The sequence below is a fragment of the Bos javanicus genome, chromosome 11, assembly GCF_032452875.1.
Source record: "Bos javanicus breed banteng chromosome 11, ARS-OSU_banteng_1.0, whole genome shotgun sequence".
NCBI lineage: Eukaryota > Metazoa > Chordata > Mammalia > Artiodactyla > Bovidae > Bos > Bos javanicus.
In genome coordinates, this window is record NC_083878.1 from 48260050 (window position 1) to 48320997 (window position 60948).

At 41.0% G+C, this 60948-nt stretch overlaps 1 protein-coding gene across 5 annotated transcripts; it reads right to left on the reverse strand.

Annotated features, from left to right (window-relative positions):
• Positions 1-3023: 3023 nt before the first annotated feature.
• KDM3A (lysine demethylase 3A) lies at positions 3024-59530 on the reverse strand. 5 transcript variants are annotated; one of them, XM_061432621.1, is made up of 26 exons: positions 59338-59530; positions 58422-58636; positions 49848-50003; positions 48532-48642; positions 44848-44950; positions 43977-44101; positions 43210-43282; positions 43019-43107; positions 36224-36387; positions 33777-34294; positions 29885-30089; positions 26888-27102; positions 23659-23811; positions 23425-23520; positions 22683-22810; positions 21152-21347; positions 19747-19919; positions 19070-19306; positions 16186-16357; positions 11351-11438; positions 10373-10503; positions 6537-6656; positions 6313-6452; positions 4833-5009; positions 4617-4751; positions 3024-3746 (listed from the first exon to the last, which is right to left on the reverse strand). In XM_061432621.1, the coding sequence occupies exons 1-26, from the start codon at positions 59378-59380 to the stop codon at positions 3666-3668; spliced, it is 4044 nt and encodes a 1347-aa protein (XP_061288605.1). In that variant the 5' UTR covers positions 59381-59530; the 3' UTR covers positions 3024-3665. The 5 variants fall into 5 exon arrangements, with proteins under 5 accessions (XP_061288605.1, XP_061288606.1, XP_061288609.1 ...); XM_061432622.1 differs by having other exon boundaries at positions 23659-23806; positions 26931-27102; positions 59338-59501; XM_061432625.1 differs by lacking the exon at positions 59338-59530 and adding an exon at positions 59192-59317.
• Between the last annotated feature and the right edge of the window lie 1418 nt (positions 59531-60948).

The window sequence follows — 60948 nt, forward strand, 5'->3', positions numbered from 1 at the left end:
ACAAAAAATATAAATGATAAAATCTGAAGTTTTAGATGTTGAAAAAATTGAAATCTATAGTTAAAATCTTTCAACTGCATGTTTTCACTGATGAAATGCTTCTACTACACATTTTAGAAATATTACTATACATTTAAATTTGTAAATTCCTATCAAAGCACTGTTGTAAACTGAACTGATTTTTGAAGGTTGTATTTTTATTATTGTTTCAACTATCTAATTTCTTTCTGATTTCTTCTTGGTCATTCATTTACTTGAAAGTATGTTGCTTAATTTTTCAACATTTGAGGATTTTGTAGTTATTTCCATAGTCATCATAGAACATATTATTTTTTAATATTTAGTTGGCTGTGCCAGGTCTTAGTTGCAACATGTAGGATCTTCAGTTGCAGCTTGCAAACTCTTACTGTGGCCTGGGGGATCCAGGTACCTGACCAGGGATCAAACCCAGGCCCCCTGCCTTGGGAGTGCAGCGTCTTAACCACTAGACCACCAGGGAAGTCCCTATCCCCCACTTTCTGAAAGTCTGCTTTACACTATTTCACATTTATGAAATACCTATGTTAGTACCTGTTTTTGCTAATGGAAAGAAATCTGAAGAGGATTTTTTGTTTTTACAAAAAAAAAAAAAAAGGCAAAACGTGAAAACAGCATTCAGGGTTTTGTTTTGCAACAAGCTGGAACAGTGGCAGCATACACGCTGAGCCATGAAAGTGGCATTGCCATGCTCCTTTACACAAAACTACACTCGGCGTCAGGGCGCCACAGCTATGAGCTGTGTCTGTGGCACCTGTGCCTGATGTCGACTTTGTGTGTCCGTTAGCAAGATGTGTCCTAAGGTACCTGCTTCTACGCGTGTGAAAGGTTTCACAGGAAACAAACCTCTTTTCAAACAGTGGGGGAAACCTGTACTTAGAAAAGGCATACTTGTTCCTTCTACCTTTTTCATCAACTGAAAATAAGAATGTCATTTTCTCATTCGACTCCACAGGTTTTTCCTACTTGGAGTTAATTTTTATTTTGGTTTAAAGATACATAAAAAAACTGATGATTTTAATCATTTTTAAGTGTACAATTCAGTGGTAGTAAGGACATTCACAATGTTGTACAACCATCACCACCATTCATCCCCAGAATTTTTTCATCATCCCAAACAGAAACTCTGTGTCCATTAAACAGTAACTTCCACTTCCGCTTCCTCTCAGCCCCAGGACCCATCACCGTACTTCCTGCTCTATTCTAGGAGTATGACTGTTCCTCATTATAAGAGGATCATATAGGATCTCGTTCTGTGTGTCTGCCGTTATCTCACTTAGCATATTTTCAAGACTCGTCCATGTTGTAGCAGGTGTGAGAATTTCTTTCAAGACTGAAAAATATTCCACTGTATATAAATGCCTCTTTGCTTATCTGTTCATCTGTTGGGTTGTCTCCACTTTTGGCTCTTGTGAATAATGCTGCTGTGAACATGAGTGTACCAGTATCTGCTTGAATCCTTGCTTTTGATTCTTTTGAGTTTAAACGTAGGAGTGGAGTTGCTGGATCATATGTTAATTCTATGTTTAAGAGGAACTTTATCCAGATTTACGAAAATACTGTTAAAATTGCTTAAGGTTATCCAGGAATTTACAACTTCCCTTGTACACCATTTTTTCTTGCATAATGATGTGGGTTTTCTTTCCTGAGAAATTCTGGCTGTTATCTGAAAATGTCAGTAATGAACAAGGAAAATAATTTTTAGGGGTCTAGACTTAACCCATCCCTCACCAATCTCTTGATTCTCTGACTTATTGTCAAACCTGTACTTTTCTGTGTCTGCTAAGTAAATATTTCTCTATAGTTCCCTGTTACTCAACCCTGAACTGTATCTTTTTACCAATCTTTTGGTTTGTAAAAGATCTTTTTTCTGCTTCTTAACTCATGTGCTGAATTTCTAATTTTAATGTCTCATTTCTGTATTCAGCTTCTTTCCCAATCTGGTCATTTATGGCAACCTCATTCTTTTATCATATCCCCATACACCCATTTCTTCACGCATACTAAATGTTTCAGAATATAAAGTACTGGATCATTCCAGAATTTACAAACATTGCAGGTTTAATATAGCAGTTTGCAGGTTTGCATTGACTCTTGCTCATGGGAGCTTTCAATTTTTTTATTTGTGGGCATCTGATTATAAGTAATAAGTCCTTGGAATTATCTTTGGGATTCCTTTGAGGTCTGGCTTGATGGTGATTTCTTCAGTAGAGAATTCAACTTTTCATCTTCTTTTGGCTATTGGGGATTTCTAACCAACAGTGCCAATTCTAGATCCAAAACTGTATAAAGGAGCTTCTGGTAAGACGTTCCCAAGGAAGATGTTTCCCACTAATAGATATTTCCATTTATTCTTTTCAGAAAACTTTATGTTTTTGAAAGTTCATCCATTAAAGATTTTGGCTTGAGGTGGGTTGGCATTAGGTATGCATCTTTGACTTACCACTCTGAGCTCACAGGTAAAAACCCAGGCTCCAGGCCTTGTCTATGTTACTTGATTTCAATTTAATCATTTTAGTACAGCTAGAGCTGTTTACAAAAATCAACAAGGTATAGAAAACTGGCTTCTTTATGAATTTCCTTTCTTCATAGAGATGATTATTTTTGATACTACAGTTTTAAAACTTCTAATAATTTCATTTTCTTTTGTGAACTCTTGAATTATAAAGGGTCAGAAGAGAGACAAAGTGTTTTGACCTCTTAACTTTTTAGAATCATTTAGCTAGTCACCATTTGGTTTTTTGGTTAATTTTCATTTCTAAAGGTAGTTAATCAGTGGTGTTTCTTTACAAAAATGTGACAGGAGTTTCCACTTGGCTGGGGAGGAACTTGTTTCCATGTGAGCACTGTAATACCCATTCAGAAATCACTATAACATCGAATTTCTGTGCTTTTAGGATGACTTCCTGGTGTAAACTCTTACACCCATTAATACTGATGAAATGTGTGTTGACTCTGCAACCAGAGAATAATGCCAATAAACTGAGTCAAAACATTATATGAATACTTTAATGCAAAATGCTTAACACTTAAAATTAGCAAAGCTTCAATTTAAATTAAAACTCCATTTAACTAAAGCTGGTTAACCCCAAGAATTGTACAGTAGTTGACTTCTGCTATATAATGCCAGTCCTAATGCAATACAGTATAAGAACTGCATTGTTGGTGGTCGCTTCCTCCACTGTTCTTCTGAACCCTAAGGGCTGGGAGAGAGGGTACTCAGACAGACACAACAAAACACAACCCAAATCAACTGTGTGGTGGTTCCTAAGAGTTATAATCCATTTGATTAAACTGTCCAACCACACAGCTGGGGAGTAACTGCAGATGTTGTTCCAAAACTGAGAAGGGGTTCTGTCTTTACAGGTGGGTAGAAGCTCTGCACTAGGTGAGAAGTCACAGTTTTAAAGGATGCATGTTCTGTAAATAGTTACTACATATACACATTTAGTGTCTGTAAACACTAGAAATATACATTAGACAGAGTACCCCCTTACCAGGTGGGTACAGTTTAAAAAAGAAGATGAGGTAACATGAGTCTCAAAGTCCACAGGAATCCTGCCTGAAGAGTTTGAACAGCTGCCAGTAATTCACTTCCAATGTGCAGGGGTAAGGTGCCTCTGGGACCCTCAGGGTTTGCCAAAACTGGATTCACTGGCTTTCAGCATAGCAACCGCATCTTTTACTGCATGGTAGATAACATTCTTCACCTGATCGAAATGAGAGAAAATACGGTCAAGTTTAGCATTAAATCTAAAATCTGTCCACTGAGAATAAACTTTCCCCCTACCAATTTCATTACCATGCTCTTGGAACTTAAGACTAAAATTCAATATGAAATGTTAATAATACTTGAAAGGCCCCTGGGATCCTTGGAGGCTTTTATACACATTTTAAACCCATGCCTCCTTTGAAGAAATGAAAAGCTCATTCTCCCCCTTCCACAGGCTTTGATCCTATGTGGCCCTGCCCTCATTGAGTGCAGAGAGAAGCATCTCCCAGGGTACAGCTCTCTTTTTCAGGGTTTATATATGTCCCTAGTTTTCTAAACGAAATCACATATTTTAGATCATTCACTACTGCAAGCCTCTAAACCAAAGTGAGATTCCCTTCTGGTTTATTCCTCCTTTGCCTAAGTAGGTAGTAGAACCAGCCAGTTCATCAACTCACTGTTACCTAGTGTGATATGGCCAAGTTCATGGACAATTTTTTTTGTTGACAGGAAATAAGGATTTATTGGTGGGCATGAGTAAGGAAGGGACAGCACTAAGGCTCTCCTGAGTGCAGGGCCCGCCATTTGTCCAGGGGCCCAAGATTAAGGATGTATTTGACTCCACAGTGATCTGGGATGAGCTGCTTTTCTGCAACCATGTTTTTAAATTCATCCACATTAAACTTAGTAAATCCCCACTTCTTAGAGATGTGGATGGATCTTCTGGTGGCCAGGGAATTTGAACTTGGCCCTGTGGAGGGCTTCAATCATACGCTCCTTGTTCTACAGCTTGGTATGGATGGACATTCACTGACAAAGGGCCATGAAGTCAGAATCAGAGAATGCCCGGGATCACAGCTATTTTTACCTGTAATTTATCTTCGTGGTTTGTATGAGTCTGTGACAGATAGCGGAATTCCTGAGTAAGCCAGAAGCAGTGCTTAACATGTTCTGGAGAAACAAAATCTTCAGCCACCTTGATACAGCTATATAGGTTATGAACCTGGAAAACAAGAAGCCACATCAGTAACACAAGCCACATCAGTAGTGTATGGAGAATAAAGAATACAATAATGGTTCTTGCCTGATGTGGCGCTCCTGCTGGGATAAATACCACATCTCCAAGAAACTGCACAATAGCCCAGCCTTGAACCCCATACTCTTGATGCAAACGCTTCCTCAGTGATCGGTCTAAATACCAGCTCTGATCATGAATGGGATCGTGGTCGGCGGGGTTTTCCTGACCTTGCTCTTCTGACACCTAGAATACATTCCAAAGGTTATGAAACTGAGTTACATGCTAGGGCTCCAGGAGGGCATTTGGCCCCTTGAACAATGTGGACAGTCAGTAAACGTCAGGCCGCCTTCAACATAAGCCCTGGCTGGCAGAAAGAGAAAATAGTACTCAAAGACAATAACTGAATGGACCAAGAGGAGACTGATAGAAAATGTGGGTTCCTTTGTCATTTCCTATAAACCAAGAAAATGTGGGTTCCTTTGTCATTTCCTATAAACCACAACTGGCAGTCTGCAGCATTATTTTTGTAAATACTGTGTTTGGACAATATTTTGGCCTAGACTTTTGAATGTAAATAGACTTAAGCTCCTTAAAAATAGATTTATTGCTCTGCAGTTGTTATAAACCTCTAATTCACTTAACAATTTGAGTTATGAAACAGTCCCAAAGATGGCTACAGATGAAACTTGTTTATTCTAGACCAGTATTGGGCAGCACAGATTCAGGGTGACACTATCAAAGGAACAACATGGTGACCAGGAGGTCCTCTAGAGGAACCAAGTTATCCTTAGCAAAAGACATCCTGATTGAGGCAAACACTGGTTAAGGATCTAACTTGGCACAAGGCTAGGACCTTGCGTATCCATTCCTCCTGAACAAATGAAGAGTACCAGCCATAAACACCTGTGTTAAAACTAGCAGCCTCAGTGGCAAACAGGTTAAAAATTGAACATGCCCATCTGTGTCTAGAACAAAGGATTCCACACAGAACCCTTGCTGAATAACCTAACTACTGGAATCTTGGGATCTTCAAAGTCCCTGTATACCTCTCCCATGACCCTTCATAAGTTGACAGCCACCAGCAGGGTGTGAGGTCTCCCTGACCTACTACCACATGAGGGTGGACAAAACCAACAGAGACCTGATTAACTCACTTGGAACACAGCTCTCAAGGGCAAAGAAATGATACATGGATTTCTGAAGTGCTTAGGTTTTTAGGGCTGTAAAAATAGATATTATGTGATGATCAGAGGAACTACCATGAAGGTGAAGGCAGAGCACAAAACCCTCCAAATTCACTGGAACATAAAACACAGACATGAGAAACAAAACAAGTTCCCCCCCTTTCAAAGATGTGAGCCTAATCATCTAGAAACTGATGATCCTTAGAAACCAGCTTTAGCCTACCCAATCTGAGATGCACAGGTTTAACATTTGAGGTTGTGATTATTTGTCAGTGACCCAGTCAGGTCTTGACATGTAGTAATTAATTATACTGCCGTCCTGTGCGTTTCTCTCTTCACATGCCACAGGGTAAGGAGCACACCTTTTTAAGAAATTCTCGTATCTTCTCTGTGTCCTTAGCAGCATATATGTGCCAGAGAGCTCCTGGCTTCTCTTTTCCTTCAATAAATCGCTTTATTGTGAGTTCATCAGAATCTCCATCTTGGATAGTTTTAAGGACTTCTGGAGCAAGAGAAGGCAAATATCAGATCACACATGTTCCAGCTCAGAGAGTAAGCCCCACTTTTTTTATGCTTAGGATCCTACCTTCTTCTTGGTCACACTGTCCTTTGGGAATTCCCACATAGACCATGACATTAGCTGCATCAGATACATCTAGGTGAAGATTTGTTGTTCCATATTTCCGATCTTCTGGAGTAATTAATCCTGCAGGCAGAAAAGCCTGAAATTTACTGAACTAGCACAGGCTGCCACAGTCTTTCCCACTCCCTGGAATGCTACTGCTAAGTCACTTCAGTCATGTCCGACTCTGTGTGACCCCAGAGACGGCAGCCCACCAGGCTCCCCCGTCCCTAGAATTCTCCAGGGAAGAACACTGGAGTGGGTTGCCATTTCCTTCTCCAATGATGAAACTGAAAAGTGAAAGTGAAGTCACTCAGTTGTGTCCGACCCTCAGCGACCTCATGGACTGCAGCCTACCAGGCTTCTCCGTCCATGGGATTTTCCAGGCAAGAGTACTGGAGTGGGGTGCCATTGCCTTCTCCAACTCCCTGGAATACTTGGCCACAAAATTTAAAATCTACCTTTCTAAGCATGGAAGAGTAACAGAACAATATTCAATATTAAGTTATTTTATCCTTTCAACTTTGAATAAATATTAAACGTTTACGTTTGTAAGAATAAAAAAACAAGTTCTAATACTAGTTTCTGGTGCTAGGCAAAATACCTGAAAATCTGGATGAAATTTAAATAAAATATGGATAAAAGAAAAAAAGACAAAAGGGCTTTTTAAAAATAAGCCAGTATGCTGACAAGAAAAGAAAGTCAACACTAGAAAGTAGGACTTGGGAAGGTAAGTGGACCACTGAGGCTGGGATTTGCCAAAAGGATGTCTGCTCAACCAGGCGAGCTCAAGCTTTCAAGCTTTGGTTGTCACAGCCGAGGACTCTGGGGTAAGACATAAGATGGGGATTCTAACACAACACTTCCCTACCCCTGCCCCAAACAAACACAGAAAGCTAGGACCTAAAATGACTATGTACTCAGTCACACTTGGATCCCTCAATGATGGAAGAGGTTGAGCCAGGCAGAGGCTTCCTAGGCGCTATTGGTAAAGAACCCGCCTGCTGATGCTGGAGACATAGAGTCACAGGTTCAATCCCTGGGTCAGGAAGATCCCCTAGAGGAGGACATGGCAACCCACTCCAGTATTCTTGCCTGGAGAATCCCATGGACAGGAGCCTGGCAGGCTATAGTCCATGGCATCACACAGAGTCGGACATGACTGAAGCACCTTAGCACACACACACGAGTCAGAGCATGAGGTCCATGCTGGTGCTCATAACCTGAGAATCTAATCTCCTCCCCCAGGAGAAAGCCTATTTGCTCAGCATTCACCTTGAGGCTCATCAAGCCTTGCGGTTACCTTGGATCCCCATCCTGACATGAGGACACTGCTTCTTGACTGGGCACAGAGCCAAGCATGGCTCAGGATGGGCAAGCCAAGGCTGTTTCCTAACCCGCCAGGCCCTGCAACTTAAGCCCTGTCTTGTTTGGAGGCCAAGGAATTTCTCTCTGGCTTGCAGGGGCCTCTGGTTTAGGAGCAGCCATATACACAGGAGCCAACACCTTATCATTTCAACCTGGGATCATGGCCCTAGGGCTTAGCTGCAGTTTCCCTTCTTTCCAGTGTGCTGAAACGCCAGCCCTAGGAGTGAGTAAAGCATTAGATATTGGACAAAATCATAGGATATATGAGATTTTCTTTAAAATAGTAAAGGAAAAAGTATGAAGAGAGGAAATAAGGAAACAACTATGGAAAAAAAGTCTGAGAGCTGTTGTAACTGGGAGACGAGTACATGGGAAGTCACTGTCCTAGACTCAGGTTTTCAGTGCATTTACTTTTCTATAGTAAAATGCAAACAAGTATAATTTGAGAAGAAAAAAGGCAGTGTGATAGGTGGCAACTGAATTAAATGAATAGGTATTAATGACAACATGGAGGAATATCCCTAAGTCTGATTCCATTCATATAAAGTTCAAAAGTAGGTTAAATACTGAAAAAACATTCTGCAGTAATACAAATATATGGTAAAATTATAAATGTAAGGAAATGATAAGCATAAATGTCAGGATGTGGGCTAACACTGGGAGCAGAAGGAAGCAGATGGAGCTGGGAGGAGTGAGGAAAGGTGAACACGTCTCAGAGTGACATCAGAAGCTGCTTGCTGGTTTGGCCAGTGGAACCAAAAACAATGGTCCCAGGGAAAGGATTCCCATGAAAGAAAATCCTGAAACAAAACACGCCATGGACTTTCACGCAAAGAACATAAGCAGACACAGTAGGGGCTGCTAGGTGACAGATCACTGGGGCTGGAGATTGGTTCAAGGCTGGAAATCAGGAGACTTTAGACCTAGTCCCATACCTGTTACTAGACGCCCCTTGGGTCTCCTAGTCAGGTCAATGTCCCCTCTATCATCCTCAAGTCCTGGTCCCTATTTGTAAAACTACTGGTGGTGCTGGAGCTGGAAAGAGGTTGACTTGTGATCTTTCCAAAGAGCCTTTCACTCTACTTTGTCTCCTGGAGAAGTCACTGCTCAGTCACCCAACTTTTGAAAAATGACTGCTCATTAGTGAGGTTTATCATGAAGTGGAAGATGTTTGAAAATGAACATGTTTTCATTATTTCCACCCCTAACTGGTTACTCTAAATGGGAACAATTTTGATATGAAAAGCTATTATAGAGTGGCACTGCCATCTATCAATTGGATCTAGGAGGAAAAGACCTCTATCGAGCTATTTAAACCAAATATATAGACTATTTATATTAAAAACATCTCAGGTAACCACTTCTACCTTATACAGCTTTCTAATTTCTATTAGACCTGGATAATCATGATGAAACATTACACCATTTGCTTTAGTAGAAAAGTGCTTCCATTCATGTAAATCTGTTGTAAATCCTCACTGTGAACAGAACACACCCTGCAATCCCAGCCATCCAGCTGCTTTGAAGGGCTCAGAGGAAGGCAGCACAGCTGCAGAACAGGCTGCTGCCCCATAACACAGGCAGAGCTCTCTAAACTGAGACCTGAAGAGCGAGGGGAAATGGGCATGGGCAAGGGGACTACTGCCAGCTGTGTCCTCTCCCCTAGACCACCTCCCAGCCCACCCTGGCAGAACTATCTTGGGCACCTGGACTGTGGGAACTCCCCAGAATAAAGGCCTCTCTGGGAATGTTCCCTGACCTCACTCCAGGTGGTTCCTGGCCTGACTCCACTGTAAGAACTGGGGGCTAAGGTCCAAACCCTCGTTCCCGCTCCCCCAACGGTGTCTGGAGAACATGGCAAAGATGCCAAAGAGGGTTTGCCACCCTCGAGTCTGAGACACTGGAATTGGGACTATGTGAGGAAGGAATAACAATGAAATACAAATTCAAAGAGTATGTTTAATACTAACTCAAATAACTGAACACTACCCACCAGCACAGAACACTGCATTTAAGTGCATCTGATGTTAAAACAGCTGAAATTCCAGCAGACTGACCTAAATGTCCAGCAACATTAAAACAATGAATAAACTGACCTTCATTAAATGAGGTACCATGCAACCATCAAAAATGATGATGCAATCATCATAAAAACCACTGAGCAACATGTAAAACTTTTCTTGTATAATATTAAGTATAAGAGAAAATTTTTATTAAAAAATGGCATATGCCCTACAACTGCAATTAAGAAAGGGAAATATACATACACGTGGCCAAGGGATGAAAGGAAATATGCAATAATGAAGACCACTGCTACGTTAAAGGGTAGGATTACAGACATCTTCTCTCCCTCCCCCAAAACCAATGTTACAAATATTTTAATGTGTTTTACTTCTGTAATAATCTTTTCAAGTTAACCATTTCTTTCTTACCATAAGCATTATACATCTTGGGACCCAGATCTGGCCTAACAAAGTAGTTTGGCAGCCGTGAGGCCAAGTTTAGTTTGCCATCTCTCCTTGTGTACTCAGGCAGTGGAATGTTGGCCATCAGATCATCAAACCTAGAAGAAGAAGACAATGAATTTGCAAAATAAGCTTGCATTTCTAATCACTTATATGTGGGATCTCTATATGACACAAATGAACCTGTCTGTGGAAACAGAATCAGAGACACAGAGAGACTGGTGGTTGCCAAGGCAGAGATGGGTGGGAGACAGCTGAACTGGGAGTCTGGGATTAGCAGATACAAACTGGTAAATACAGAACTGATAAATACCAAGGTCCTTCTGTGTAGCACAGGGAACTATATTTAATATCCTATGATAAACCACAATGAAAAAGAATATGAAAAAGAATGGGTGTATATATATAAACTGAATCACTTTTCTGTATAGTAGAACAACGCAACATTGTAATTCAACTATACTTCAATATAAATGAAAAAAACATTTAAGGTTAGAATTGCAGTGCTTATGAACAAAGTATTCTTTCTCTCCTACAGCACACATATATATCAAAATAATCTAGAAAAAAAAAAATCTAGAACACTGCAGACAAAAGATCTGAGCAAAAACTTCCTGATATGAAGTAACACTAAGGGATATATAATTCCTTAGTTCTGAGCATTCAAGGTTCAAGCGCAAATCAGGAAAATGGATCAAGCAATTCCACTGTCTTGTCTAAAGCAATGTCACTACATTCTACCCAACCCTAACATGCCTGATCTCACTCCTGCCTACAAATGAGTGCATGCATGCCTGAGTCAGCCTTTTCTCTGGCAGAGCACCACAGTGGAAACAAAGAGGGTTTTCATTAGTGAGCCACATTTAAAAGTCAGTAACTTCTTCATCTCACCAGGATCATTATTTCTCAAGAAAAGGACCATCTCTCCCCCTCCCATAATCGTACCTGGAGGGCATCATATCTCTAAAATCTTCTCCTGGTGGCCAGTCCTTAAGTTTCAACACCATTGGCTCTTTTTCATTTTTCAAGCGGTCTGAAAGGTAACCAGAATTATTGAATTGTTACTATTTATAACTCGGGAACAGATCAAAATCAATGGCAATTAGCACTTAATGCCTTAACAATGCAAATAAAATGTATTTGTCTTTGCAAAATCTTTATAACCTAACACATCTGGTTCAGTTCAGTTGCTCAGTCATATCCAACTCTTTGCGACCTCACGGACTGCAGCACGCCAGGCTTCCCTGTCCATCACCAACTCCCAGAGCTTGCCCAAACTCATGTCTATTGAGTTGGTGATGCCATCCACCATCTCATCCTCTGTCGTCCTCTTCTCCTGCCTTCAAGCTTTCCCAGCATCAGGGTCTTTTCTAATGAGTCGGCTCTTCACATCAGGTGGCTGAAGTACTGGAGCTTCAGCATCAGTCTTTCAATGAAAATTCAGGACTGATTTCTTTTAAGATTGACTGGTTTGATCTCTTGTAGTCCAAGGGACTCTCAAGAATCTTCTCCAACGCCATCTGAACAGTTCAAAACCATCAATTCTGTGGCGCTTAGCCTTCTTTATGGTTCAATTCTCACATCCATACATGACTACTGGAAAAACCATAGCTTTGATTCTATGGACCTTTGTCAGCAAAGTATTATCTCTGCTTTTTAAGATGATGTCTAGGTTGGACATAGCTTTTCTTCCAAGGAGCAAGTGTGATAATTTCAAGGCTGCAGTCACCATCTACAGTGATTCTGAAGCCCAAGAAAATAAAGTCTGTCACTCTTTCCCTTGTTTCATCTATTTGCCATGAAGTAATGGGACCAGATGCCATGATCTTAGTTTTTTGAATGTTGAGATTTAAGCCAGCTTTTTCACTCTCCTCTTTCACCAAGAGGTCTTTTCCTTTTCTTTTTTTTTTCCCTCCCCTTTCATCAAGAGGTTCTTTAGTTCCTCTTTACCATAAGGGTGGTGTCATCTGCATATCTGAGGTTATTGATTTTTCTCCCAGCAACCTTGATTCCAGCTTGTGCTTCATCCAGTCCAGTGTTTCTCATGATGTACTCTGTATGTAAGTTAAATAAGCAGGATGACAATATATAGCCTTGACGTATTCCTTTGCCAATTTGGAACCAGTCTGTTGTTCCATGTCTGGTTTTAACTGTTGGTCTTGACCTGTATACAGATTTCTCACGAGGCAGAAAAGATGTTCTGATACTCCCATCTCTTTAAGAATTTTCCACAGTTTGTTGTGATCCACACAAAGGCTTTAGCGTAGTCAATGAAGTAGATGTTTTTCTGAATTTCTCTTGCTTTTTCTATGATCCAACAGATGTTGGCAATTTGATCTCTGGTTCCTCTGCCTTTTATAAATACATTTTGAACATCTGGAAGTTCTTGGTTCATATACTGTTGAAGCCTGGCTTGGAGAATTTTGAGCATTACTTTGTTTGCGTGTGAGAGAAGTGCAATTGTGTGGTAGTTTGAGCATTCTTTGGTATTGCCTTTCTTTGGGTATGGAATGAAAACTGACCTGTTTTCCAGCCCTGTGGCCACTGCTGAGTTTTCCAAATTTGCTGGCATATTGAGTGCAGCACTTTCACAGAATCATCTTTTAGGATTTGAAATAGCTCAGCTGGAATCCCATCACCTCCACTAGCTTTGTTCATAGTGATACTTCCTAAGGTGCACTTGACTTCACACTCCAGGATGTCTGGCTCTTGGTGAGTGATCACTCCATCGTAGTTATCCAGGTCATTAAGATCTTTTTTGTAGAGTACTTCTGTGTATTCTTGCCACCTCTTAATATTTTCTGCTTCTGTTCCATTCTGTCCTTTATTGTGCCCATCTCTGCATGAAATGTTTCTTACGTATCTCTCATTTTCTTGAAGAGATCTCCAGTCTTTCCCATTCTATTATTTTCCTCTATTTCTTTGCACTGAAGGCTTTCTTCTCTCTCCTTGCTAGTCTTTGGAACTCTGCATTCAGATGGATGTATTTTTCCTTTTTCTCCTTTGCCTTTTGCCTCTCTTCTTTTGATACACAAATATTAACTTTAACATTCACATCCTGCAAATTACCAACCATTTTATTTATTCAGTGTCAAGAAATCCATTATACCCAGCAAGGGGTAGTAAAATAAAGATCACTGAGTAATTTGTATTAAAGCCCTGTCTTCTCTGGATTCTCTTTGAGAGCCCTGTTTCAAACTGCTTCTTTGAGATCTTAGCTGCTCCCTTTTGTCCATGTTACATAGGTAGTGTTTTGATAGATCCAGTTTCCTCCTATACAGTATTCCAGAAGAAGTAAGCAGCTTCCCAAATAACAAACAGCATAACACTTTAACAATCAAAGGTCACAGATGTCTAGAAACCCCAGTTTTCTGAGGCCAGCATGAAACAGAAATGACTTATTTTGCTCAGAGAGACTGAAACAACCTGATGTTCTGTCCAGAGACAGTGGGCCCACTCCTCCCACCCTCCAACCACCCTCCCCCACCACCCCATCTTCTGGATGATACATAGAGGGTTTAGTCAGACTATTTTCCTGTAATAGACAATTAACCATTCCAGGTCATGTCAAGGAACTAAGAACCTCTAATTGAAAAAGATATGCTGAAATTACAATTTATAGCCATGACTCATTATGATTAACAGCAACGATAACTATTATTTCACACCTCTTACTGTGTTCTAGCCTCTGCTGAGTGTTTTAAATCCATTTAGTTCTTACAACTCAACCCAATATCCCAGTGACTTCTGGCACTACATAATATTCCTACTTTTGGATGAGGAAATTGACTGAGGTCAATTGACTGAAAGATGACTGAGGTCATCCAGCTATTAAGCAGTAAGAACTGAAACTGGAACCCAGGTTTGACTTCAAACCCTATGTTCTTGAGGACTAATGTTTATATACAAGTGTTTCATGGTCAAACAAGTACTGTCCCATAATCTAACTTAAATAGGTGCACAACAAACACAGGAAAATACAGGATACAGTGTTTGCTCAGAACATCAATGACATTTCAGTGTGGGTGGTGTGCTGGGGTCTGGCCAGAAGAATGATCAATACGGAAAAGGCAGGCTGCCATGGACTTTGGGCTGCCTTAACCATCTGCAGGCATGAGTAAGTGTGAGCCCTAGAAAAATGAAATAAGCGAGTTCACATACACAGCAAGTACATATCAAGAGTCAGGATCTGAACCCAGGCCTAAATGGAATGCACACTGTGGTATGTGTGCCTCTATATCCTCTTTTGCCGACAAAGATCCCTCCAGTCAAAGCTATGGTTTCTCAAGTAGTTCATATAGGAATGTGAGAGTTGGACCATAAAGAAAGTTGAGCATCAAAGAATTGATGCTTTTGAATTGTGGTGTTGGGAGAAGACTCTTGAGAGTCCCTTGGACTGCAAGATCAAACCAGTCAATCTTAAAGGAAACCAACCTTGAATATTCACTGGAAAGACTGATACTGAAGTTCCAATACTTTGACCACCTGATGTGAAGAGACATCAGGTGGAAAACTCACTGGAAAAGACTGTGATACTGGGACTGAGGGCAGGAGGAGAAGGGGTCAACAGAGGATGAGACAGTTGGACAGCATCATTGACTCAATGGACATGAGTTTGAGAAAACTCAGGGAAGACAGCAGAGGACAGAGGGGCCTGGCATGCTGCAGTCCATGGGGTCACAAAAGTCGGACAGGACTGAGCAACTGAATGACAACAAGATCCCCTTTCAAAGGACCTGCTGCCCTCACAGCTTTGAGGTCAGCCTCAGGTGCAGAGAGCTGCCCTGCCAGGTCTTGCCCTTCCCATGGCCTGAGGGAGGTGAGGGGATACAGGCCCTGACTCTTCCTCACTTCAGCCCAGTCTGAGACCACGAGGGGCGACGCTTGCTCCAGAGCTGTCAGGTGTGCCACGGCTTCACTAACTACACTGCACCTGCCTCCTCTTTCATTTCATAGACTTTGATTCCCAGGTAAACATCTGACATCTGAAACTCCACCTTAACCTTCATGTGTAGAAACCTCCATTACACTCCACTTAAAGTCAGCTATACCTGGTTATAAAGTTTGTTCAAAGTGTGGGCCATAACCTGTAAATGTGAATAACAGACAAAAAGGAAGCAAGAAATTACAAGGTAAAGGTATACCTTAAAAGAATGAGAAATGAGCAAACCTGAATTGAGAGTCTACAGATGAACTGGCCAAACCCTCTCGAGGGGGCAGGAGCCTGACGACAGGTGCTGGGGCTCACAGGGCGCTTGTAAACACATTACTGACTGGCCAGTCACATAAAGCACCCAGCCTCAGCACCAGACACACAGCCCCCTGACCAAGTAAGGAGGCAGTAACCAGGCTCAGCTGTGTGGAAAAGGACTCAATTCTCTGGCACTTTCAGCTCGGCTTGTCTTGTTAAACATACTGACAATCTTCTTGTTAAATAGCAAAGCTACATAAAACCACCACCCTGGAGGCACAAGCCCTGGCTCTGTGTTCCCCGTCCCCCGCCATTGGGCACATGTCTGTCACAGGACAGACACGGAGTCACCTGAAGAAGAGGTGACTAAAATCTCACTCTCAAAGAACTACCAAGAGAATCTGCCTCTGTTCAAATGCACAGAATTTGTAAAAAGAAAGGGAGGAGGAGGTAAGATAGGAATTTTAAACTCCAGACTCACAGAAAATACTGCTGCTCCCACTGAAGGACAGTCGGCTCCTGCTGCTCCTGTGCCCACCCCCAACCCCACTTCACACCCTCAGCCCCTTAAAGGGTCTGTAATACGTACTCGGAACATCTTCAAAGCCATCCCAGAAGTCTCCTACTGTTGCTCCTGTGATGATTTCATTGGTTCTGCAGTTAACGAGGTCAACTTCCTGGTTTCCAAACTCCCTCCTGAAGGACTCCGGTTTCCAGAGTTCAGTGTTCAGCTTGTGGTGCACCCCTGACACCATCACTGGCTAGGAGAGGAGAATGAAGACTTCGGTTTGAACTCCCCCAGCCCTGTCCCCTCTCCCAAGGCCGCCCCTCCTCAAACAGCTGCTGATTTTTTTCTCTGAGGCTGGTCCTTAGGTTCAGCTCCCAAAATGACATCATAGTCCTCTGTGTTCGTACAGCATTTCGTGTCTTTGCTTACCTGCTACACACACCCCTTGCTCTCAAATTAACTAGCAAGCTTTGAAAAGGAAGGATCATACCTTCCGACTCAGATCCCACGACTCACAGAACAGCAACGCCATGGCTCAGGGCCAGGGACGTGCAGGAGAGACAAAGGCAGCGAGAATGCCCTGTCCGAGGCGGGTGTTGCCACTGGCCTGCAGCTTCTTGTTAATCAGCCAGGAACATGACCCTGAGATCGCCCAGTCTTTTGGTTACCCAAAATAGGCCAGAAGTCCTCATTTTCATGTGAAATAGCCTGACTAAAACATTAGCAACAAATTCAACTTTTAAAAACCATTATATGGAGATTCCTTAAAAAACTGGGAATAGAACTGCCTTATGATTCAGTAATCCCACTGCTGGGCATACACACCGAGGAAACCAGAATTGAAAGAGACACAGGTACCCCAATGTTCATCACAGCACTGTTTATAATAGCCAGGACATGGAAGCAACCTAGATGTCCATCATCAGATGAATGGATATGAAAGCTGTGGTACATATACACAATGGAGTATTACTCAGCCATTAAAAAGAATGCATTTGAGTCAGTTCTAATGAGGTGGATGAAACTGAAGCCTATTATACAGAGTGAAGTGAGCCAGAAAGAAAAACACCAATATAGTATACTAACGCATATATATGGAATTTAGAAAGATGGTAACAATAACCCTGTATACGAGACAGCAAAAGAGACACTGATGTATAGAACAGTCTTTTGGACTCTGTGGGAGAGGGAGAGGGTGGGATGATTTGGGAAAATGGCATTGAAATGTGTATAATAATCATATATGAAACGAGTCACCAGTATAGGTTCGATGCACGATACTGGATGCTTGGGGCTGGTGCACTGGGACGACCCAGAGGGATGGTATGGGGAGGGAGGAGGGAGGAGGGTTCAGGATGGGGAACACATGTATACCTGTGGCGGATTCATTTTGATATATGGCAAAACCAATACAATATTGTAAAGTTAAAAAAAAAAAAAAAAAAAAAACCCATTATGTAATCCTCAAAAAAACCAAACAAGACCTACTGTACAGCTCAAGGGAACCCTGTTCAGTGCTCTGTGGTGACCTAAGTGGGAAGGAAATCTAAAAAAGTGGGGATATATTTATATGGCTATCCCAATGGATCAGTGGCAAAGGATCTGTCTGCAATGCAGGAGATCTGGGTTTGATCCCTGGGTAGGGAAGATCCCCTGGAAAAGGAAACAGCAACCCACTCCAGTATCCTTGCCTGACAAATCCTATGGACAGAGGAGCCTGGCGGGCTACAGTCCATGGGGTCACCAAGAGTTGTACATGACTAAGAGACTAAAACAGGAGCATTATAGCCGATTCACTCTGTGTTAGTACAGTAGAAACTAACACAACAATGGAAAGCAACTAAACTCCAATAAAAGTTACCTACAATAAAAAAATCAAGCAAGTCATTATATAATCCAAACAAAACATGTCAGTGGACTGTATTCAGTGTGTCATTGTCATCATGAGAAAATCGTGTTAGTAAACAGGACTGAAAAAAAATTTTTTGTTGTTAAATACATACATTTTTCTATTTGGCAATTCCCAAGTCCTGGCCTTGCCCAAGAGCAAACTATTCCTTTAGCGAGGATTCTATTTGGTCCAGAAGAGAAGACAGAGATCCAGAAAACATAAACCAAAACAAGAATGCAAAGAAGCAGGTCCACAAAGCCAAGCATCATCACCTAAACTATCAACCAAAACTTCAGATGGAGCATCACTGCCCTTTAAAGCAGGCTCCCGCCTGGGAGACTACACACCAGTTCCAGGCTGACACTACATGGCTCAGGGCCACCTAAAACTGTCTTCAGCATAAGGTTATAATTCATGGAAGAGGGACACCTGATTTTTATCCTATTTTGTCTAATCCTCCAAACTTCATTAGCCTCAGTCATATACCCAATTCTCCAATTGACATTTATCACACAAGAATCACTGAGCCCAGAGAGCACTCATCAAAAATCCAAAGATGGGGCTTCCCTGGTGGTCCAGTGGTTAAGAATCTGCCAGGCAATGCAGAGGACATGGGTTCGATCTCTGGTCTGGGAAGATCCCACATGCTGTGGAGCAGCAAAGCCTGTGTGCCACGAATACTGAGTCCGAGCACTACAATACTGCAAGCCTGTGCTCTGCAACAAGAGAAGCCACCACAATGAGAAGCCTGCACACAACACCACAGAGCAGCCTCCACCTCTGCAATGAGAGAAAACCTGTGTGCAGCAATGAAGACCCATCACAGTCAAAAACAATAAAATAAAAAAATAAAAGATCCAAAGATGACTGGTTGGAAGCAATCAAAACCAAAACCTCATCAGAGAATACAGCTCAGGAATGTTTGTGGTAAGAAATAAGACTCACAGCCACACTCTGATTGCATTCACCCTAAACAATAAAGTACAGAAAAAAAGAGATAAAGTATATAGCACTTAAAATCCAGCAAGTGGGGAGGGGAGGGGCTGTGGTGGGGCTGGGCAAGAGGCCCCTTACCTGCCCTTGTTTCCAGCACTCCCTGAACACATTCCAGTTGCTCTTGTTGTTGGGATCTTGCAGGCAAAGCAGACGGTTATCACACAGCCAGTAGTGGGGAGTGTCAAAGCCCAGAATGCTGGGCTTGATGGTCAGTCCTTGGGGCCTCTTTGATAAATCAGAGCAGGTCTTATTTTGTACCAAAGAGGCAAAGATGTCATCAAGGATTTTTGGTGTATTCTTGAGTCCATTTTCTGTCTGAATTTGAAAAAGAACATAAGTCTTAAACATGTCATTCCCTACCATCAATAAACCCTATATTCCTATAACAGTAGGATGAGTACATATTACATACCCAGGGAAGAACCCAAGTCAGAACTCTCACAGAGGTAAGTCTTCTTCCTCTACCTGATATCACAACTCTCAGAAGTGGTACATAAAAAAGTGTACCCATCAGCCAAGAATGAGAATCAGCCCATCAGTGTACCCCAAAGCCCATAAGCCAAGAATTAGAAGCTGTGAAGCCCATCTGCCAATGATACAGCCTTTGTATCCATGAAGGAAGAAAGCAATGGACTCACATCCTTCTTTCTACTTTCTATTTTAGTTTCTCTACTCTCTTCTACTCTGACTCTGTTCATCTTTACTGAGGAGGGCAGGGAGTGGAGGAGAATATAAACAGTAAGACAAATACATACCTTTCCTGTAGAGGAATTCAAGAGATTTCGGAGGAAACCCGAACTGTTGTTGCTTACAGGTGTCAAAATTGTGCTGTTAAAGGTGTGGAGGACTGTGCTGGATTTGCACAAGGGGGGGAGGGGTGGAAGGCATTTGATTTCATTCTTTAAAATTGGCATCGCTGGTTGCTTTTCTAAAAAGGAAACCAAAAACATCCAGATGGAAAAGCATTCTGAAAGGCAGAGCCCTTACTAGTCTTCTATTAACAGAATTACTATGGAACCAGGAAACTTAAGAGGATAAATACTAATGATATTATTGATTTTGGTAAGGATTTCCAACTGCTATTTACATATATTATACATAGTATATATATATATAAACATTCAATACCCAAAGTGATACTATGGTAAACTGTACTTTTTATTTGTTCCTGGTATGTAAAATACAACTGATTTTTGTAAATAACATTGTAACTATCAACCTTGATAGTATTTATAAATACAGATTCTCTTAGAATTTCACATGCATAATTAGATTGTCCACAAATATCAACAATTTTCTCTCTTTATTTCCAATCCTAACATCTTTTTGTTCACTTCACTGCAATAGCCAGGACTTCCAGTACAATGTTTAATGAAAGTCTGAAGACAGGAATCCTCGTCTCATGCCTGAACACAGAGGGAACAGCTTAAAAATTATTCAACTGATTAAAAAATTCAGTAATAATTTGACATGTTTGCTGTCAATTTATCGTAGAAACTCATTACATTAAGGATATTCCCTTCTGTTCCTAAGTTTTTTTGTTTTAAATATAAGCAGATTTTGAATTTTACTCTTTTTCTGTATCTCCTCACATGACTTTTCCCCACTTTTTAAATGTTAAAACTGCAGCTGCACTTCTCAAGCCCTATTGGGTCACCCCGTGTTAAGTCCTTTATTTACTGTACTGAATTCTATTCAGTGAGATGTTTAATATCTCTGCGTGAAAGAAACTGATCTGCAATTTTTCTTTCTTGTAAAACAGCCAGAAAGCAGAATCACCTAAATTCTAAATACCTGATTTCCAAACCCATGCTCTTTATACTACAATCAAGCATCCTGAGACAACAGCATGGATGAGAAAAATAAAGTTGAAGACAGAGTGTTCCCATTTAGACAGAACAGGAAATATATACAAGGTAGAGATAGAAAGGCAAAAATTACTATTGAAACTAATAATTCTCAGCCCACCCTATTCTTGCCAAACAGAAGCTCAACAATGACTTCTATCACCAGCAAAAGTTCTCTCTGGGCTTGCAACTGTGTCAGGTCTCAGGTGACTACAGGGAACCCCTAACCCTCCACACTGCTTCTCCAAGTAACTGAGGTTTGCCAAGTCTCTCTGGGAACAGATCAAAGTTCTGGAAGGCAGGAAACACTCACCCTTGTTCTCCTTGTTGACATTGCCACTGGTTAGGTCTGCCAGCCAGTTCAAAGGAGACGTGCTGGCCGGACAGGCGGGTTTCACACTGCTGGCTGGTTTGGAGGCGGCCTCCCCACCCACAGTCACTGGCTCCAACCCCGAGGGATTCTGCGGGAGCATGGTACCGAGAGTTGCTTTTTCTCCAGTTAAGGAAGTCTGTGTTGAGTATAAAAGGAGAACTTGACACAGGCTGGAAAACTGCATTTTCTTATCTTTTCCCCTAACTGCTCACCAGTAGGAGAGAAATATCTGCAACAAAACCACCCAATAGCCCTGGAAATCATCACAGTTGCAGTAATCTTCCAATAATAGAACAGAACTGTGTAGTTTTGTGTAGAAGAGATTTTAATTTTTTAACTTTTAAGTATTACTAGAGAAAGTATAAGACGTGAAGGATGTAAATACAGCAAGATACAACCCCACTATTGTAGCAGCATCTCATATTCATTCATAGTCCTATCACTCCATCCACCACGTTTCTTTACAATGCCCAGTTTGTTCCCATCACCCAAGTGTCATGAGTAAGCGCTCAAAAACCAGTGACTGAACAAGTAAATGAGGCAGTGTAGGAAATACAGCTGTGAATTCAGGAGGAGGTGGGAAAACGCAGAAAAAGGAAATGCTCTTTTGATTTAGTGTAGCGTAGGAAGCTTTAAAAAGTGATGAAGAGCCCTAACAAGAACTCAAAACATGAACCGAACATGAACAACAACAAAAACGACAAACAGAGCACACCACTTATTTTACTGGCATTATTATTCCTCTATTACTGATGAGGAAGCTAAAGCACATATACGTCAGTTCATCTGAGCCAGAGTTATGCAACTAGAAAGTAGCAGAAAAAGAATTCAAAGTCAGTTCTGACTCCAACGATCAAAACTCTTCTACCAATGCTGCCTTCCACACCACAGCTTCATAAAAATGTAAAATAATTTCTGATTACTAAAAACAAGGAGTGAGGAAGAGTAAGGGGGGTAGATGTGATGACAGACATGAAGGAAATGTCACCATAAAGAGGCCTGTGAGCACCAAGGAAATGTACACGTTTTTTAAATTGAGAGATACAGAAAGGATTGTTTCAGTATTATTTCCTTCAATTCTTTATATATTTATTACAGGTAAAATATATTTAGTAATTAAAAAATGTTAGGCTTATCTGAAAAATTTTAACTGTGTAAAACTATAGTAAGTTTAAAAACCTATACAAATTTGATAGCAATTTATTAAGTAGACTGTAACAGAAAAGGTTTTGCTTTTTCAAGGAATGAAAATTAAAATCTTACTTAAAAGAGACTACAAATAAAGTCCACAAAAATAAATGTAAAACTTGAGAATGGGTCTATAAAGTGCCACATGAAACAGATGAAGCATTTCTTTCCACTGACAGTTCTACCCATGTTCCTTTCTAATATACTATAGAAATCCTCGGCTTATTGAAAACAGACAGACAACAATTAACAAGGATGGTGAATCCAGCATAAACAGTAATACCTGTTTTATGTCTTCCTTTGAGGCTGGTTTTGAAAAGAGTTTGAACTGCCTGTTTGAACAGGGACAATTTGCTTTTATTCCCCATTTTGCTCTTACAGAATGAACAATGTCTCCAACATCATAGAGGGCTAAAAAAAGGGCACAGGCAAACATCTGAACAAGAATATTAGGTACTTTCAACCTCAACATTACAAAGCAGAAGCTGGTATTTCTAACAAGATAACTTGTTTTAGCAGCACTTATTTTAGAGTGGGCTTCCCAGGTGGCGCTAGTGCTAAAGAACCCGCGTGCCAATGAAGGAGACAGAAGAGACGCGGGTTCAATCCCTGGGTCAGGAAGATCCCCTGGAGGAGGGCATGGTAACCCACTCCAGTATTCTTGCATTCTTGCCTAGAGAATCCCATGGACAGAGGAGCCTTGCAGGCTATAATCCATGGGGTTGCAAAGAGTAGGATAGGACTGAAGTGACTTGGCATGCGTTTTAGGGTGCTTACACTCCCTCCTTTCCATTCTAAGTATGCTTTCCCCTAAATGCGCCATTTTCTTTCCTTTTAAAGAACTATTCAGAAAGCCTTAATCAAAAACTTTGGGGGCATTATTTAACACACTTCTGGACAATTTATGGTACACACTAAAATAAAGATAGCAAGTAATTATATTACACAAAATAAAACCAAACTACCAGCCCCTATGAGCTAATCAAAACACAGGCAAAAGAAAATCATTGCACCCCATGAAATACCTTTTCCAGGAATGATCTGTGTAGGCATGAGGTTCTCTGGCTCATGTATTTGACTCTTCACACATCTCAGCCAATTGAAAGTCTTATAGGCAGCACCTGGAAAGAACTGATTTGTAGTTACTGCTCTTTATGGACTCTGGCCCCACAAGTTTCAGAAATCCATCACCCGCCCATCAGTGAGAGGCTTAACTTAAGAGTAGAAGGGGCTGGGAGAAGAATGAAGTCAGCTCTCACCTTGTTGGCAGTTTTTCCTCTTCATCCGATAGCAGTCCACACACACTCCAAACCCACACCTGGGACACACCCAGTGCAGGTTGAAGATGGTGGTGTCACACACGTCACACATTTCCCGCACACCTTTGACGGCTCGCTTCCAAGCAACCTGTCCTACGAAAATCAATAAGCCACTTAGTCTTGGGAAGGAGAGGGCCCCCAAAATAAAACATGAAGGGGGAAGGAGTTCGTGCCATTACCCCCTCTCACTGGAGCTCCTGGTAACTGTTTAGCCTCCAGAGCCCACCCCAAGCCCCCGCCCCAGGCATGACGCTCTCCTGGACTCCTCCAGCATTCCCATCAGCTCATATCTGCACTCCAGACTCGGGCCTCTCTGTACATGGCACACAGTCAAGGGCAATTTTGCTTCCCTTGAGGAGCAACAAAATTAAAAGACGCTGTTCCTTAGAAGAAAAGCTATGACAAACCTAGATAGTGTATTTAAAAAAGAGACATCACTTTGCCAAAAAAGGCCCATCTAGTCAAAGCTATGTTTTTTTCCAGTAGTCAGGCATGGATGTGACGGCTGGACATAAAGAAGGCTGAGGGCCGAAGAACTGATACTTTTGAACTATGGTGATGAAGAAGACTCTTGCAATCTCTTGGACAGCTAGGAGATCAAACTAATCAATCCTAAAGGAAATTAACTCTGAATATTCATTGGAAGTACTGATGCTGAAGCTGAAGCTCTACTACTTTGGCCACCTAATACGAAGAGCCAACTCATTGGAAAAGACTCTGAGGCTGGGAAAGAGTGAAGGGAAAATGAGAAAGGATGGCAGAAGATGAGACGGTTAGATAGCATCGCTGACTTAACGGACATGAATCTGAGCAAACTCCAGGAGACAGTAAAGGACAGGGAAGGCGGTGTGCTGCAGTCCGTGGGGTTACAAAGAGTCAGACACGACTCAGCAACAGAACAACGAGGAGATTAAACTTCATGCAAGCAGAATTCCTGCTCAGATCTCTACTTCCACCCCACCCTCCAAGGAGTTCTGCACACTACTGGTGCGTAGGAAGTCCTGCTGAGTAAGTCAATGAAGAAAGCAGCACTGGTTATGCAAGTTGGGGTTTAGACACAGGTATCAGAGAACAGTGGTTCCTCACCTTTTGGGTCATGAGACCCTCTGAGACTATAAAGGCAGCACAGACCTCGCTTTCTTCAAAGAAAAAACATTTCATTCAAATCCACAAACCCAACCTTCAGTGCAGAGTGTCTGGTTATTCACAGATGCCCCGAAACCTCTCAGACTGCTCATTAAAAAACCTCCGGGTGCTTAGGGAACCTGGAGGGAGCAGCCCATTAACTAGCAAAGGTACAACGGTCCAAAGTTGGTTCCTTCACAGACCAGAGACAGAAACTCAATTTTGCTAGAGCCAGGAGTGATGTGGGACCCCCAGGACCGACTCACACTAACCAAATAGTCAACAGATGGAGGCATAACCTAGACTTCTACAAAGTAGCATCTTCTGTTCCAGTGGTCAAGCTCTTGAGAACTGGAGGGAGGGGCCTTCCCCGCGATGGAGGAGTGCCAAATACAGCATCAGAAAGCTTCAAGAAGTAGGAACAAAGGGAGGACATTTCCCTGGGACACAGAAAAGCCCAATGTCTCGATCAGAAGATCATTGTCTCTCTCTCTCTCCTGAACAAGACAGGATCAATACTGTCACATTTGTGTTCTAAAGAGAACATACATCTTTTTCTAATCCCGTCAGTGGTGACTTTTTTTCTTCAGACTGACCATAAAACACGTGACTAACTTCAGTTTGCTTCAAAGTAATCCAACTGCTGAGTGAACCTCTGTCATTTTATTACAATGTGAAAGTTCAGTGCATAATACATAGACCTTCAGGCATTTTACAGACAAGATTTTATGAACTTCACCTTGGTCACTGGATTAGACTATTTTATTACAGAGTAGTCTTAGACCTCTTAGCCATCTATTCAATGATTGTCATTGAAAAGACAGAATAAATGTTTGAAGGCTGGGACCTGCTTCCTAACCTCAGGAGCAGAGGGTACCATCTCACCCCCCTCTCTAGGAACACCTTGTGGTAGCATCCTTCAGGATCACTCACAGAGAGTTCCTCTCTCCAACTGACCAGCTTGTCACAGAGGAAATGAAGAGGAACAGGACAATCAAGAAGGAAAGGCTAATCACATATACATCTTTAAGGACCAAGTTTCTTAATTATGCTCTTAAAAAGACAACTGTAGTTTTTTTGGAGTGGAAAAATAAAAATCCACATTTTTCAGACAACTTAACAGTAGCCCTGCTGATTCAGGAAGCTACTAATATATTTCAAAGAAGTGTTTTTACTTTCCAATCACTCATATACCACCTGTAGATCAGTTACTTAAGAATTCTTTAAATATTCTTTTACTTAAAAGTATGTAAGAAGAAAACTTTCGTATCTTTACTGAAAATGAAACACCAGAGTCACTTGTCCTAAATGTAAGATCACAGGAGATTCTTGACTTATCAGGGTCTCTATTGCCCAAGAGAACAGAGTGATTCTAAAGCTGCTTTTCAATTCAGTAGGACTTCAGCTGCCTGTAGAGTTTACAATGCCACTCCCCACCTAGCGCTGAACTTCCACTCCTGGGAATGCCCCAGTTTCCATTCCCTGAACTCTGAGATACAAGAATAATCAAACTTATCTAATATATTATTTTGGTGCTTAAACTAGCTTCAGTTAGTTCCTGGAACCAATGATAAAAATTCTTAACACTGGTATGTACAGATGCTTATATTGAAACATTTATGGTTATACAAAGTCTGAAAAGATACCTACTAGAGGAATGAAAAGGCTTCACTTTTTACTTTGAACCATTTGTGGAAGACACAATGATGGAACAAAGTGTGAGACTGTCTCACCCCTTAAGGTGAGCCCATACTGTTGGTAACGCTGTGCAAATTCCACCACCATCTCTCTTTAGCTTTCTTAACAAAAAAGGAGTTCCACTCCTTTAGTAAACAACCTAAACAACCTCCAAAGAGAGGTAACTGACTCTAATTAAATCAACAGGCAGAATCTGTCACAAGGAAAAAAAGGCAACCTCAGTATACCAAAGTCGTCTAAACTTCTAGGTGAAAATGAAACCCACACATTATTTGGACTTAGGTATCATTTAGGGATGAAAGTCAAGTTGGACTCAAAAAGCCTATCCCCTAAGAGGTGCTCTTACTGTGTGGCTCAATAGTTGACATAGCTTCCTTTTCAGAAATCACCATTTGACAGAAGTGGTCTCCAATGTTGGCCAGGATATACTTTGCTGTGTCCAAATCAGTCCCCACAACATTTCTGGTTAAAGGCAACCACAAGCCAATTGCTTCACTGTCATACTTGTTTGGTGTTAAGAAGCCTTCTACCCGCAATACACCATGTTTGTTGAACTGTAACCTAGAAGAAGTGAAAGGAAGAAAAAAAAAAAAAAAGCATGTTACATATATAAAATATTGATTTACACCTTGTTGTTACTATTTAAATACTTAAATCAACCCCATTTCCTTCCCAGCTTTCTATAATCTCCATGGCTAGTAACAGCCAATTTGCTATGTGGCAGCATCAGTATAAAGATTTTCCCTCAAAAAGACATGAAGGACTGGAGGGGAGAGGAGGTGTGCTTTACATTCCAACCAGTTATCTAATCCTGTCACCTCCAGGCACAGCTACTGAACCTGCTTGATGTGGATGGAAGTTAATAGCAAGAACAATCACAAGATGTCACAGAAGTAAACTGACAACAAACAGAAGGTGATATAAATAACCTGATCAGATCTGAATATAACAACTGCTAAAAGATTAATGCTCAGCAGAGGAAGGCTAACCCTAGATATCACTGAAGCCAAAACCACATGAATTCATGAGGTATTCAGAATCCTTAGAATTCTAGCTGTAAATTACCATGCAAGATTCTGGAATAAGAGGCAGTGTTATGATGGGGCTTGGTACCTAGGAAGGTGGAGCCAAAAGCTGAGTATTTTCTCAACATTCTCTTTCTAATACATCTTTGACATCTACCATGTTTTTTCCTAGGTTGTGTAGTAGTCTGGGATTTATTAGAAGACTTCATGTTAAGAGACAGTAATTAAGCTTGGCCTTGCAAGAACAGGTAGATATTACGTAACAGATGGCATGTCAAAGAAACGCTATTTCATATAAAGGCAAGAAAAATGCAGGGACCGCAATTTCTTTGCTAGTCATTGGGCAGTTGCCAAAATTTTTTGAGCCCATGAGATGCACGAAATTGTGCCTTAGGAAAATCATTTGTCCAGAACTGGAAGCCCATGGGGAATTGCATTAACAGATGCAAACGTATTTCTAGGAGCCCACAGTTTTTAACTGACATTCCAAATGAGAGCTAGTCATAATTCTAAAAAATAAATTTGGAAGACATTTCAAATGGGGAGGAGACGGTAAACAGGATATGGCAACTGAACTTCACCATGACCCTCCCCTCCCCTATTTCATCTGCAGAACATAATGGAAAACAAACCTGATGGTACTTATGACAGTATCGATCATCACTGTAAACGTCAGGGGGAAAACGCTCTATTTTTAAAATTTTAACATTCTTTTTACCAAAGAAGTGAGTTTGTTCCACACTGGCTTCTCTTAACACTTATCACAGTTCTAATGCTACACACACTTTACTGTGGTGCTTTTGCAATTTACTCAGGAATGAATAGGACAAACTACCTACCATCTAAAATAACTCTTGTTCATTAAATAACCTTCAATCTGAAAGTTACCAGCACAGACAAAATGATCTAAAATGCTTGTGCATTTAATTCAGTTCATCAGCAATCTTGAATCTTGATAAAACTAAATGGGGAGAGATAGGAAGAAATTAAAAGCAACACTTCTGTTTATGATTAGAGTTAGTTGAGCCTGAAATTCTACCTAGATTTCTGAGAAAATGTATCATATCTAAAAGCTCATCTATACCCAGAACAACACTGCTCATTTATATATCAAAAAGACCAGAAGGCTACCTTTCTCTTCACTCAGGATGGAAGAATTTGAAGAAAATTAAATTTGACTTTAAAATAAAAAAAGCAATGCAAAAATGAAAGCTTTTGCCTATAAAAGTAGAAAGAATTTTTTTTAAAGATACACCTCCTTCCTGCTGGCATAGAGACAGAATGCTCAAAAGCTGCCAGGGGGCATGGATGCAGGCGCAATATTCCTCCAGGGCAATGTAGCAGAATTCACGTATCAAAGCCTTAAAACACACACCTTCTGACCCAGTAAGGACACTTCCAGTCTCATCCAAAGTAAATAATCAGAGAGATGGACAACAGATGATCATCTCTGTATTTAGTGGCAAAAAATACACAATAATCTGAATACCAACAAGGGAATAGGTTAAGTCCATTTTCAAACATCATTATTCTGGGTTCTTTCATAGTTATTCAAAAGTATTTGCTGAAAAAAGTATGATCGGATTTCCCTAGTGGCACAGCAGATAGGAACCTGCCTGCCAATGCAAGGGATGCAGGTGTGATCTCTCATCTGGGAAGATTCCAGGTGCCTCGGAACAACTAAAGTCCATGAGTCACAACTGCTGAGCCCACTTGCTGCAACTACTGAGTCTTAAGCCTTAGAGCCTGTGCTCTGCAACAAGAGGCCAGCGCAAGGAGAAGCCCGTGCACCACAACAAAGAGTAGCTCCTGCTCGCTGTGACTAGAGAAAGCCCGCATGCAGCAATGAAGACCTAGTAGAACCAAAAATAAAAATAAATAATTTTTTTAACAAGTCAACACGATCAAGTGGTTCCTATTACGTACTGGGAAAGTACATATTGGGGAAAGTAAGATTCAAAGTATTTACACAACAAGTAGGTATGCTTGAATATATTCTATAACCACATAAACACTAAGATGGCTGAAAAGTTAACAGTAGTCATTTGTGTGGTGGTTTTTTAGAACCTTCAGAATTTTTCTGTATTTGTTATTTCTAAAATCAGAAGTTCGTATTTTCAAGCTTCTTGCTTTAAAAAAAAAACTGAAAAGGAGTATGAGTAGGAAATACCATGTAATAAGATCGAGACTCCTAAATCTACAGATCAGAAGTATCATTTCTAGCTTTTCCCGGTTTTAGACTTACTGTTGATAGAAGAGGAAGGAGAAAAGCACATTAAAGGGCTCAGAGTACCTCAGGTTTCCCCCACAGGCCTCACCTCCTGAAGTGAAAGAAGCGGCAGAACACAGGCGAGTCTTTCTGCTGCTCCTTGTCCTTGCGCAGGCTGTCCAGGCGGCACTCACGGCACTTGGGCAGCTGTGCCACGATGTTCACGCAGGAGTCGTCCTGGACAAAGGCCTCGCCACTCTGCTGCAGCTTCTTGAGTTTGGCTGGGTCTGTCAAGACTGACTTCCGAGATGGGGCTAGAAAAAAAAAATGAAGGAAATGGCATGTCAGATTTTTTAAAAAATCACATCAATCTTTGACTGAATACTCAAAAGGTCAGATTTCCCAAAGGGAGAACTCATCATCTCAATTATTGGTTCAACTGTAATTTCCGAAAATGGCTGAAGACAACTATCGGAACAATTGGAAGTTTTATTCTCTTTAAAATGCTTCTCATTTGGTGAATCCATTTGGCAACATAAAACCCCAGACTCACAATTCCAAGGTAATGCATACTTGTATTCACAACCCTAGATAAGATAAACGTTTTGGGGCTTTATCTGGTAGTTCAGTGGTTAGGAATCCACCTTCCAATGCAAGGGATGCAGGTTCGATCCCTGCTTGGGGAACTAAAATCCCACATGCCCCAGGGCAACGATGCGGTGCGCTGCAAACTGCAGAGTCTACACGCTCTGGAGCCCATGTGTGACAACTAAGATCCGAGGAAGCCAAAAATAAATAAAAATATGTAAATAATTTTTAAAAAAGCCCAAAACAGATAAACATTGCAGGCAGACTTCTCCAAAGCAAACACGTAACTCAAACTCACTGCAAACTTAACAATACACAGGGATAGGTTTATCTCAATAGAGGACCACGTGGAAACCAATTCTGTCAGTTTTTACACTCAAAAAAGACTGGCTTAAGAGGTGCTTTCTAAAGCATTCTGCAAAGCTAACCATTCCAAACATAACAAAACCCAAATAACATAGCCCCCCCCCCCAGTCTATAAGTTATTTCCTAAGTGCTTCCAAGAGCACTGACCCCTGCCCCTCAAACAATCTTAAATTTCCTTCACACATACTTTCCATTCAAGATTAAGAGCCTTGGCTAAAGACAGAATTTCGATTCTAAGTAAATGCATGTTTAAGTTTCAACTTAAAAGCTGGGGAACTTGAATGGAAATGCAACATAGTTTCTAAAGGGAGAAAAAAGTAGAGACCTAATTTTAAAGAGCAACCACTCTGTTAGGGGAAATAACACAGAAGGGAATCTATTTCTAAGTCAAGAGCCTTTGGGCACGCAGTGAGCCCTCTGCATCTGTGGGTTCAACCAACAATGGATTGAAAATACTATACAGGGACTTCCCTGGTGGTCCAGTGGTTAAAACTCTGCATTTTCAATGCAGGGAGTATGGGTCCAATCTACAACCAAAAATTTTTTTAAAAAATGAAAAGAAAACACTACACAATCTGTGGCTGGTTGCATCTGCAAATGCAGAACCCCAGTGTCAGATGGGGAAGGCTGACAGTAGGGGACTTGTGTATTTGCAGATTTTTGGTATCTGCAGGAATCCTGGAACCGATCCCTCTTGGATACTGAAGAATAACTGTATTTCATATAAAACCAACAGAAAAGACCTTACCTTGGGGTCCAAGGGAACTGAGAAAAGGAAAGTAGATTCTTAAGCAAACAAAAAACAAAAACACAACTTTGGGAGAACCACCCGAGAGATGGGTGGGAGACGCTGCTAAGAGGTCTTGAAGGAAACTAGAAGTAAGACCTCAAACCAAAGGTGGTTTTAAATAAAATAAGCATCTTTAATAAATCACCTTTGATGTGTCCTGATGTTCTTTCTCTCTCTTTTAAAGCAGGACTAGAGCACACCTTAAAACGCTAAATGGATGCCGTCAGGCCCCAACTCCTTAAACATTGTTATTCAGTAAAAGAGAAGGTAAAGTAAGGTAAAGTCAGAAAGGAGAGAAAATAAAGTAATCAGTAGTTTAAAATTCCATCCTGATACTGAAAACACATCACCCTTTGAATGGGACCAGATTTTCCCAAGCTGAGTCCAGAGATTATCTTAACAACTGTCTTGCCTGGGCTTAAAAGAGGAAATATCTAGAAATAAGCAAGTTGAATTATCTAAAGTTAGCTCTGTATTGAGGAGTGCAGCGGTTGATCTCTCATCAATGATTCTCTTAACTCAGAACCAAAAGCAATACTAACTTCTGAGAAGCCATGCATCTACCAAATAGAAAAAAGGGTGGCTGTTCAACTCCAGCTTGTTTTTGTTTTCGAACCCCTAAGTAAGGTCACACAGTGGAGCAGCAGTGTCCAGTGGAGTCTTTCCAAATCCACAAGCAATACTGGTGGAAACAGTAGAGATCTCGGTAGGTTTCTAATCACACTGCCTTACTCCTCAGCCAGAAGTCCCAGTAGACAGCACACAGCAGGATGTGACAAGGCCTCTCATTTCCCTCAAAATCATTTTAGTTGGAACAGAGTTGCACAACATATTAAGCAAGACAAAGGTGGACTCTGAAACTCACTTCTATATCTATAATGTGTTTACTGGTCTAGAACTTTTACTGCTTCTTCACATAATATGAAAATACTTTGCCTTAAAAACTAGCTGAATGTGAAGGCTGGTGACTCAAAAAGAGTAAAGAAATAGAACAGGGACATGGTCATGAATATTCACTTTCTTGGGGAGTTACATAACTTCTGAGGAACAGTATAATCTTATGCAATTAATTTTATGCAAATTACCAGCTATATCAACTTAAACCTCAAGAATGAAGAAGCTGGGTTAGAAGATTTACTCAGCAAAGAAAGTTCTTTTCCAACTCCTCCAACTCTACTTCAGGAAGACCCCCAGTCAAATCCACCCATCCTGCCCTCTAGTTTCAGAGCCCTGCAGGAAGAGCTAGAGTGTGGGATTATCCATTTGTTACTTATCCAAATGAACAGCATTTTTATTAACTGTTTTTCAAGTTTTTTTATACCCAGTTGACATCTATCAAATCTATTTTTAAACTGAACCTTTTGACATACTGGAGCCATTTAGCTCTGTTAATTCTAATAAGAGAGCTTCTAATAACTCCCATCACTGAAATGCATCCTCAACTTATAAGTATCATGGAATACAATGCACCATTATCTCTATATGAAGAGCACTGAGTTCTAAAGTGTGCATCAAAGGGACTTCCCTGGCACTCCAGTGGTTGGGACTCTGCTTCCACTGCAAGGCGTATGGGTTCAATCCCTTGTTGGGGAACTAAGATCCCACATGCTGTGTGGTATGGCCAAAAAACTTAAAACCAAACAAATAAAAATCACGGGTGAAGCAGGACCTTCCCTTAAGCAAAGAGGGGAGTCCTAAGTTAGCACTGTCCGCTACATTCTTTAACTAAAAATCTCTTTGCTAGATAGAGGTGGTGATGCAATTCCCTTTTTTAAAAAACTTCAAGTCTGAACTATCCCTGTGTGAGCATAAAACTTTAATCACTTCCTTCTCTCCAACATAGATGTTACAGAAAAATCAGTTACAGGATGACGATAAAGCAAGCATATCACTTTAGATTTTTTTTCAAAATTTTCTTACAACCAAAAACTGGGACCCACCTAAGTCATATGGTAAATGCATATACGGGTATCCCTGCAGCCTTTAAAACGCTGACAGACATCTACAACTAATGCGCTGGGTAAAACTGTTGGTTCGAACCCATGTGTCTCACAGCTCATCTGTGTTTCCATATACATAGAACCAATTTCACCAAAATATGAACAGTATCACTTCTCAGATTTAGGGGTTTTACTTTCTTCTTTGAATTTTTTCTACCATCATTTTCCTATTATTTTCTCATAAGGTAAGAAGAAGATAATGTATGTACTGACAACCATCTTACCTTTTACCAATAAACATATGCAGAAACACTCACCATTCTGGAATTTATTGTTGCTTCTTGTACAGCAGCTTTCAGGATCTACTTTTGCTGAAGATGACTTTATATTCTGTGACTGGCAGCCTAAAGTTGAAGGTTCTCCCCTTTTTTCTATGCAACTATCAGGACTGTTACTATTGACAGCTGCTTTCTCTTCTGGCTTCTTTGAAAGGACATCAGATGTGGAAGGTGCATGTTCGAAATGCTTCTGCAGTTCAGGAATGTTGGTGATTTCCAATTCTGCCACAGAAGCCGCCTTTATTGGTATGCACTCCTTAGGAGGATCAGTCGATGTTGGAGGAAGAGATTCCACACTGCTTTCCTCTTCAGTGCTGGTCTTCAGCTGGGAACAGCTTTCCTTTGGTTCATTCAGGGTTTTTAAGTCTCCAGTTCCAATCTGAGAGGACTTTGAAGAGAGCAAATCTACTTTGCAGGCAACATCTGGTTTTGTTCTCAGTATTTCAGGCTTTGTATTTAGACAGGAAGAAAGTTCTGGTAAAATCTGTTTATGACATCTGAAAAAGATTAATATGGAAAACTAGCATCTAGGCCTCTTTCATCTCTTCCCTACCTTCCAAAAATAATTGCTTGCTTTCCTAAAGTAGACAGTATGAAAGAGAAAAGAAAACTGCTTATATCAGAGAATTCAGGATATATTTCTGTGGGCTGGAGTTAAAAGTAATCAGTCAATGGCTAGGAAAAACTATCTTAAGACATTAAGAAAAACACAACCCTAAATTCTATCTGCGTGTTCTCATAGTTAACTACTTCATGTTAGTTCTATTTCTCATAGCAAAATGAACCTTAGCTTTCCCTCAAAACAGAATATCACATGAAACCAAAATCACCAGTAGCATAAAACTCCGTCTATGAACATGTTACCAGCCTAGCACTGGACAATCTCATGCTTGTTTGGTCAGTGATCAGGACCCGAAGCAAAGAGAAGAGCCAGCTGATGACGTGCTTGTTCACAGAACCATCTGGTACCCTCTCCACCCCTAATAGGGGTTTATCCTTCAAGAAGTTTTGTTTCTCTGAAATTCGTCATAAAGTTCTTTCTTCAGCAGAACGCAAAGTCCTTTTTCCCTCTTACACTAGTCTTCCTGCCTCTACCAAAGGATCTCATCCTGGAGAAGTTCTCATTGACGCACTCATGTTGAGTTGCTCAGTTGTGTCTGATTCTTTGTGACCCCAAAAAACTGTAGCCCACCAGACTCCTCTGTCCATGGGATTCTCCAGGCAGGAATACTGGAGTGGTTTGCCATTCCCTTCTCCAGGGATTCTTCCCAACCCAGAGATCAAACCCAAGTCTCCTGTATCAGCAGGCAGATTCTTTACCATTGAGCCACCTGGGAAGCACTCATACTAGATATCTTTGTTTGGGTACCACAAACTTCTTACTGTTACCTCTTTCAACTCTGAATAAACAACCTCCCCCGACCCTGCCCTTTCTCTGACTGTTCCATGGTCATCCTCTAAGCTCCCTCCCTGGCAGCCTGCTGTCCTCCCCCGTGAACTGGTGTGCTCATGCACTCTCCCATTTACTACAGTGGTCTTCCAAGCCTACCTTTCTACACCAGTTTCTGAGCCCTATCTTAGGTCTTTACAACTGCTTACACAGGCCACCATCCCTCCTAAAAAAGATCCTTCTCTTAAAACTCATCTCTCCATTAATCTTGTGGCCACTTTAAATTTCTGATTAGATTTTACATTTCTTATTCCACTATCTTCTGTAAATAAGTAACTGTAAGTCATAACTACTGCTTCCTTGATTTGTCTTACTATTTTCTCTACTGCTACATCTCTCAGCTATAGTTGAGGTCCAGGCTGATGAAGCTCATTCACTGGAACCCTGTCTCCCTCTACCCCACACTCCCATGGATCTCAGTCTTCCACATACAACCAACTGGCTCCCCTTTCCTTGAAAAGTGGACATCTATTCCCCAGCTGTTTGTAGTATTTCAGTAGACCATTCTCTCTACTATACAAAGTCAAGAAGGCTCCTCTTTCCTCACACCCCCTTTTCTTTTCTGTGACCTGTTTTATGTAGGTCTGTATGCCAACTACACGTATCACCTCTGAAGGCATATGACCAATTGGAAACTAACCTCCCCTGACAACCTGAGATACACTGAATGGCAGGTCATTACATCAAATTTTCACTGCACTAACACTCTCTAAACACTGAATGTAGGGTCAATCTTGCCACGCGAGCAATGTCAGCTCAGACAGAAAGAACCATGGCTAAAATAACCCTTCTATATTATGATTAAACATCAGTATGGGCTTCCCTGGTGGTACTAGTGGTAAAAGAATCTGCCCGCCAACGCAGGAGATGTAAGAGATGCAGGTTCGATCCCTGGGTTGAGAAGATTCCCTGGAGGAGGAAATGGCAACCTGTTCCAGTGGGTTGCAAGATTAAACATCTTTAACTTCTGACTCACCCCTGAGGGATTTTTGCTCCGAGGTTCGGTGGAGAGTTGGCGGCTTGGGGAGTGCTCTGCTGTCTTGGGTCCTTACTTGGCGGAGTAGCTGCAGTACAGCCAAGCAGTATCTCCTTAAAAACTGTTGTGGGAACAGACTGTACAGGACACACACTGGGAGAGGCCTAAAAGATATCAAAGCAAGCAGATGTTAACAGGGAAGCCCCTAGTGCAGAATTACAAAATGCTTGCAAGATTCAAATTTATTTGCTTGGTTTAGCAGTCAACAAGCACAATACCACCACCAAATAAAAAGAAAAGAACAGGATAACAATGAATAAACCACAAATTAAGGACTTATACCTGAGGGCTATCAAATAAGTCACTCCAGCTTTTCACAAAACTTGAGTCTTCCTAGAAAAGACCACAGTTGATCTTTTACAGACCTTTGAATACCAGGAAAACACAGCCATGTGGCAATTACTTGACCAGTGCAAGGCACAGAAGTGAGCTTTTTATCGACTGTCTTCAAATGGTGGCAGCTTCACATGCATTCAGTTCAGCGTTACTGAGTGCCCACCGCGCACTTACTGCGAGGACTGGCAGGAGACCAGACCACATAGGGCTCTTGCAGGCAGTGGAGCCTACTTGGTACCACATAAGCCTTTACAATGCAATAAAGGTTGAGGACATGGTTCTTGCTTGTAAGTGGCTCATCAAGGCACAAACGTCATCCCAAGCTGCAAAAAATACCAAGTCATGACAGGCCTGTGGGACAAAGTTAAGACACTTGTCCCCTTCCCTTTTTGTGTACTTTTACCTTTACAAAAATATGAGTGACAGACCAACTTCTTCCCAGTTTATACTATCCAAAAAAATAAAACTTCCCATCATGGAAAGAGAAGGAAGAGATTAAACTCAACTTCAGACAACTGAACATTCTATGGCTAAACCAGGTGAAATCCACAGACCAGTTTCACCAGCCTCTTTACATGTGTGTAAATTTAAAGTCACTTGTCCTTTTCATTCATTATCTCTTTTAATGACCTTTACATTCACTTTACCACCAGATCTAAACTTGTAGAATCTTTTAAGTGTCTTCATCTTCTAGTTACTAACTCCTAAAATATGATGTAGAACTTCTCTTAAGTAAGTTTTTAAAACCAGTTTTTAAACCTCACAATTCTGAATGTAAACCATGTAGCCTACATGTGAATCTTCTTTGCAGACATTTACTTTGATGGCCTTGAAAATACTGTCTATGTTAAATAAAAACATCTGAAAAATAAGAATTTACTTAATCAACATTAAAGTTCTGGCACAGCTTTCCACTATTTCACGGTGCCAAGTTATCTGATCATGTATTACACTATGTGAGCTCAGTTTTGGTTAAATATTAGCTTAATGTTTCCCAGAAGGATCTTTGTGGGGAAGCTTTGGCTAGTCTAAGGACATCCCTGGGATAGCCAAACTTTCCCTCTGTGGGCCTCAGTTTCCTCATTTTTAAAATGAATTAAGGAAATAAGATATTTTTATTTTGTTACAATATGCACTGAACTGCTCGAGCCAGAAAACCCTCCATCTCATTTCCCGTATCAATCAGCCAGAAAATGCTGCTTCTATTTCCAAAATGTTTGTGGAATCTATCAACTTCTTTCCAGGCCACCCCTACCACCATCTTTCCCCTGGACTATCACATGTATACTAACTGGCCTGACCTCCTTCCATTTTTGCCTGAACTTTTTGCCTCTTCTCTGAAGTTAAAATTCTACCACAGAGCAATCTTTATAAATCAGTCACTCCAGTGCCGACTAGAATTCTACACGGTCTGGTCTCCGCCAACCCCCTAGCCTCATATCACTCCATTTGTTAAAAGTGCTCCAACGAAACTGGTTTCCTTTCTGGTCTCCAAATGTTCTAAGCTCTTTCTTGCCTGCACCTCTGTACTTGCTATTCTCCTCTGGGTCTGGACATTTTCATGTGGCTGGTCCCATCCTTCAGCCTCAAATCTGCTCAACTGTCACCTCAGAATCTCTAATCACTCTTTCCAAAGCAGTGTCCCAAAGCATAACTGCCTTACACTTTATATTACCATGTTTCTATCTTCCATTGTACCAACACACTGTGCAAATACCTTAAGCTACTATTTTATTGTCAGTCTCTTCACAATGAAACATAAGCTTCTATGGACAGAGACCCTGCTCTTACATCACTGTTAAATCTTTTAAAGCCAGGCACAGAGCAGATGCTCAATAAGTAAGACTGGTGGAGTGCATGAAAGGATAAATGCTCTTAGCACTTCTTATTTGAAAATGGTAATAGCTACAACTGTATTCTGAGTTAACTAAAGAGCCAAGCAGTAATGCTCACAAATGTCTAGCACATATTAAATGCTCAGTTAAGTATTAACTGGAAATAGGGTTGGACACCCAGATGGAAGGAAGGAGGACTCTCTTGGTGCCTCACCATACCAGGCAAAAGTTCTGGAGAGGAATGGCAACAATAGAACAGTGGCCAAGAGTGCTGGGTTTTGGTGTTAGACCCTGGTTGGAATCCAGTCTCTGACACAGTCTCAGCACATTATTTAAGCTCTCTGAGCTTCGGCTTCCTCAGTCGTAATGATGAGTAATAAAGGAGAGCAATGAGAAAAAAGGCAAGTAATGAAGCATACTGTATACGGCAGTGTTTCACCACAGTACCTGGCACATTGATTAGCTATCTCAAAGCAGAAACACATCATGCAAAACTCCTCGGTTCAGCCACCATGTGTTAGAATGATCATGACCTGGATCATTTCCTTTAAGAGACTGAAGTAAGTAGATCACTATAACTCTCCTAAGGTTTAACTTAACAGGCATAGCACTCTGATTCCAAACCCGTCTCCATGTGCACACCGCTGCACTGGCCTGACTTGGCAAGGGTCAAAGTTTCTTCTTACCTGAAGAGTTTTCCCTGAAGGTCTTCTATACCAGTCATGGCAATAGTTCCTCCCTGCCAGCAGACGGAGATAATATAATTGAGTGTATAATGATATTCCAAAAAGGATACTGCTGGCTCATACTACTCAGCAGACTGTCTCAATTAACCAGGCAACATCCTAACTCTGAGGAATAGTCTGCTAGGCAGAGAAGACCTTCAAGGAGCCAGATGCTACTGGCAAACAGGTTCACCTTATCCAGAAGTATTCATCAAGGCAATAAAGAGTCTCATCTACCTAATCCTAAACTCTTGTCACCCAAAGACTACCAACTCTGCACACATCCAACATATGTGCAAAGTGGAAACACAGTGAGACATGCACCAAGTGTGTTACTGTACTCACCTTTCACTCACATATTTAAATGAACTCTTTCTCTCCCCACGTCTTTCTTTACCTCTCCATCTCCCTGAAACTTAGGCTAGGCCAGTGTTTCCAAAAAACTTGTCTGATTACAAGGATGACCCATGACAAAGAAGAATATTTACTGATATGGAAAAACATTCATAATATACTGTGAAATCATGAAAGCTACACAAGAGTATGGCTTTTAGTTTTTTAGTTTTTTTTTTTAAGCCTCTATAACTATACAGGAAAAAGAAAAACAAACAAAAATAGGAGGAGGATAGGTATTCCAAAATGTGAATAGTGAGTCTCTGAAAAGTGTTATTATGAGTGATCTTTTCTTTACTATGCTTTTCCAGGTTACCAAAATATTTTTAAATGAGAGTAACTTTTTCAAAAAAAGTAAGAACCTTTATTTTGAAAATAAGTGCAATAGAAAGGAGAATAACTTTTTATAATTAAAAATATAGTAATAATTTCTAAAACATCAATACCCAGGTAAAAATTTACCATCGCCAACTTCCTTTAGAATGAGAAGATAACTAGGATAGGTCTTTCATTTGCTTGTTGAGGCAAGGAATATGGCTTTATTTGGAAAGCCAGCTGACTGAAAAGATGGCAGACTAATGTCTCAAAATAACCATCTTCTAGGATAGGTCTTACGAGCTGAAACAGACATGCTTTTCTACATCAAATTTATTTTCACATTTTAGATGTCAAAGTTAAGGCTCAAATAGGTTGAGAGACTTATCTCCTAGCCAAAGTTCAGGACTTTCTGAACATAGATTCTACTGTTCCCAGTAATCAGTTCACACAAACCTACTGAGCTGGATAGGATGCTGACAGAGAGCAGAGAGACATGCTCCCTGCCCTTCAAGAGTGGGAGTCAGTAAAGATTGTCATACTGAGTGAAATAAGTCAGAGAAAGAAGAAAAAATACTGTATGACACCCCTTATACATGAAATATAAAAGGAAATGATACCAATGAACTTACAAAACAGAGACTCACAGACAGAGAATGAATTTATGGTTGCCTATACACACTGCTATATTTAAAATGGATAACCAACAAAGACCTACTCTATAGCACATGGAACTCTGCTCAGGGTAATGTGGCAGCCTGGATGGGAGGAGAGTTTGGGGGAGAATGGAGACATGTATATGTATGGCTGAGTCACTCTGCTGTTCACCTGAAACTATTACAACATTGTTAACTGGGTATACCCCAATACAAAGCAAAAAGTTTTTTTTTTTAAGATGCATTTTTAATACATAATATTAAAGCATAAAAGACTAATATTTTATTGATCCATATATCAGCTTTTAATCTATGAATATGATATGTATTTTCATTAATTTGTGGCTTCGTTCAATACTTTCATGATTGTCTCCATTAAAAAAAAAAGTGTGAGTCAGGAAAAGAGGATCACTTACATATGTATGTTACTATATTTTACAGGCGCTACCTTTGCCTTCAAGGTCATATATTTACTTGCTCAGTTGCCTATCACTTCACTGATAAACTTGACACTTTGAAGAACTGGCACCTTTCCCAACAGGACGTCCCCAATGACCCCAGTCCCACTTGTACCCCAGGTTGATTTCTCCATGATCCATTAGGATGCCATTTCCTGAGTCATGGTCCCCACCTCAACAGAACATCATGTTGCTCTCCTTTTCATCTCACTGTTTACACTGATGCCTTCTCTATGACAGACAACACTCAAATAACCTCTCCAAATCACCCTTTATTATCTCTATCCAAGACTGCTAACAATTTATCCAGTGCCAAAACCTGACAGGTTACTATTCTACTGTTTCTCTTTCAGCTTCTAATACCCTGGATCACTTGACAATATCCCATGAGCTTACCTCTAAGAGGCAGTAATCACTTGCCTGACATCCTCAATTTGCAATCCTTACTACACTACTTCAATCTGGTGAACGTTAAGGCAAAATGAAAAGGGAGTAATATTAATTTCCAAAATGACCTCTCTATTCTTTCCTGAATTACCTGAGGTCAAGCCTTCACATACGGAAGAAAGAAAGAGGTACTAGATACCTTGGTTTACACAGTTTCTGCTCAAGCATTAAAGTTCCTGTGGCCTGTACATAGGCTTAAGCTTCAGGAAAGTCCATCATCCTAGCCACCCAGATTTTAGTATTTGTGTGGTATGTGCTTGCTTTGGTTCTAGTTGATGTTGTAGTCCAGTCTGCCCTGATTCAGAATCTCAGATTCATTCAATGACTCTGACCACTCTCATGCCATCTCTCCTTGCCCTCTTTCTCCAGACGCCTAAATTTCCCTCCAAAATGCTGCCAACAATCTCAACTTGGTCAATTTTAAAATTCGAAACTCCAGCCTGGAGCAGAGCATCATAAAGGCATTTTTGACAATTATAACACAGTAACATATTCATGTAACTTAAGTACATCTGGATACCTAAGTTGTGAGAAAGTTATCTGTACTAAGACCTAAGGATTCAACTCACTTAAAGAGCCTATAGTTTTTTACCCAGATTTCAAATTTTGACCCTGGTATTTATACTCCCTTAAGAAGTTTATCCCAGTCCTCCATCCCCTTATTAGGCTAGTCTGTCTAGCCCAATCTTTTGGGAATTCTGACTAAAACTTTCCCCAGTGTGTACACTGTGATGTTCTAAAGACATGTACTAGTAATTACAAAGCATAATAAAACACAGAATTTGACCTACTCTGGGATATAGGTTAAAACAATGGTAGAGATGTTAGGTGAGGCTTCCCCAAGGAAGCAATATCACATTAGAAAGATACACGGGAGTTACTTAGAATGAAGACAGCATTAGAAGAGAAAGGGGGACTGCAAGTCCTGAGGTTGGAGAGAACATGAGGTACCTAAAGAGCTAAAGAAGACCAGCTTCTCCATAGCATGGAAGAGAGGGAAAAGCTGACAGCCTTAAGTTTCTTGACCCAAATCCTAACTACTTCAGGAGGATAGAAGTAAATCCAGTACTTGAACTCAACAGTGCCACTCATAGAAGCCTGTACTTTTCTCGGCAGAAATTAGTAATGGCAAACCAACTGCTTCCTTCAAAAAGCAAGTATGTTGGTTCACCCAATCATTAATGACCAATCCAGACCTATTATCCAGGTGGGAGTCCTATTTCAACACCAATCTACTCAGAATTCTAAGGTTCCTCCCCTCTTCTCATGGATGCCATTCTTTTGATTTGATACACACAACTCAATTTATCTTTAAAAATATCTCCATGCGGTGGAATTGTCAAACCTACTGAGGATTTTCAGCAAATATCAAAAATAGTGAACCAGAAATGTATATTATCTCCATCTGCTTGAGCATAGAAATTATGGCCAAGATCTGGGACCAGGAGAGAGCAGACACAACAGCACAGATGAGCAGAGAAGACAGCCTTATTACCACTAAACATACTGGCCATGCACTGCAAGAATTAAAGAGAGCTTCACATAAGTGACAGAAAAAAAGCAAGGCTACCTCGGAGCATGATTTTGCCTGTTTGGAAACCAGGTTTCCATTATTCTCTGAAGACTTGCGTTTCACAGCTCCCATTCTTATAGAATTACCTAAAATGATTAAAAACAGGTAAGTCAGCCTCCCTGTTTCTCTTAAGATGAGAAGGATGAAGGGGAAAGGAGAATAAAAGTTTTAATCAAACAGTATCTTACCACATGTCACGAAGTTATCATGTACAACTTCAACATGAATCAGTGATGGATCCACAATTTTCAGTGCTGGAATCTTAAGAACAAACAAAACAAAGATACCAGGAAATTTAAAAAATGCTCAGGAATATACCAGAAATTACCTCTACCACTCAGTCGTGTCCCGACTCTTTGCGACCCCATGGACCACAGTCCTCCAGGCTCCTCTGTCCATGGGATTCTCCAAGCAAGAATACTGGAGTAGGTTGCCAACCCCTTCTCCAGACGATCTTCCTGACCCAGGTATCATCAAACTTTGGTCTCCTGTATCGCAGGCAGGTTCTTAACCGTCTGAGCCACTAGAGAAACTAGTTAACAATAGGAGTTTCTTACATATAATTTCCTTTTAAAAAATTACTGATTTTTTTTCCAGTCTGATATTTTAATATAAAATAACAAAGGTATTTATTTAGCTCCTATGTGAAAGTAAAAGTGTTAGTTCCTCATTCGTGTCTGACTCTTTAACAATCCCACGGACTGTAGCCCACCAGGCTCTTCTGTCCATGGAATTTCTCTAGGCAAGAATACTGGAGTGGGTTGCCAATCCTTTCTCCAGGGGATCTTTCTGATCCAGGGATCGAACCCAGATCCTCCTACATTGCAAGCAGGAGATTCTTTACTGTCTGAGCCACCAGAGAAGCCCCATTTAGCTCTTATAAGATACTATAATTCCTTTTTATAATTATCTTCCTCTGTCAACTTATCTTACACGCAATTATCATGATTTTTACCTCCTCACAGTTGACTTGAAGAGTTTTTGACATTGGGTTTCCATTTACAATGGTTGCAGAAAACCACTGAGTTGATGGGTCCAAGCTGTAAATTTTTACTTCTGAACCAACTAAATTTTTGTCACCTTAAAAAAAAAAAAAAAATCCTTAGAGCAATTTGCATTATCTCTGAACAGCACCATTTATCCAGCAAAATTTTTTCCCAAGTCTTTAAAAAAAACATGCAATATACAAAAAGGAAAAATTAAAAGATATTGCTATAAACTTAAGACAGACATTTCAGCAAAGGCAGGAGAAAATGCAAACTTTCCATTTTAAAGCTTCAATTTCCTATTGCTTTATCTTAGACTTGGCAGTATATTTATCCCAGCATCTGTATCAGACCAGGTAGTATCAGATAACTCATTGAGACCTAACTCACTCTCCTATGCAGTTTTAGAGGATCCAAATTCAGGAACCTCATCAGAACTTCTAAGTCTCCTAAAACATTCACAATTATGAAACTGACCAAGAAAATCAATAACAGTAATTGGTAAGATCAAGATCACCAAATTACTGTTTTACTCATTTTATAAGACTGAAATTCCAAACATATCAAATTTCATGTCAAAATATAGCTGAGCTTGTTCAGTATCTACTTCACTTTTATATCGTTCACATGATCCTCGGGCTTTCCAAATTTCAGAGACTTTAGAATACATTCTAGAATATAGTCCTCCACTCATCAAGCTGCATGGGAAATGCATCTAAACAATTACTAAAAAAATGAGACATTTTAATGAGCAAATGAGTGAGAAGGGCTAAAACACAGCTTCTTACAAACTAATCACTGGTTAACTCATGAGCTATCACCAACAGACAATCCACATACCTTGTAAAAGATGGCTTTCATCTAAATGTTTCACAATCAAAGCTTGAAATTCTTTACTGACACTCTGATTATCCATCAGTGAAAGACGGAGATTGTTTACATCCTGAAAAATTGAAAATCATTACATTTTAAGGTAACAAATAAGAACAGTTGTTTAAATTCCAGTGGTTATTTCAATTCATTTAATCACAGGGATTAATAGTGTCAATTAGCCATTTGATGGCAGCAAACCATTGCAACTCCAATGAACTAGACAGGTCAAACAGTAAGAAACCATCAAATGATCACAAATATAAGGCAGACAGAAGTGAAGCCACTTGAAGCTAAGAGTGAGACAGATACTAAGAGTGGCTCAAAGCATAATTTTAAATATGACAAAACTTAGACTATGGGACATATAATAAGCAAAGTAGCTAGTCATGCCAAAAATACTCTGTATCCCAAACTCTAGGGATTAGGGAAGTCACAGATCCAAATGCAAGGGGCAGAAGACACATACATAAGAAAATACTTAGATCTGTAGTGTCTGAAATTGCTGTTTTTAATAAACATCATTTCACATAGATTCATTTGAAATGAATCGAATTTGAAACCAGAATTCCAAATGCATTCTTCTTTACAAATGGTAAAGGTGGGGGTGAGGAGGGACAAAAGCTGAAGCCTAGGTCTTCAGCTAGACAGTTTTGAAACATTCAATTCTTGGCAGCTCTATTTCTGGCACTATTCCACAGTGTTCTCGCTTTGTGTGTATACTCAGTTATGATAAATGTATACAGACTGTCAATAAGAATAACCTGTCAGACCCGAGAAACCATATAGCACAGAAGCCCTTCCAATACTAGGCTTTCATGCTTTTCTGCATGTGAAATGGGTACACAATGGCCAAAAATAGTTCATCCATTTTTCCCACTGGGAAGAATACCCTTTTACAGAGGCCATGCTGAAAAAATTTCTTAAGTAACGTTAAACTAGGGGCTTCGTAAGAGTGCAACATTAAATTACCAGAATGAGCCATGTTTTTGTTTTTTTCTCCCTCATGCTATTGCAATTTCAAAAAATTTAAATGTGTTCACCAATTCATACTACAAGGTAAAAGAGCATTAATGGGGAGAGTCATTAACATTAAACGGCTCTTAAATAAGGTAGAATAACTGGATTCTGCCTAGAAGAGTTTCAAGGGCTCATCAAAAGTGCCAGGTAACTGAGCTGGACACTTAGTCATTTTTCTTATCCACCTATAACTGAGATGAATTCAATCCAACATTAGGTTTCAATTCCAACTTCTGCGTACCCCAAATAATTTTCAGATTCTCTATTCATTATTTAGGACAACCCTCCTACTGTGGTACCCATATCAGCCAACATAGAGTCTCATACAGTAGAAGCCTTACACTATCACCTGCCTCTAGAAGAGAATGCCCTGAAGCACTTAACTTTGGAAATCATCATCAGTAAAAGTCAAGAATACATGCAGAGTCTCCCTCAATCAGTATCATATTAATAACACTCACACTGACAGCACAGAGTGCACCTCCTTGAGAATAAAAACTTACTGATCTTTTCAATCTCAGGAAACAAAACTGAGTTCTACTTTAACTGAAAAGATGAGACACATTAAAGATGAAAAACAGAACTGTCCCAAAAACAATGTTAAGAAGTAAAAACTGCTCTCTGCTCAGTAGTAGTCTTCCACAGCCCCTCCTGTATGTTCCTTGGTCCTTAAAAGCAAGTATTCCGCATTTCAATGTAGGAAAAATATCAAGATAACCTTCCTAGCGTGCATGCACATGTGCCCAGTCTCTTAGGTCATCGTCTGACTCTTTGCAATCCCATGAACTGTAGCCTGCCAGGCTCCTCCATCCATGGAATTCTCCAGGCAAGAATACTGGAATGGGCTGCCATGCCCTCCTCCAGGGGATCTTCCCGACCCAGGGATCAAAACTGGGTCTTCTGTGGCTCCTGCACTGCAGGCAGATTCCTTACCTCTGAGGCACCAGGGAAGCCCCATTTACCTGATATATGAAGATTAACTTGTGCCCACAACTAAGAAAAAACATCTTCCTCTATTCCATTCACCTAAACATTATAAAATAAGGTTCAGAGTATGAATCTTGTTTTCACTCACTTCCAGGATATGGAAATAAAAGTGAGACTTGAGCACAGAAAAGCCAATGCTTTGGGTTTTCCAATACAGACCCAGCAATGGCAATGACCCTTGGTCCTAAACTGTCTTGTAGCTCATAAACTGGTTTAATGGTTCTATAGGCCACAGAAACAAGTCAGGTCACAAAACCAAAGAGGGTGAAGAGGATAACTGAACTTCACAAATGACATCTAAAACAACAAATGTTCATTTTAAGACCAACATTACTCCCAAGGTAGTGATCTGTGGAAGTAATGTGCATGTTCTTCCCCTCCCTCCCAACATTTTTATAATAAAGGAAAAAAATAAACAAATGAGCAAGACCCAAGAGCCTAAATGTTGTGAAGAAAAAGGTAGTTCTGCAAGCCAAACTGGAAAGAATAGGAACACACACACACACTTGACTCATACTGTTTGCAATAGTTAGGTCACCACACACACTGAATTTGTTAATATTGAACCATTCTTAGGGGAAAGATGGGGTTAGGTTTCTTGAAGCCTCTGGTCACAAGAGACATCAACCAATCACAATACATAACCTTGTTTTTATGTGTTTCTGTTGGAAAAAACCCCACTTCACAGTTTTTAATATATATAACTGCATTTATTTGCATGCAAAGTCGCTTTAGTCATGTCCAACTTTGTGCAACCCTATAGACTGCAGCCCATCAGGCTCCTCTGCCTCCCATTCTCCAGGCAAGAATACTGGAGTGAGTTGCCATGCCCTCCTCCAGGGGATCTTCCTGACCCAGGGATCGAACCCAAGACTCCTGAGGCTCTTGCATTGCAGATGGAATCTTTACCCCTGAGCCAGCGGGGAAACTGTATTACTGCATTACTAACTTTGAACTCACAGCTACCATACCTCATAGCTGAATGAAGCTTACATAACACATGTTCTAAGACTCACGTAGAAACAGTACAGACCACTTCAGCACTACCCCAGGGGGCCATTTTAAACATTGAATTAACCAACAACGTAGTACTAAACAGACTTTGAAAAGGACACTTGTTTACAGTAGAAGAGATGAAACAAGAAGGCAGAATGGCACCTTAATCAAACCTCAGCTGGGAACAGGTGTCAGACAACTCAAAATTTTCACCACTCTGCACATGTCTGTGAATGACCATAAAAGCACCAAAATACTAATTGGGGGGTTACAAATATATTTCAGCAAGTAAGCAAGTCCCCAAACATAGAATCCTTAAATAATGAGGACTGATATATATGCATACAGATACATGTATATATGAGTAACAGTTAATCTTTTAAAAATCATTTCCGTATCACCTATTTTAAAAATTATTTCGTATTACACACAAAAGCCGTCAACAGTAGTACCTTTGTCCTTCCAACCCCAATAAACAGTACCGACCCAATGGCTAACATTGAGCATTAATGTCTACTATCTGCTCATAAGATGGGTCCTTTTTTCTGCTAGATATCTGATCTGGAACAATCAACGTCAATACGTTAGTTCTCACATTAAAGGAGTTTATACTTCTATTTTTAGGGCTTAATATTGGTTCTAAAGTTTTACCTGTATAGGCTTTAAAAGGTCTTTAGAAAGAAATACTCTTTGTTGATCTCCTAAAAAGCGAATAGATGTTATGGACCCCAAACCAGCTTTGTCCAGTAGAGATTTGTACATCTGAAACAAAAGAAAATGTTTTGGCATCATAACTGCTATTAGTATCATTGTGAAAATGGGGACTGGCAATGTTCCATACAAAGATTAAACCATTCATTTGTTTTACTTACTACTAGTATCTCAATAATAACTATTTATGCGACCAAAACAAGAGCACACAATTTTTATCCAGAATCAATCATATAAACCCGATACACATTTGAGAGTCATGTTAACATATAGGTCTGGGTTTACAGATGTATGGCTTGGCCCAAATTTATGCAGAATTCTGTTTTAAGTTTATTTTTCTGGGGAAATGGGCCATGTTTTTAGCAAATTCTTAATAGATGGAGGAAAAAATACGAAAAGCAAAATACAACTTTAAACAAAACCCTACATCACTCAAAACCCTTCCGGGGCTCGTCTCATCCATGGGCAAAATCTCAATTTGGTTCACACACCATGCAGGTCCTTCACAAGCTGGCCAGCCTTTTAATCATCCTCTTGGCCTTTCAACTACCCAAATCTGTCCCAGTTCACCTCTCAAACAGCATTAACTGTCCTCACCAGATACAGAGCTCACTCTTTGCCTTTAACTGCACCAGACTTCTGGTGCGGAAATGGCACTATCATATACTGACTGCTGGTGTCTTTAAAGTCAAAGAAATATGAGCTGGGGGAACCTTAAAGATCATGAGACCAAAAGTGGAAACCCTGACAGGAGCCAGGCAACACCTACTATTCAGCTTCAGCCTACTGTTGCTAAAAGCCTGTTGCTACAGGCTTTAGTGTGGCCATATCTTACTGTTCTTTCAGTAAGCACTGGGAATCTAGATTTTTAAGAATATTCTCTACATTTTTTTAGGTAGACAGCTAATTTAGATTTTTTTAAAACACTGTAAGGGGCAAACTAAAAAGATCTGTATGTCGGTATTTATCGGCTGGTTTCCAATCCTTGACCTAGAAGTTCCCCATATTACCCTCACTCCCTACTCTTCAAGTGAGGAAACTGAAAACCCATGAAAGTCAAGGGTCCAGAATTGCAGGCCTCCTAACAGGGCTGACAGGAGATCCTGGGGCTTTTTCTGAATCTTCTGCAACATCATATCTCTGTACTATTATTTTCCAGAAGGCCAACTATAGATACTACATATAGATTTTCCCTGTTTCGTTCATAATGGATGAAAGAACTTCTCAGGGGTTCAATAAGCCCAAGTTTTACTTACTATTGCAGGCCACTGAACAATTCGCTCAGAAATTTCAGGAGACTTTCGTTCAGCCAAAACCAAGTTATGTTCCACTAAGAAAGCTCTCCTTAGGAGGCTGTAGACGTCTATCCATCTTCTCTTCCTCCAAGATTCTCCATCAAACTCCACACATACCTAGACAAACAGAATTGAAGGAAAGCAGACTTGATTAACAAGAACATGAAAAACGCCTAAGGTGAAATTAGACCCTGATCAGTCTATTCAGATCTGTATCTGTGAAATATGCTGCTCCCACTCCTGCTCTCTTACTTCCCTTCTCAACCCACAATAAAATAACCAGATATGAGGCTTCCCTGGTAGTCCAGGGATTAAGAATCCGCCTGGTGATGCACGTGACAGGAGTTCGACCCCAGCCTAGGAAGATTCCACATGCCACAGAGCAATGAAGCCCATGTGCCACAACTACCAAACCTACGCTCTGGAGCCTGCAAGCCACAACTACTGAAACCACGTGCTGCAACTGCTAAGGCCACATGCCTAGAGCATGTGCTCCACAACAAGAGAAGTCAGCACAATGAGAAACCTGTGCACCGCAACTAGAGAGCAGCCTCCGCTCTCCACAACTAGAGAAAGCTGCGCGTAGCCATGAAGACCCAGCACAGTCAAAAATAAATATTAAAAAAAAAAACAACAGATATGTTAGTCTACTCTAAATATCAAGCTTTGGCTCCCAGGCCACTTTGGGAAGCAGAAGTCAAAGGATATGGGGGCCAATCTGTCCTCAAGTAATCTCTGGGAAGACCTAACAGAAAAGAAACCCCATGTAGAAGGTTTTTACATGTTAATTAGACATCAGAGCTTGGAGAATTGAAAGACAGAAATCTGAAACCCTAAGATGTACTTGTCACAGGGCATTGTAATTCTGTGTTGACATGGTCACTAAGTAGTTGATGACCCCCAACAACACAATCCACCACTGGCTTTTACATTCCTCTGATAGCAGCAGATTCAGCAAGAGGCACTTTCAATGCTTTGAGCTGAATAAACTGGGAAATTTACCTCAGAATTTGAACTCCAAGAAAACTGTGCTAAATACAGAAGTAATTGATAAATGACACCAGAATTTTCCTAAACTACCCGTGTAACTTCTTATATGAAAATTAAACTACTTTTAAAATACTATTTTCCAAGTAACTATGAAATTTACTGCTTCTGATTTGTAAAATACCTTTTAGCCTTAAAGTTATAACCCCTGACCTAGAAGTTCCCCACATTATCCCCTTAAAACCTGTATAGATATTTTAAGATATAAAGGTAGAATTCAATCTAAAAGTGGGTCTCTGACAGTAATGCAGTAGTAATCAGTCACAAAATTCTTAAAATTCATGTGAATGTACCAAAACACCTTAGCTTCCTTAACCCATTAACAATATGCTACCCTTTTACATTGTCGTTCACTCGCTAAGTCATGTCTGACTCTTTGTAACCCCAAAGCACGTCAGGCTTCTCTGTCTTTCCCTATCTCCCGGAGTTTGCTCAAATTCATGTCCATTGAGCCAGTGATGCTAACTAACCATCTCATCCTCTGTCACCCTCTTCTCCTTTTGTCTTCAATCTTTCCCAGCATCAGAGTCTTTTCCAATGAGTCAGCTCTTGGCATCAGGTGGCCAAAGTACTGGAGCTTCAGCATCAGTCCTTCCAAGAAATACTCATTGGGTGATTTCCTTTAATTTATTCTAAGTCTTTTAAAATGTTTTTTATATTTTAACTGATACGATATATTCCCTTGGTATTCAATGTAAAAATCACTATTTTTGATTTAAAAGCCCTCATTTTTGCCTTCAAAGAATTAGTAAATCCATCAACACTTCATAATTTCATAGACAATTCTATCTCCCTTTTCAGCCTTTAGGAAAAAAGTTTACTTATTTTCCATTCACTCATCAGAATCCAATTCAAAAATCCTTTCCTCAAAGACATTGTCCCTTACCCAAGAGCCCCTCTCTACCCCAAGAGAAGTCCCTTGCTAACTGTACTCAAAACTCTGTCCTTTTCCTTCCCAACACTTATCCACATTTTGAATTATTTATTTGTGGTTAATTGACTGACATATTAAAAACTCGAATAGGTCAAAGTCTGTGTTGGCTTTTACTTACCATTGTATTTCATGGGTCTCCATGCTTGTTGAGTGAATAAATTTCTCTCTGAACTGGGCTCTTACCTTCTGTTTCTCTCATCCACTTGGAAGGCAGGAAGATCCCAAGGGATATACCACTAGCCTCAATCCCAAACTTTTTCAGGTTTATGGCTATATAATATCAATCTTTAAAATCAATTAAATTTAAGACCAATCCTATCCTCCTCTCCCAATCACAAAATGTACATCCCTAATTTCTCAGACAACTTCCCCTGAGAAGCGCATATCTTCTTGGTATGGCAGGCTTTTATCCTTGCAGTTATTACAAAGTGCAAATGGGTAAGCACCTATTATGTGACAAGGCCCCATGTTCTATGATTCCACTGGTTCTATGTATTCCATCCATCACCATAACCAACCAATGGTCCTTCAAGACAGAGGTGTTCAGAGACTGAGTATATTCCTTTCTGTTTCTAGCCACAGAATCCGTGTCTTCCGATATCTTCCCCAGTCCTTCTGCCCCACCTCACATCAACTTCAAACCCAACCTAGCTCTGGACGACAGAGCTTTCCCATCAATGTAGTGTACCAGGAGTGTACATCTACAAATTTCAGAGCCACAGAGATCTGGGTTTGAATGCCAGCTTTGCTGAAGCTTTCTTAGAATGGTTTTATATGCATAAAATACAATGCAACCAATTAACTGTACCCAAGTCAAGAATGCTTGCCAAAATCTAAGCTCTCTGAATTTAGTGTTCTAGCGGCTTCAGAATGCAAGTACTAACACCTACCCTTCACGGAATTGTTAGGTAGATTTTAAAGGCAATGTACATTAAGTATTTGGCAAGCAGACTAGGCAGCTTTAAGACCTTCATGAAAACTCAAATCTTAATTTATCAGAGTATCACTTCAGTTAGGAATGGGGGAGATAAAGACTTAAATATGATCACCTAACATCAATTCAGAAAAAAAAGAAGTAATCTAAGATCTTAAGTGGTTTCTCAAAACTTAAGCAATATCACAATTCTTATCATATCACTATCTACAAAGCTTATAGTCAACCCTAAACCAAAATTTAGACAATGTTCCTCTTTATATCTCAGTTTTTCAATAATTTGAAAACTAAATTTAGCTCTTTAAAAATAAGTTTATGACTTTGAAGTATTAGATCACATTAATCAAAAATTCATATTTAAAAAGATGGCTTTTAAAATACATATAATGAAACACAACAAGTTGTGAGCTTTCTTAAACATGCTTTCAAAAGTTTCCTATCTATCACAACCACACATCTTTCTTTTGTGTGCTGAGGTTTGATGTGCTATATATAAGGACATCCCCCTGTCACCGTCCCCAAAAAAGTCTCTTCTGCAGAAATTTCTATAAAAATGTACCAGTAAGAATTCAAATTCAGGGGGAACTAACTCGATGGATGTGAGTCTGAGTGAACTCCGGTAGTTGGTGATAGACAGGGAGGCCTGGCGTACTGCGATTCATGGGGTCACAAAGAGTCAGACACGACTGAGCGACTGAAGTGAACTAAACATGATTTTACCAAGCTCCTGCAAGCTGACAGATGCAGCTAGTTCTCATTGTAAAGAGTCTTCTTCCCGCCACAATCCCTTGGTCCAGAAAGGAGATGTTATTTATGCTATATGACTCCAAAGGCCAGAAAGAGGCCTATTTAATTATGATTCACTACCTGTAATTTCCAAAGTTCCAGATTTTTAACAGGGCATCTTGTAAATGTATGTCTATTAGCCTATCAAATTCATTGACCAGATGTTGGATATTTCAAGTTAATTATTTCAAGCTGCTGCTAAGTTGCTTCAGTCGTGTCCGACTCTGTGCGACCCCACAGACGGCAGCCCACCAGGCTCCCCCGTCCCTGGGATTCTCCAGGCAAGAGCACTGGAGTGGGTTGCCATTTCCTTCTCCAATGCATGAAAGTGAAAAGTGAAAGTGAAGTCACTCAGTCGTGCCCTACTCTTAGCGACCCCATGGACTGCAGCCTACCAGGCTCCTCCATCCATGGGATTTTCCAGGCAAGAGTACTGGAGTGGGGTGCCACTGCCTTCTCCGATTTCAAGCTAGTTTTCCCCAAAAGAAAACCTCTTTAAGACACATGAATTAATATTATCTAATCAAGCTAATTTCAAGACCTCCCACTTAGTATACACTAATCTTACCTGAGTATATGATTATGAAAACTATCAGAATGGCCAAGTAAAATGTTTCCAGGTTTAAAAATAGGCACTTACACAAAGGCATGTTTTTTAATCCCAAAGTTTTTGATGACATTATCTACTCTATGTCCAGCACGACGATGCAGAAGGCCACTTATTTCACTACTTCACAAATCAGAAATTATCTCATTATGCTTCTATTTATGTCTTCTTCCACCCAGACTTTTATCTAAAATCCTAGAGTCAAGCATTCAATTGTAGGGGTAAACAGTTATTACACTGTGCTAAAAGTTTCTCATTTTACATGGCTTGACAGGCAACAGAATCCACCTACATTCATTCAAGTTTCAACTGTATGCAAGAATGAAAAGACCAGGCAGACAGTAGTCATGGCATTCAGCTGCTAATGAGTGGGAAAAGCTATGACAAATCTAGACAGTGTATTAAAAAAGAGACACTACTTTGCCAACAAAGGTCCATATAGTCAAAGCTATGGTTTTTCCAATAGCTGTGTATGGATGTGAGCACTGGACCATAAAGAAGGCTGAGCACTGAAGAGTTGATATTTTTGAACTATGGTGTTGGAGAATATTCTTGAGAGTCCCTTGGACTGCAAGATCAAACCTGTCAATCCTAAAGGAAATCAATCCTGAATATTCATTAGAAGGACTGATGCTGAAGCTCCAATACTTGGACCACCTGATGTGAAGAGACAACTCACTGGAAAAGACCCTGATGCTGGCAAAGATTGAGAGCAAGAGGAGAAGGGAGGGACAGAGGATGAGATGGTTGGATGGTATAACCAACTCAATGGACTTGAGTTTGAGCAAACTCAGGGAGATAGCAAAGCACAGGGAAGCCCAGCATTCTGCAGTCCATGGGGTCACAAAGAGTCAGACATGTCTTAGTGAGTGAACCACAAAAGCAAGGAAGGGAAAGACCTAGACAAACAAGGTAGAGAAGGAGGACACTGTGAACATGCATAATGAACAAAGCCAGTTAGAAAGCAACCTGCCTCACACTCAAATAAGAATGGGATAAAAATAAGGTTAAATAAATTGTTCTAATCACACCTAATTAAGATCTGTTGTTATTCCAGGTAAAGAGAATACCACTGTTCCATTGCAAGACTATTTCTAAACTGCTTTTCTATATATAAGTAATAACTATTTGCTTCCTTCACGTATCTGTTCAAATATTTTAGCAAAAACTACATGCCAAGCAATGTTCTTAGTTCTGGGGATATTGAAACTAGCAAAGTAAGAGTCCTGCTAATTTCATTCTATCTGAATATTAAAGCTTAGTATTTAAGGTTTGCAGACAAAAATGGGCAAGTTATTTAACTTGTTCAAGCCTCAGTTTGTAAAACTAAAAAGTGTGGTTTACTATCTAGGATTTTTGTGAGAATTAAATAAAACCATTTACTGTTTCAGTTGTTCAGTCATGTCTCTTTGTGACCCCATGGACTGTAGCCCACAAGCTCCTCTGTCCATGGGGTTCTCCAGGCAAGAATCCATGTGGGTTGCCATTTCCTATTCCAGGGGCTGACCCAAGGATCAAACCCCTGTCTCTTGAGTTTCCTGCATTACAAGTGGATTCTTTACTGCTTGAGGACCTGGGAAAAGGTATTTGTTAATTCTGTCTTCACCACTAAACAATGTAACTGAGTAAGTGGCTTTGCTACAAAGTCTTTCTTAAATGAACCAAAGTTAACAAGCCCTGGCCTTATTAACTCCTCAACCAAGGAAGCAAATCAGTCTAGACAGACTTGGACTACTACCAGTGCTAAAACAGGTGCACACTACTTGAATTTTATTCCTTCTTATTCATTATTGCCCCCAGTCCCAACCCATTCCCCAAATCCCCCTAAATCTTACAGCAGGGTCCTACTCAGTTTCTGCCTGTATCTTGCCAAACACAATTGGTTTCAAAGTTTCCAAAACTGCTTTTCGTAATACATGTCCCTATACTTATGCCAATTACTTCATCTGCTACTCCATTAAGGAATGCAGCAATAAATCATGATTAGAAAAGACAAGTTGAGTAGATTTCTTACATGAGGGCTGAGTTGTGAAGAATGTAGGTAAAGCAAAAAATCCACTATAAGTGAAATTGTTCTTGAATTAAATCCCCCTTGCCTCCAGGTTAGGCACCTTAGCCCACTGGAAGACAAACAGCCAAACCTAGATTCAAGTGCTCTCTCTGTCCCTTAGTAGCTAACTATGCAAGTCTGGACAAGACTTCCTTTTTAAAATCTATTTCTTCTTTCTGAAAATGAAGCTATCACCACCACTTCAAAGGCTGGGGGTGAGGAAGATGCAGGGAAGACGACACATAAAGGACCTCCTAGACTGCCTTCCTAACCCAACAGGTCCTTGATCTCTGATGGGGAAGGGAACACCTAGTGTCTCATCAGTTGCTAAAGAACTAAAAACCATGAAGCTTAATCTCGTTTCCACTCAAATCAAATAAAAACCAAGGCAATAGAGAAAATTCTACTTGTGAAATAAACCATAACAACTATGATTAACATCTACTCCCCAAAGCCCATTTTTAATGGAGAAAGTTTATTAGCCTAAAGCAAACAGGTTGGCCATCCCTGCACCACACTAATTCTTTCTGTAAACCTCAAAACCCAGTTTTCAATGAGTGAAACCAACTTCACACTGTATGACAGGAATCCTTCAGTGGCACAGCCTTTGATTAGGGAGCACGATGATTAAGAAAGCAGGCTCAACGGTCAAAACTTTCTGGTGAGAACAATTTCAATTGTGACTTAGACAAGACAATCTACCCCAGGCCCAGTATTTTTGTCTGTAAAGTGGGGAATATTAGTACCTACCCTCAAAGAACTGCTGTTAAGGATTAAATATGAACACAGCCATCAACTGTTCAGCATGATGCCTAACACATGGTTAAGTACACAATGGTCACTCCTTTTTCCACATGAACATAAAGTAGACTACGGAAGCTTTGAAAATACATGACCACATATCCTTTCCTATAACCTTTTGCAAACTAATTACTAGTTGGGGCATGCACTGTCACCTTCAAAGTGTCCCCCTTGAACAGTGTTTCAGAAATCAACATGTATTCAACTGCTAGCGCGAAAGCTTGCTTCCCTTATCTGAGCAGTTTGCAAGAAAAAGCCAAGATAATGACCAAGTGAATCTATTACCCAGGATGGAAAGCTCTTCTGTTCTGACAAGCTTCCTTCAAGTTATCACCACTTCAGAGTTTTTGTTGGGGACCTCTCTTCAGTTATTTTTTTGCACAAAGGAGACTTTATTGGCACAATGGCTTTCTCACTGGTTGTTTCCAGCACCCTTTCACACCCATACTTCTATCAGGGAGTAAGAGCAGAATTCATCTCTTTTTGAAAAGATCTAACTGAAAAAGATTCTGCGTGTCATTTCGATTCAAAATCACCTGCCGCAATTGTTCCCATTTCTCCCTCCCTTCCAACACTCCAATGGAGTGTTTGAAGTCATTCCTCCGGCACACCGTGTAAGGGGCAGCTCCACCCCAGCCCTCCATATATGGTCATATCCCACACCCACTTACAGACTCTTCAAAGACAACCAGGAACTCACTCCTGCCCTGACCCACCATATACGGGCAAACACCCACCCTAACATGCTAAAAAGAGGACTACGCTCCTCCCTCTACACACACTTTTTTCCTCACAAGTCTGAAAGTTTAAGAAGTTGGGGGGAAGAAATTCGGAGGAACGAACCAAAAAACCCAACTAAAAGCACTTGCATCCGCTATTCTCAACGCTCGATTCTCAAACATTCCAAATGTCACCCACCTGCCCAAGATAGTATTAACAACACTTCCCCCCTTTCCTAGAAGGAACCGTACTGTCCTGAGTAAACACTGGAGAAGGAAATGGCAACCCACTCCAATATTCCTGCCTGGAGAATTCCCACGAACAGAGGAGCCTGGCAGGCTACAGTCCATGGGATTGAAAGAGTCAGATAAGACAGAGCAACTGAGCAAGGAGGCACAGGGCGGGCAACAACTAAGCATGTCTGAGCAACCCCTAAGCCCATTATTAAAAACAGGCAACTCCAGGCCAAACACACCTCGCTCTACACACCATTTCAAAGACTTTGAAGGTCTAGTTTTCTGCACCTTCAGATCAGATGCCAACTTTCTGGTCGCCTTTTCAGAAAAGGGGAGGGGGGGAATGAGGGTGTGCTGGCTGTCTCGTTACCAAGGTAACTAGGAAACGTCCGACTGTCGAGGCTCGGGAGCCGGTTATACCTTCAGATCCTTCTTGGTAACGTCGGTGTGGGAGACGGCTCGAATGGTCCCGGAGAGCCAGGGCCACTCGGCGACGCGCTCCACGTCCCAGCTGTCGTGGCCGCCGTCGCCGCCGTCGACTGCAGACAGACTGAGGAATCGCTTCCCCACCAGTACTGGCCAACTTTCTCCGAGCGTGAGCACCATGGTTTCCACGCTGCAGGAAGGGCTCCTCCCTGCAAAAACACAAAAACAAAATGCAACGGTGGCGACCGGCAGGAGCGGGCCGGGAAGAGAGGGCAGTGGGGGCGAGGGGGCGGGAAGAGGAGACCAGGGAGGAGGGAGGGTCCTAACCTCGCTCTGAGGACCGGACCCCGGGCGGCGGGGGCGAGAATGTAAGACTCAGCACCCGATCTCTCCACCCGCGCCTTCCCCGCCCCCCCCTCTCTCCCCCACCCCAAACACGGGCCCCAAGCGCCGCGTGACCCTCGCTCTCCCAAGTTTCGCTTTTCCAAAACCTTAAACCTCACCACAGACTAAGTGAGGAGAGAATTATTTGCTTAAGTGGATCTGAAAGTGTTCGCCCCTCACCCCGGAAAAGAAAAGGCCCCGAAGCAGAGGGCCCGTCCCAGGCGGCCGGGTCCCCGCCCCGGGCGGCCCCGCGGGAGGGGCGAGCCCGCGGTTCCGCACTTGCCCCGCCGCCCCGCCCCGACACCCTTCTCCCCGGCCGCGGAACCCCCGGCCGGAGCCCCGGCGCGGGGATGGCGGGGCCGCGGGCTTGGCGCCTTCACCTTTCTTCCTCCGCTCCCCTCAGCCGAGGCCGCGGCGCTTTTACCCCGCCTCCCGCCTCCCTGAGTCACCGGCGGCAGCCGCCGTTTCCAGCCGCCCAGCCGACTCTAGCTCTGACTTGGTTCAAGAGCTCTCACAAGACACGCACAGCCTCCTGGGTCCGCCCCCTCGGAGCCGCTTCCACCGGTCATTGGCTGAGTCCGAGGAGCTGGGCGAGACTAGTAGGGAAAGAGCCCATCACCATTGGCCGTCCAAGCGAGGGCGGGGCGAGAGAAAAAAACAATTCCTTGGCTGCCTCCTCCCTCTCCCCTCCCCCTTCCGACTCCCGGACGACCCCCATTAGGTTAAAGTACACCGAGCGTAAGCGAGGGATTCCTCCGCCAGGGCCATTCTTTCCATTTGTTGCCTCACGGATGCAAAAAAGTCCCGAGAAATCGGTTATCAACTTTAGGACCCAGAGGAAAATTACTGTGGTGCACAGATAAGACTAGATGGCGAACCCTAGGGCTGTAAGTGCCTATTGGATTGCTTGTCAACTGCGTAGGGTGTCGACCGAAGATAGGTTTTCCACTTGGCGGAAGAATCTCACAGGAAAGGGGTGAGGGCGGTGCAGAGTCAGCGGGGGAGGGAAGGGACTGGAACGTGCGGTTTGAAGCGTACTCAGCTAGAGGGAGGAGCGACAGTGTTCGAGAGGCTCGTGCGCAGGCGCTTCGCGGAGCAGAGGCTGGAGCTTGGGCTGCTGGGCGAAATGGCCGCGGGAGGCGCAGGCGCACGTGGTGATGATCATGGAACGTCTGAAGTCCGCCATTTTGAAGGAAAAATGAAGAAAGGCATGGAGTCACTGGGAAATGATATTAATTATATCTAAAGCAAAAGAGGCCATTCGTACAATACAAGAAGGGCTATTTTCTTTATTTTTTTTAATGTAAAGGGAGAATGAGAAGATATTCTGAGTCTTACAAAGAAAATGAAAGACTAGATCAAGGTCATAATGATACAAGATATGAAGAGGAAGTGACTTTGAAGGACAAAGGAGTTGAAAGGTGATTGTGTCTGTTCCACCTGAAGATTTTTGGTTGAATGAAGAAAAAAATGCAATGAAGGAATTGAAGATCTGTTATTTTATAAAGGCTGGTGCTTGATGTGGTATCACATTTAATCTTTAAGATTAAATAAGATTAAGTGGAGATCTCAAGCTCACATTTTACAAGTGTGAAAACTGAGAATCGGAAAAAGTTCAGAAACATATTCAAGGAATTATAGATGCAAGTTAACTCCGGGTGTTGATTTTAAACATGTATGTTCTAAATACATGACATTAAATAAAAAAATTTAAGAATAAACACAAGAATTAGTTTGATTGATTTACAATTTGCAGACCATTAAAGAGGGGGGAAATGGAACAAAGAAAACATATCCAGTCCAGCATAAGTCAGAATGGGAACAAGGGAGGGAAAAAAAAAACAAACAACTAGACAGAAATATGCTAAATTGATTTTAAAAATTAAAGAAGTATAAAGATCAGTATTTACAATAAATATAAGTGGGTTAATTTTAATCAGACTTTAAAAAGACTCACTGGATTAAAAACAACCTATAAATTGACCTTGAGCAAATGCCAACAGCAGCACAAAGCATGAGAATATGGCCCGTAAAGAGTTTCTAATCTAATGGTAATCAGTGCACAGCAATAGAGTGATGTTAATAAAGTTGAAAGTAAAGGTATCAAAAATGGTTTTATAATAATGAGGATGAAGTC

What these genes read in the sequence shown, in the direction of transcription:
- KDM3A (XM_061432621.1), bottom strand. Translation starts at nt 59,380, where the DNA reads ATGACCGGTGGAAGCGGCTCCGAGGGGGCGGACCCAGGAGGCT. An exon ending in ACCTTTTAAAGCCTATACAG is followed by an intron (nt 44,951 to 48,531) that starts GTAAAACTTTAG and finishes TCAATTTTTCAG; the next exon opens with GATGTAAACAATCTCCGTCT. An exon ending in AGGCAAAATCATGCTCCGAG is followed by an intron (nt 36,388 to 43,018) that starts GTAGCCTTGCTT and finishes GATATCTTTTAG; the next exon opens with GCCTCTCCCAGTGTGTGTCC.